The following is a 72089-nucleotide window of genomic DNA, read 5'->3' as shown; positions in this document are numbered from 1 at the left end:
TGATTCACAACTGATAGTTAACCAGACAACGGGTGAGTTTGCAGCCCGAGATGAACGAATGTCGGCCTACGCGAAGGAGGTCATCAGGTTGTCATCCTTGTTTCAGAACTGCTGACTACTGCAGGTAAGCTGAGATGATAACAGCCACGCCGATGCGTTGGCCAACCTAGCAAGTGCGGTACAACCTGGAAAAGCATGGACCATAATGATCGATTACTTGTCGGGCCCTAGCATCGAACCACTGACCACAGAGCGCGAAGCGATGTGTGTAGACATGGGACCAAGCTGGATGGATGCAATTATTGCATTCCTAAAAGAAGGAAAGCTGCCAGATAACCGCAAAAAGGCACATAAGATCAGATTGAAGTCGGCAAGATTCAGTCTGACAGTAGAAGGACATCTCTACAAAAGGTCCTTCACTGGACCCCTTTTAAGGTGCGTACATCCTTTACAAGTTGAAAATTTTTTATATGAAATTCATGAAGGCATTTGTGGAAGCCATGCTGGGGGCAGATTACTCGCCCATAGGGCCATCACCCAGGGGTATTGGTGGCCTTACATGCAGAAAGATGCAGAAGCCTATGTAAAGAAGTGCGAACAATGCCAAAGGTTTGCACCTCTAATACACCAGCCAGCAGCAGACTTGAACCCTGTATCCAGTCCTTGGCCATTTGCACAATGGGGCATGGATCTCGTCGGGCAACTGCCCCAAGCAACTGGACAACAGAAGTACTTGCTAGTAGCAACAGATTACTTCACTAAATGGATAAAAGTTGAACCTCTTGCCAAGATCTGAGATGTGGATGTAAAGAACTTCATTTGGAAGAACATTATCACCAGGTTTGGGATTCCAAGAGCAATTGTTGCAAACAATGGAACTCAATTTGACAGTATGCTAATCAAAAACTTCTGTGCAAAGTTCAAGATCAAAAACTACTTTTTAACCCCAAGCTTTCCACAAAGCAATGGACAAGTAGAAGCATCCAACAAAGTAATTCTGGATGGGATAAAGAAGAGGCTGCAGGTAGCGAAAGGAAAGTGGGTAGACGAATTACCCAATGTACTCTAGGCATATCGGACTACGCCGAGAAGATCAATAGGGGAATCCCTCTTTGCCATGGCTTATGGCACAGAAGCAGTCATTCCGCTGGAGGTCGGCATCCCTGGGATCAGAACTCATGGGGTAGAGAATGGGACTAATGATGTACTCCTAGCCCGAGATCTAGATCTTCTAGAAGAACGAAGGGAGAAAGCTGCAATTCAGCTCGCAGTATACCAGCAATAGCTTGCTAGAGCTTATAACAAGAAGGTTAACCCAAGGGAATTTCAGATTGGTGACCTCGTCTTAAGAAAAGTCGTCGGCAACAAGAAGGATCCCAGAGAGGGCAAGCTTGGCCCAAATTGGGAAGGACCCTACAGAATCATCTCGGTGCTGGGCAATGAGGCATATTGGCTTGAAGATAATGAGGGCAAAGACTTGCCAAGGCCTTGGAACACTTGTAATTTGAAATTTTTCTATCATTAGAATCCCTTTTGTTCTTTTTTCATTTGCCGACGTAAATAAATAAAAATTCAGCTTGGTTTTCTTTGCAAGATACTTGACATTGTCTCTAGAATACATGCATAATGAGAACCCAAGTGGAACTCAGGTTCACATTAGGGGGCAGAGAGAAGAAGAATATGTTTAACACTTGTTGAAATTTGTGGACAATTTACAAGTTAAAGTTAAACCGAAATCATTGTTTAACACTTGTTGAAATTTGTGGACAATTTACAAGTTGAAGTTAAACCGAGATCATTGTTTAACACTTATTGAAATTTGTGGACAATTTACAAGTTAAAGTTAAACCGAAATCATTGTTTAACACTTGTTGAAATTTGTGGACAATTTACAAGTTGAAGTTAAACAGAAATCATTGTTTAACACTTGTTGAAATTTGTGGATAATTTACAAGTTGAAGTTAAACCGAGATCATTGTTTAACACTTGTTGAAATTTGTGGACAATTTACAAGTTGAAGTTAAACCGAGATCATTGTTTAACACTTGTTGAAATTTGTGGACAATTTACAATTTGAAGTTAAGCCGAGATCATTGTTTAACACTTGTTGAAATTTGTGGACAATTTACAAGTTGAAGTTAAACCGAGATCATTGTTTAAACACTTGTTGAAAATTGTGGACAAATTAGAAGATTGAAGACTAAGATTAAACACTTGTTGAAAATTTTATATTTGCAAGGTGAAACCAAGATTACGCCGAGAAAGGTAGTTAGATACTTGCCGAGATAAATCATCAGTTTGTACAACCGAGGTGTATCACCCCGAGAAGGTTGCACAAGGATTGAAGTGTATATTCAAGACATGCAAAAATTTCTAAGTATAGAATCATGCAAAAGCAGTAAAGAGAAGACAAAGATACAAGCACTCAGAGAAGGAAAGTTGTATTAATATTCAGAAAAGGCACGTCGGCCAAAAGCTTACAATTGTTCCCACAAAAGAAAAGCAAAAGTACAAAAGAGAGAAGAAAAAGACATCAAAATTAAGATTCCTCAGCATCGGCAGTAAGCTGGGTTGGGACCTTGGAAGACTGTTGAGAAACCACCTCGGCCGCCTTCTCCGCCACAAGCTCAGCATCAATTTCTTGCAAGGTTTCATTAATGCTCTTGTCGGCGAGGGGGACGTCAGCTGAAACCCTTTCAGGAGCAGCATCTTTAAGGACCTCATCACCCTTCTCATCTTGAGTCAAGTCCAGGACTTGCTCATTTTGAGGAGGAGACTTGGCCCCAGCAGCATCTTTGGACTTCCTCACTAAAACTTCCTCCTCGGACTCATCCTCAGAATCAGATTCATCATCAGATTGAGCAAGAGTTGGAGTTGGAGGGAATGGAAGAGGAATGGCATCAACGCTTCTCAAAGGCGAATCCTCAGGGACGCTAAGTTTTTTTAGAAGGGACATCCAACCAAGGGTGAAACCCTTGTTGCATGCCTTCTTTACTTGCTTCTCGTAGGCCTCTGTAACATCGGCCATGCCCTGGGCATATGCCTTCTCATCGGTATCCTTGATTTCGGCTTCTTTTGTGGCCAAGGCCTCTTGAAGCTCTTTTTGGGCCTGATCCATCTTTTCCTCGGCCTCTCTTTTTTGAGCCTCAGAAACCTTCCTAATGGCCTCGGCAGATTTAGCCTTTTCTTCGGCATCGGTTTGGGCTTTGATTGCAGCCTCGGCTTGGTCCTCTAACTTCTTCATCTTTGATTGTAAACTCTTGTTGGCTTTTTGAAGAGTAGAGAACTCCCTCTTCATCTCGGCCAACTTCTCCCAATTTTCAAAAGATTGAATAGAGAAAGAATGGGCATGCTGGATAGCTTGAAAAAAACACAAAACAAAAGTTATTAGAAAATTTCTAAGTATGAGAAAGAAGGAAAAAAGTGCCAGATGAAAGACACTTACTTGAATAGAACGTTGAAGCATCAGAGCGTAGTTTTCGTACTCGCTCATCTCGGCGTTTCAATCAAGATCGCCGGGGAGGAGCAGAGCAGTATTGAGGGCTACGCCGATGTTGATGTCATCAACACTGTCGTTAGCCATGACTGGCTTATCTTCCAGAGTAATTTTTGGAGCCCAGGGGGCATCATTCTTTTTAGACCCCGAGGTGGTCGCAGAAGATGACCTCGGCTTTTTTGATTTTGCGGATTCTGATGGCTGGGCTTCAGAGCGCCTCTTCCCAGCAGAGGGTTGAGATTTGTCACTCTCAGTCAACTTAGAGATCGACAAAGTGTCCACAGATTCAGTCTGAGTTACCTTAGCCTTTAGTTGAGCCTTTTTTATCCTTTTGGGCTTTGGAGGCTGGGTTGGAACTGGCTGAGCATCAACGTCGGTTGGAATGCTGGCCAGAAGATCTTTGGCAACAAGTTTTGGACGGCCCATCTCGGCAGAAGAAACTATTCGGCATTGACGACGGCGTTGTGATATTGGAATCAAGTATGGAACTGAGGTTGATGGCTAATCAGCTGGATCGGAAGTTAACCCTTGATCTGTTCGAGATGTGGACGCAGTCTGTGGAGTTGTGGCAGAAGGTGGAGAAAGGCTTTTCTTCTTCCTCTTAGGGACGTCGGGCAAAGCTGACTTATAGGTTGGGATAATGTTGAGAAGCAAAGGCACCTTCCGTTTGTGAACCGGAAGGTTCAGTAGCTTCTTCAAATCCTTGCTGGGGAGGAAAGATTGGCGAAAGTTCTTTGGAGGCTGAGGAAGAACTGCAAAGATAGAACAGCACAGACATTAGAACAGAATATTGAAAACTTTGTGCAAGAAGATAAGAAAACTTATGAAGGGTGGCCCTTGCCAGCTCCTTCCCCGAAAACTGTTCGGCTTAAGGGATAAAGATGGAGGTCATCGTTTGGCTGAAACTCCCAATTGCCCGAGACGATGAAGTAACTGTCTCCAGCTCCCTTGTTGGAGTTTGAGAGGTTGGCTACGATTTTATATTCAGTGGATCTCGGCTTGAGGTAGTAGACATAGTCTGTGTCTTTTCTAAGGCGACACATGGTATAACAGTACTGGAAATCGGCAAGCGTAATCCTGGAATTCTCTTGTTTGACTAAAGCTATGGTACCAGTAATAACTCGGTAAGAATTGATGGCGAGTTGCATTGGGTTCAACTTATAGAACTGAAGGATTTGACGGAAAAAATGGTCAAGTGGAAACCGAAGTCCACACTCAATAAAGGCAACCACAGGGAAGGGCATGGAGTTATCTGTAGGCATGATGGAATCATCATCCCCAGCCAACCTCAGATTGACATCGGCTGGGATTTCAAACTCTTGCCTAAAAAATTCTAGCTTGGGGGGGGTGTCTACCCAATGTTTCCACATACCCATGATGTCGGCTTAAATAGAGATATCGGATTTCAGGAAGAAGTATTTTTGAAGGTTTAAAGGACCTCGGCCAGAAACCTAAAATTACACTTTGGTAAGGGTTTGTATGGATCTAGAGGGAGTTCGTTTCAGTTTTGCCCTAAATTGTGGGTTCTACAGACAAATCCCAAATCTAAGTCTATGGAAACAAAGTTGAAGGCACGAATCTGGAAAAGACACAAAAAAACAGAAAGAAGAACGAGTTTCAGAATCAAGAACAGAGATGGTCTATCAAGAGAATAAAGAATACAAGAAGTATAGGGCCAAGAACAGTGGCAAAAGTACAGGGAAGTGGTGAAACAGTGCATATGTTCAAGATATGGGCAAGGGCAAAATCGTGGGAAAAACACATTCAAATGTATGATTCACAAATTAAAAGTTTGAACAAATGCAGTAATGGCAGCAAGTAATAGAAAGCATCAAAGAATTGAAAACGAAAGGAACAGTAAACTCACCGAAGAAAAGAAGCCGGTGTAAGGATCGCCGAAGCCAGACAATGGTTACAGAAGTAACAGAACGGCAGAAGCTTCACCAGAAGAAGGAATGAAGGCAGTTGCAGAGTTTGAGGTCTGGAACAATGGCGTATTCAAGAGTTGGACAAAGAAAAAGCAAAGGAATCGAATGCAAAAGTGAAGGAATGAAAGAAGAGGGAAAAGTTTTTGTTAAAACTTGAAAAGGCAGCGAAATCAAATTAATGCACCTAGAGCAGCGAATGCGTCAGGCTGCGCATGCAGACAAGACGGTTTACTGGCGCGTCACAAGCACGATCCAATAGGGATAAAACGCGTGAATAAAATGGTCGAAAAGTGATGTTTGACAGCTCATACGCATAAAGGAGTTCATTAGAATTCTTGATCTTTAAGAAGACATGTCGGCCTACGATGATGATCTCGGATTAAACCGATGTACTAACATGAGGTACTGATATAGGTTATATCACCTCAGAATGCTGAGGTAATAGAACGTAGAGGGCAGTTGTGGGGATATATTTTCTAAGTACCAATGCGTGGCTAAGGTGACGCCGACGTGTCAGCCAAGGTGCCACGTGTTCTGGACATGACGCCGAGGTTATCTCGGCGAGGCCAAGGTTACCTCCGAAGATATCGAAACCTGAGATAAGCGGATAAGGCACAAGAGTCCTAGAATAGGAGGAGACTTCAGTTTGGGGAAAGATGAGACTCTTAGAGAGCTTATCCTGATCCTATTGGGAGTCCAAGATTAGCAGTAATTCTGAGTCCATTGGAGTTAGGCTTCCATTGGGACAAGGATTAAGTTGGCTATAAAAGAGAGGCACTCCCATGGGTCTAAGGTATGTCTTTTTATGCTCAAGCTAGTGAGTTTAGCACTATTGATTATCTTTGAGAGATATTGAGTACTGACTTGATCGTCGGAGTGCCCCCGGGTGGACGAACCACCGCCGGAATCTTCTCTTTCTATTACAGGTTAGGCAGGTGTCATCTATTCTGCCAGTGTTCTCCAGCTGAATACTGAGTTGGGCAGTGTGATCGGAAAATCACTCACACATATACATACAAAAATAAATAAAATGAATTACAATAAAAATTACCTCTGAATCGAACAACTTACCTATTGTCCTCAGAAATGGTGCCAAAATTTGATATGGGGTGGTTTGCACACCAAAATATTCTATTTATAACCAAGTAATAACTACAATTCCGAAATTTAGCAGTTAATTTTTAAATTTTATTTTAATTTTAAAATTTAAATTGTCTTGAATTGAAACATGTACAATACTATAATATTAAATAGGAGTATAAGGTTCATTTTATATAAGTGAAACCACTTATTTTTGTTCTTCTTTTCCTGATGTGGGATTGTAAAATAAAAATTAATAATTGTTTAGGCGGGAAGTTTATTTTTAATCAAGTAATTAGTCGTTTAATCTTTAATCAAGACAATCTTTAGTCTATTTCGAATCAAATAAATCTAACCAATTTATTTTCATAAAACCGTTAAAATCGCTGTTAAACCAGCGAATCAATCAAATCGAAAATGACTTATCCTATCGGCTAGGTCAAAAGACCAACCAATTTACGCAAAAATTAATTAATTAAAATTTCAAATTTTATTTTAAAATTTAAAATGTCTTGAACTGAAATATGCACAACACCCCAATATTAAATGGGAGTATAAGATTCATTTTATGTAAGTGAAACAACTCACTTTTTCCTTCTTCTCCCGATGTGGTTTATAAAATAAATCATATCATAGACTAAATAAAGTTTTTATTTTAAAATTTAAATTATATTGAACTGAACTATGCACAATACTACAATATTAAGGTTCACTTTATATATGTGAAACTACTCATTTTTTTCTCTTCTTTTTTTGATGTGGGATTATAAAATAAAAGTTAACAATTATTTAGGCTAAAATTTATTTCTAATCGAGAAATCTCATTTGTTCAATTTTTAATCAAATCAATCTTTAGTTTATTTCAAATCAAACAAATCTAATCAATATATTTCGAAAAAATTACTAAAATCGCAGTTAAATCAACGAACCAGCCAAATAAAAAATGATTCAACTTAATCGGCTAGGTCAAAAGACCAACCAATCAACTTACACAAAAATTAATTAATTAAAATTTTTAAATTTAAACTATATCAATTGGGAGTATAAGATGCAGAAAATTAATTAATTAAAATTTTTAAATTTATTTTGAATTGAAACATGTACAACACTACAATATTAAATGGGAGTATAACATTCACTTTATATGAGCAAAGCATCTCACTTTTTTCTTTTTCTCCCGATGTGGGATTATCAAATAAATCATAAACTAATTATAATTTTATTTTTATATGGTTAAATGGAAGCTAACCAATAGAGGGTTTTTTAATTGTTTAAAATTAAGAAAATCAAAAAAATTAGTATGAGATATTGAAACTCTCACAAGTCTCCTCACTAAAACCCCCATTTTTCTTATATGGTATATAGCTAGACTAGAAGTTGACCCTTCCAATGCACACATTTTTTTTTTTTCAAAAAATATTTCATCCTAATTTGTGTTATGAAAGAATAATTTTCATTTTCATTTTCATTTAAAATTGAAATTAAAGTATGATTTTAATTATTTATTGTAAGGGGGAGAAATATTCGTTGTCTCCCGTGCGCCTTGCTACCAAGCTCGTCTCGCTCCTGGAACTCCATCTAACTGTGAACAAAACAAAGGTGAACTACCCGGCGGATAGTTTGTCGAAAAACCCCTCCGACGGCCAAGTTAGCTTTCTTGGAGAAGAAGAGAGAATACAGATCACTATAAAAGAGAGAATTGCTAAAGGTTGCTTACCTATCCAGAGTCTAGTCGTACCCCTTGTCTAGGCTGGCCATGTAATACCAGATTGTGCACGCACTACCTCTGCCCTCCTTTGCTGGACGCATGGTTGTACTGCCCTCTCCATTCTTCATACGTGTACGCGTCAATACTGCCAAATAGCATTGGCCAAACCGCCAAACCGTATTGATGCGTGCTCAAAACGGATTCCTCTTCTTCTGCCATTGGACTACGTGGAATGCCTTTATAGTGTTTCTAGTTTAGACCCGACACATTTCATATTTTGGATCAGGATTTCATTGTCTTATACAGTTGTTCATGTTTTGTTTTCCTTTACTTCTCTTTGAGTTTGGCTATTGGGATGTGTTGGTGGCGTTTGGAACAGGTTAGTAACTTGTTTTTTAAACTGTTGCGGTCTAGAATTTTGTTTCTTTGCTCGAGCAGCACTTCTTGCGCTCGAGCGGTCTTTGTGAACTTCCGGTACTTTTGCAAGTTTGTAGAGATATTGGGTGTTGGCATTTTTCGCTCGAGCGGTCTTTCTTGCACTCGAGTGGTGTTGGCTTGGGTGGTCTTTGTAAAGCTCAAGCGGTGGTCTTCTATCTGCAAAACTTTTGGGAGTTTGTATTCTTTGCTCAAGCAGAATTTCCTGCGTTCGAGCGGTCCCATGTTTTTGTGTCTGGACGTTTGAGCGACACTTCTTGTGCTCGAGCGATCTCTATGTATATCAGTTTGCAAGGTCTCTTTTATGAGTCACTTTTTCACCCCTGCCTTTCTAAACTTTCTAAAAACCTACACCCCCTCTCTCTAGAACTCTACTTCTTTCTACAAATACACCTAGATTCGTCGAGTTCTTCATCCATGTCCCTTTGTTAAAAAGGTAGAGTTCAACGAGGGTTTCGTTCTAATCAGAGCAAAGTTGGTTTTCAGCGTCTTTGAGTTTCCTACTCTCTCTCTCTCTCTCTCTCTCATGTTCTAGCTTGAGGTAGGGATGTCTCCATATTTTTTTATGATTTTTAACTTAGCTATTTGTCTTTTAAAATAATATTGTGATTTAGAGAAGTTTTTGCACAAATCTAGGGTTTTTGGTCAAAACTCAAAAGAGGGGTTTTTCTAATAGTTTCATGGAAATGGTTATGGGATTGAAAATGAGATTGAGTTGTGATAAAAAAAAGTTGGTTTCGTTATGTAGAATTGATTTTGGAAGAAAATGGGGTTCTGCCCTAATTTCTTTAAATGTTGATTTTATATAAATTATGGAATTAGGGTTGGGAATATGAAATTGCATTGGTTTTGATGGGGATGGTGGAGTTTGATATGTATTATCGTTCACATCTTGAAAATTTGGAAAAGTTTGTCTTTATTAAAAATTATTTATCTGTTTAGAAATATTTGTTTTGGGCTATCGGTGGAGGATAGCTATGATTGTTGTAGAAATTGCATGAGAATTAGGAAAATTAAAACTATTTTCTCATCCATTTGCATTGAGCATTATTTCACATTTATATCTTGAAAATGTTTATCATTTTGAGAAAAATGGGCGAATCTGGGAAATACGTATTGTCTCGTGAAAATAAGTTGACCTAAGTGTCCATGGTGACAGTCCTAAAAACCGCGAGTATACATGGGTGCCGATCCCGTGGACGAAATATCCATAAAATGGCAATAGTAGTGCTTGTATAGCCTATGTTTACATGGGTGCCGGTTTACGGTTTCCTGCAGACAGAATTTTTGTGAAAGGTTGTATTTGTTTTGACATTCACAGAATGTGATTCACTGCCCTATTTTTTATTGTAAAGGAAATGAATTATGATATTAACATGGCATTGCCTTGTTTTGGAAAGAAACATAAAATGTTTTGGTACAAGCATTGTATACGCATCCACCTTATAGCTTTGTTAAGATTCGTATACTGTGTTGGATTATTTCTAATTGGCTTGGCTCACCCTATGTGGGAAAACATTTCAGGTGCTGATGATATGCCTCCGCCAAAGCAATAGCTTCGGAGGACTTGGAGCAAGAGTTTCATTTTGTTGATTTTTTTTTTTTTGGTATATGTTTTGTATAGGCTTAGGGTGTTTAACTATATTAGACTTGAATTCCACTTGTATTGGAACCAAGCACTATTTTGGAAATTTGTAAGCCTTTAGGGCATTTATTATCTGATTTTCTTTCATATCTTATCTCTTGTTGTAACATATCCTATAAATTCAGGATTAGACGTGTGAATGTATAACTGCATATGTTATTCTTTTGTACAAGCAATTGGGATTAATGGAAGACAACTATTTCATCACATGTTATTATGTAATTAATATTGTGGATGGTTTATAGTAATTATTGGGGCGTTACAACTTGGTATTAAAGCGTACCGGGTTTGAATACTTTGGGTACATGGGAAGTGGTTTTTATAAAAGGGGTTTATCTCGCTTGATAGAGATGTTTGTATGTTTGGTATGCTATGTGATAACATCCTTATGTGATTATGAGATTTAATTTCTTAGATATTAATTGGGTCTACGGAATTCTAGAAGCCTTATTAGAAGAGCACTTGATCACTGCTATTTCTAATTGGAACTCTGGCAATGCTGTGGGACAATCATTATCTAGGAAGAAAATTCATATGTGTTTATGTGACTACGTGCTTATGTGGAGTGAGTTACTGTTGTCCATTGCCTTAGGACGCGTGTGAGTTAGTTTCGGCACATTTGTAAATGTGCAAATCTCTTTTGTTACCTTCATTAGGATATCAAGATGTGGACATGGTGGTGGTAGGCGTAGTAGGCTTAAACGGCATGAAGTGCGTTATCGGATGAAATTTCGGCGTAGAAAGAAGAGGTTGGTTAGGCCAATATGGCCGAACCAGTTGCCCAACAGGCCATGGGCGCTTTGGCCCATGAAATGGTCGGAGATTTGCGGGAATCTATAGACATTCTCAGGGCTGAGAATTAGTCCAGGCCCAAGTTGCTGAAGTAAGGTCGTCATTCTTGAAGAGAGTGTTCTTCCGGTCTAATTCGGATGAGTTTTTGGGTGATCCTAAGGAGCCATTGAAGGCGGACGAGTGGTTAGAGCAAATGGTGAAGACATTTGAGATGCTTAGCATCGAAGACGATGGACTGGGAGTGACCTTGGTATCCTTCTATCTGAAGGGAGATGTGGATTAGTGGTGGAAGTATGTGTGTGGGTGCATTGGAGTGACTTAGGAGACCTTTTTCAACGCCTTCCAGGACAAGTTATTGCCTCCCACTGCTAAGGAGAAATTAAGGGATCAGTTTCTGAAGCTTAAACAGCTTAGTTTTCCAGTAGCCAAGTTTGAGGCAGCTTTCACTGGCCTCTCTAGATTTGCACCAAAACTCGTGGTGACAGAGGAACGCCGTTATGTCAAGTTCAAGAAGGGGTTAAGGATCGAGCTTCTTTTCAAAGTAGCTGGGTTGATGATTAGGGACTACGGATGCCATGCAGAGGCGGCAGCTCATCTGAAGACAGTGGTTCAGGCATATGAGGAGCAGATAAGGGGCTCCGCTAGAAGTCAGGAGGTTCAGAGTAAGGCACGGGACAGTAAGAGACAAAGGGGTTCCACCCCACAACAGTCCCAGGAAGTACAGTCTAGATCCACCTTTTCGGTGTCGAGTTCGAGTTCATGAAGAGTTAATCAAGGAGGCTTTTCTTGTTTTACGTGTGGCCAGTTGGGTCACAAGTCCCTAGGTATCCCACAAAGAGAATGAGGGCAATAGTCTGCACCGTCTGTGGCTCATTCTTAGAGCTAGACTCAGGGGAGAGGGCAACCACGTACCTGTTATCAGTGTGGCCAGTCAGGGCATGTGAGGAGGCTTTGCCCTCAGTCAAGTGGCACACCTGGTGCGTCTAGTTTGAGGTAGACACAGAGCCACTAGCCTGCACAGTTAGTACGAGCCTCGAGGGCCAATCAAGGAGCCTCTTCGGCTTAGTCAGTGCATTAGACTTATGCTCCGAGGGGTGAGCAGGTGGAACAGAGACCTACGGGGCGTGTGTATGCTGTTACTACACCAAATTTAGTGCCAACGCCTTCAGTTGTGAGAGGTACTTTCTTATTATGCAATTCTATTGCCAATGCGTTGATTGATACGACTGCATTTCATTCTTTTATCTCTTTTGCATTTGCATCGGTATTAGGGTTAGAAGTGGCTCAGTTAGCCTCTCCACTCTGGGTAGAGTCACCAGTTGGTTGTGAGGTTGTGTTGGACCAGGGATGTCGGGGTTGTGAGATAGAGGTCGCCGGTTGCCGACTTCCTTTTGTATTTAGATTGATTAATATGTCGAGCTTTGATGCTATATTGGGTATGGATTAGTTGTCATCTTATCGAGCTGGTATAGACTGCTACTGCCAGAGGGTTACTGTATGTACCTCAAGCGGTGACTATTTTCATTTCTTGGGAAACCGGGTTCATAGAGCTTTATTGCCAGTGTGTGATCCGCATGGTTAGAGTGAGCTTAGTGGTTTTCTTGTAACCTTCCTGGGTAGTGAGTGTGATAAAGTCCGAGTTGATTTGCCAATGGTAGTTTGTGAATAGATGTCTTTCCCGAGGATCACATTGGTTTACCACCTCACCGTGAGATTGAGTTCTCTATTGATTTAGTTTCTACCACGACACCGATTTCTATGGCACCATATAGATTTGCACTCGCCGAGTTAAGTGAGTTGAAGATTCAACTTTGAGAATTGTTAGTGCTTCCCCTTTGGGAGCACCGACTTTCTTTACTAAGAAGAAAAATGGTGCATTGTGGCTTTATATTGATTACCGGAAGTTGAACTGGGTAACTGCTAAGAACAAGTACCCATTGCTTCGTATAGATGATTTATTTGATCAATTGAAGGGGTCTCATTGTTTCTCTAAGATGGACTTGAGATCGGGCTATCATCAATTGAGAGTGAGGGAAGAGGATATCCAGAAAATGGCCTTCCGTACGAGGTATGGCCATTACGAGTTCCTAGTGATGCCTTTTGGGTTAACCAACGCACCGGTCATATTTATAGATTTGATGAATTGAATCTTCTGTGACCGCTTTGTAGTTGTATTTGTTGATGACATCTTGATTTACTCACCCTCAGAGGAGAAGCACGAGGAACACTTGCGAGTTGTGCTTGAGCTGCTTAGAGCCTACAAATTGTATGTTAAGTTTGGGAAGTGTGAATTCTGGTTGAAAGAAGTAAAGTTCTTAGGCCATGTGGTATCCGGGAAAGGGGTAAATGTAGACTCTTCTAAGATAGAAGCAATGCAAGATTGGGAACAACCTAAGAATGCTTTTGAGATCTGTAGTTTATTGGGGTTGGCCAGGTATTACCGTTATTTTGTGAAGGATTTCTCTAGATTAACCTCACCGTTGACTAGGCTTACGAAGAAGGGAGTTAAGTTTGTATGGGGTGAGACTTGTGAAAAGTCTTTCTAAGAACTTGAGGTTAGACTTACCATAGCTCTAGTGTCGATTATTCCAGAGAGGGGTTTGGGCTATTGGGTGTATTATGATACTTCACGAGAGGGTTTGGGTTGCGTCTTGATGAAAGAAGGAAAGGTAGTAGCCTATGGCTTACGTCAGTTGAAAACACATGAGAGGAACTATCCTGTCCATGACTTAGAACTGGCAGCCGTGATCTTTGCTTTGAAAATCTGGAGGCATTACCTTTATGGTGAAAAATTTGAGGTGTTTTCTAATCATAAGAGTTTGAAGTATCTATTCTTACAGAGAGATCTGAATTTGATATAGAGGAAGTGAATGGAATTTATGGAAGACTATGATTTTGAGTTACACTATCATCCGGAAAATGCCAATGTAGTGGCCGATGCCTCGAGTAAGAAGACCATTAGAAGTGTAGCATGTATTTCCATCTGGGAATGGGAGATGTTGGGTGCTATTGGCGAATTTGACTTGCATCTTGGCGAGTCCATTAAGTCGATAGCTTTTTTTTTGGGTAATTGCACAACCTACACTTGTGAGCCGAGTTATAGAAGCATAGAAGGGTGATCCTAAGGTAGAAACCCTCTGGGAGAAGATATCTAGTGGGAAGTTAGAGAAGGACTTGAACGTGTGCTTTAACTTGAGCGTTAGATATCTTGACCCTCTGCTGTTAGCTTCAATTGTGCCCTTTTTGGTGAGTACATTGATAATGAGGAAAAGACAAAAAACCTGACTCGATTGTGCCCCTGGTTCATCACTTTGACCATTTTTTGTTTTGGCTTTCTGCTAAAACAATTTGACCAACATGAGAGTTAGATATATGTGCTTATTCGACTTCCTATCTTGAAATCATGTAAGTCAGGCTATGAGCACTAAAATTTTTTCTTTTTTGGGTCCAAGAAATGGTCCAGTTTTTTTAAAAGGAATAATTTTTTAGAAAATTAGTCAGCCTTATTAAAGCTTTTCAAAAATTGTTTTTGCAAATGACCACTACTCAACTAACGTGGAATTAACTCTTGAGATGCACAACCTTAGATTTGAACTTGAATTGTCTTGTAGCTGAATGTTCCAACGGAATAGGACAACCGATTTTAAATGAAAATGAGCCAATTAGACATGGATAGGATAGCTGAGTTGAACAAGGATAAGCCAATTAACATGGATAAGACAAGCAGGCTGAAAATGGTTGGGGCCGAACTTCAGAATGAAGTTGCCTACGTATCTTAAAGATGGGAATTAGGTCATACGTAGTTCCTAGTTGAGGTTCACTTGGGTATTAACACTCACCTTTTGCACTCTAACTTTTGCCAAGGCCGGTCTTCCGGATTTTCAACCTTGCGAGCTCTATTTTTTCTTTTCATTTTTCTTTCTTCTTCTTTTTCTTTTCTTTTTTGTTCTTTGTTTCTATCTTTTGCATTTTTGTTATTTTCTTTTCTTTTGCTCTAATTTTTGCCTGGGTTGCCTTTCTAGGTTTTTGGCCAAGCAAGCCTCTCAGGGATAGAAAATTTTTACTTGTCCATGTTGGTTGGCAGTAGGATCTCTAAGCCATTTGGATCAACAAGAATGACTGTTGTTCGCTGATGATGCAGGAGCCTATTCAATGGGGTTTGAATTTTCCCCTAGTGTTTGTGGATAGGAACTTGATTGTCCGTCAACAAAAAATTTCTTCTCTTAGGTTTTGGGATTTAACTTTCTTGCCGATCTCCACTGGCTTGAGAAATGACCTAGTTTTGAATCTTTGAGTGTATCTGACCTTTTTTGCCCATAGTTCAAGGGATGCTTCTTATCCAGCTTTGTAAACTTCCTTTGATGACATCTGACCTTATTGCCTCTTGTTCAAGGGCTGCTTCGAATTTGGCCTTGCAAGCCTCACATTGTGGTTGATTGTTTGAGCATTCTGCGTTAAGGGTCAAGTTTCGAGGCCGAGAGTGATCTTATGCTGTACAATCTTAAGATCAATTCCATGCATGTCTTCATCGGACCACGCAAAACATTTTTTTTTGAAATCTTTTAATAAAGCGACTAGTCGCTCGTGCTCCTCTGAAGACAATGTAGAACCAATCTGGATCAAGCCAGGATCTTTCTCAGTACTCACATTAACAAACATGATTTCATTCATCAAGGGCTTAGCAGGCCTCTCTTCTTCTCAGTTGATCAAATTTTTGCAAATCCCAAAGAATTTCTTCCTTTTAGTTTTCATCACGGTTTTGGAAACAGTTTTGAAAAACTTTGGTCAATGCAATGATTTAAAGGCATAGAGAAGTAAGTGGAAAAGTACTGTCATTTTATTCAGATCTTCTGGCGCAATTGGCTCAATGATAGAAACAGAAGCAAAAGAGAGAGTGAAAAGACAAACAAAAACAAACAGGGAAATGATATCCGAGTTAACACCCCCAAAATCACCAACCTCTGACAAAACAAGATTAACTCAATACAACAAGACTGACTCGATACCCAAGTTCGAAAGTACAATAAACAACATTTTTCAAAGTGCTAAAATAGTGTGTGCCATCCACCACATCTGTAGTAAAACGAGTGCCATCAGCAGGTGGTTCCTTCCCGATCACATAGTCACATTATCCTCTAAGTTCATCAATCCAGTGCCGATAGACTTTGTAGGACCCAGTGGAGTGATGACCTTATTGTCAATCAAATCTTGAACTTTATGGCGAAGACGAAAACAACCGTCAGTGTCATGGCTGGTTTGTTAATGGAAGGCACAATACTTGGCAGCATTATATCTGGCTGAAAGGGGATTCGGAAGAGGCCGAGGGTCAAGGGGTTTGAGATGGCCTTATCCTATGAGGATTTGGAGAGCTTTTGACAAAGTCGTGTAAAGGGGATTGATGGTGCAGTTTCCAGTCTTACCACGATTGACAAAGGGGTTGGTTGGTGTTGACTGGGTTTGATGACCTCTTATGGGTGTAGGATTGGAGCTGAAAGGGGTGTTTCTGGCACGCCAGCCCTTTTCATGGTTTATCCCTAGATTCAAAATGCTCCCAACCTGGAATGCTCATGCACATGCTCAGTTTCCATCCGAAAGGCCATTGTTTTGCCTCTGAAAGGTCTTTGTTGCACAGTAGAACACTAACACCTTTGTCCACTTCCAGAATAACTCTGCTCTGCTCAAAGAACACACTATTATATTTTGCATTAGTGGCCGGCCAGCCACCAGTGAAGGCCTGCTGGACATGGAAAATGGCCTGCCGGCCACTACTACACAGTTCATCTTGCTGCAACAAAGAACAAACAGAACATACGCAGGGTATTCTCAATGGTTTGTTTGCACAACTCACCTCTCTTCATTAACAAATCAAAGGAGTAGTAAACTTGGTCCACAAACCATCAACTCAAGCAATTTCATTGCATGATGGCTCATGAACCAAAGAGTGCAAGTTCAATAAATGCAACAAAATAACTCACAAACCTCCTCCCTTTCATGAATTGATCAAGGGAAATGGTGACCTTAGAAACTTGACTCATTTCATCACTAATAAGTATGAAATGCCTCAAACTTCCATGTGTTCAATTAACGTCCGATTGAACACAACACTTTTTATTATCTTGCACCATTTTAGTCCCATTTTAATTACTTCATTTTAATTACCAACTATTCTTTAATTCTTTGAGTCCAAAAGGTGAAGAATAAGTCCTCTAATGGAAAGGAAACTCAAACCAAGTGTTGTCTTAGGCATGAAGGAGACATCATACCGTTAGTAATGGACCTCCTAAGGGGTTAAATCATTAGGCATGACATCTCAATCTCATGCTTTAAACAAATAAGTTGTTTTAACCACTTTCAAAGCAAAACAAAAGCCAAGAAAGGAGGGAGGTTGTAGAGGTGATTAAGAGTAATTACAAGTATGGAAAGCCATAAATAAATGCAATCAACTCAAAAAAGAAGGTGTCTAAGGCCTAGAACACAAAACTCATTAGGACAATTACACTATAAGCATGCAAAACAAAGCTCAAATACAACCAACAGCCAAAAAAAGTGCTAAAATAGTCTAAAATAAGTCCTAAAACATGCTGGAATTAAGCTAACAATAGCTAGATTAATATGCTAAAACATAGCACAAGCTAAGCTAGTAAGCAAGACACAAAGAGGGAAGGCTAACCCCTCCAAATTTAGACTTCAAAACCGGATTTTGGTCACTGAAATAACTCTAAAAACTATGTTTAAAACCTCAAAAAAAAAAAAAAAAAATAGTAAAAGGATTGGAAACACAAGGGTAAAGGCCTTCAAAACAAAGTGCAAAGAAGGGTGGAACACCCCTCAACCTTTAATGGCCTTAAAACCCAAGTTTTATCCCCAAAATACAGACGTTTTACAGCCCAAAAACACTTGGAAAAATGCAAGAAAAAGATTAGTAAAAGCAAGCAAATTGGCAAAGCCTTATACCTTTGAAGAGGAAAACCAATTCTAAGCAACAAAACCAAACAAATACACCATTTAGAGCTCCGACAAAGCTCAAGAATACCTCAGCTTAAAGATGAAGAGGTTTGGTTAAGAGTGTATAGGCAAAGGTTGAAGATTTGTAAGTAAAAGTATAGGAATTTGTTAGAGAGGGAGAGAGAGAATTGTAGATTCTAAAATTTTTCTAACCTTAAAACATGAGAGGGAGGTCCTCTATATATAGAAAACATGAATTCTCCTCAAGAACATCCAGCCCTACATGTGGGGACATATGCATACATCTGTGCAAACGGCTGGCACAGCTGTCACAAAATATTTACAAAAGAAACTGGTGGCCGACAGGCTACATCAGTGGCCGGCAACTAAAAAGTGATGATCGGCAGCCCAAAAAGGTGGTCAACAGGCCACCAGAAGCTGCAGGCTTGCAGAACCAAGGCTTGGTCCAAAAATGAGACAACAGGGTGTAGGGTTTGAAGGGCTCAAAACTTTGGCATTCCGCTGAGGACTTCGAGCACTTGACGAGCATATAAACTCATCATCAAGTGTGCATGCGATGGCGTCCAAGTTGTAAGGGCCGTAAAAAATAAGGTGTCTACATTTAGCTTGGGCCATTGTTTGACACAAATCTCTCTCTCATTTATTTTGATAATATTAGCGTTATCGTTTTATAAAATTATTACTTGAATATTTATATATATATATATATAAATTTTATTTAAAGTATTTGTGTATTTTGATCATTTTAGTTCTATCATATTATAAAAGTGTAATTATCATAAAATAATTTTATACGATATATATTAAATTATAAAATAGTAAAATAAATACTCATTTTGATATTAAAAATAATAGTTAAATTAGAAGAAAAATTAGTAACATAAAATTAAAAGTAATTCTAACTATTTAATCTTCTTTCATATTCATTTGGAAAATAAAAATATGTAAAAATAAAAATTATATAAAATTTATTAAAAAAATTAAATATAAATATGTTATAATTGGATTATCATATAATGATTATATATATATATATATATTAAATTATAATATTATAAAATAAACACTCTTAATTAAATTAAAATATCAATTATATAAAAAAAAATTCACTAACGACTAACCAAGAAAGAATCACATAACGACATCTAAACTCAAAAAGAAAAAATATTAAAAACATCTAAATGACAGATACATCTCAATGTATGAAATGATTAATCATCTGTAATATGATATCAAAACATAATAAAACTTACTGTTCAACAATTGCAAAAGTAATTCAAGTAGTAAATCCAAATTCTAGAAGAGAGTATCATTGTTGTGCATGCTTTTTTTTTTTTTTTTTTTTTTCTTGTGAGTTGTGATTATATAAAATAATCTAGAAGAAAAAATATAATTTCATATATAGAATCACCATAAAATTTAAATGAAAAAATTCATAATAAACAATAATTTGGAATTGGTATTGGATGTAAAATAATGCATGATAAAATAAGGAAAAAACAAAAAAGAAAAAAAGAGGCAATTTAACATAAAAAAATAAAAAATCCTAACACCTATGAAAGAATTAAGGAAAAAAACGAGAAACACAAAATTAGTATTAAATTTATGGATTATCTCAATTTATTTACCATGAAAATTATATGGAAAAAAAATATTTGTCAAATAAAATCTATATAAAAAAAGTAAAGTTAGTATAATTTAAATTAAGTTTGAGTTTATTTAGAATTCTATATGTAATTAAAAAAAATATATGATGACATGGCTTTATTAAAAAAAAATAAGCCCTTACAATGTGTCGCCTACATATAAATATTATTTTTAATAATATATATATATATATATATGATGAGAGGAAATTAAATGATATGGTTATTTTTTAAATTTTCTTATAAAATATTTTATTTATAATGTAATTGTTATTAAGTTTTTTTAATCTAATCAAATATAGAAATAAATATTTTAAGAGTAATGTTAGAGATCCCATATAATTTACTAAATATGAAATCCACACACATGTAAATTTGATAGATCCTATCTCCATATAAAAAATTTAATAAAATATTTAATAGATTATTTAAAGGGTCCAGCTTGTCTCAAGTTGAGATCAAGACTAGACCCGTCTAGTCCGGTCCATGGGCCCATTGTTTGGGCTCGTTTTGATAATTCGAACCGTTCAATATGTAAAACTCGTCAAGTATTATATGCTTGTAAAAAATCACGTTGATCAGATATCGATAGTTATGTGATCAAATCAGTTTTGTATAAAAAAAAAAAAAGACGGTGAAAAAATCAACGGTTGACAAATAACTATTTTGATCACATAGCTATCGATATCCGATCAACGTGATTTTTTACAAGCATATAGTACTCGACGAGTTTTACATATTAAACGGTTAAAATTATCAAAATGAGATACGTGGTGAGCCCCTACAGGTCTAACAAGACTTCTCAATTCAATTTTAGACTGGACCAAAGCCAAACGATAATATTTTTCATATTTTGATAGGATGATCATTCTATTCAATACTGCGTAGGTGTTCACATATTATTGGAAAGCCACATCATCGTATTGTAAGGTGGATGTTCCAAACTGGCGGTTGTATCAGTGTTTGAAGGAGTGTTAAGTGAAAAGTTATTGATAGCTTTTGAAGGAATTATACCTTATATTAATCATAATATATCGTATCATTTTATGTTTTTCATTATTTAATATAAATTTATAAATTTCACTAATCACAATATTTTTAAAGCACTGCGTAACAATATCTCAAAACATAATTTATCATATCATTTTATATTTTTCATTATTTAACATAAATTTATAAATTTTATTCATTTCACTAAGCACAATATTATTAAACCACTACGTAACAATATCTCAAAACCAATAACCTCTGGTTGGAAGTAAAGGAAGGATAAAACCTGTCTCCCCAATTGACGTAAGCTCCGAGCCGAAACAAACTGGTTCCTAATAACAATATGGAGAAACTATATATAGGTGGAAAAAAGAAAAAGAAAAAATTGAAAAAAGAAAAAGAAAAAATTATAAATATATATAATGCATGTAAATGGAAGGGTATGAAAGTGTAAGTGTTACTAACATTTCTTTATATATATTGGTAATTTTTTTTCTCTCCCTCACTTAATTTTTTTTAAAATAATAATGTTAGGTATCATGAAAAAAGTATCATGAAAAGTCTTCATGAAGATTCTTCACCTTTAGATTAGTTTATAGTATTTATAGTATTTTATTGTATGTTATACAATCACCCTTAGATTAGTTTCATGATATTCTTTTCATGATGTGATCTCCATCAGACGGTTTAAAACATGTCAACGGTGGTTTATATCAACGGCCACAAACAAATCACATTACATCTTCACATAGGTTAAACAGTCTGCTTTGGCCAATCAAATCACTCCACGTCCCATACGTTTCTCCAAAGATTTCTTGCACTCCTCTATCTTTATACATACGAACGATAAGAAAACCAAAAGTCACTGAAACGACTCGTCTCATCACTTTCACACCATTCATATTCTCTCTCCTCTCTCTCTCTAAATGCACTTTCTCTCTCTAGATTCGTTCTGTGGTCGCCGTCGGTACTGTTTGATTTGTCCAGATAAAGTCAGTGTGACATCTGTATGGCCTGCATGAGAGAGAGAGAGACAGAGAGAGAGAGAGAGAGAAGAGAGGTAGTGGACAGGAATAGATACAGATTGTGTGTGTTTTCTTGAACTTTTGGTTTCTGGGTTTGCTTTTTCTGTGATCTGACCAAACCCTAAAAAGGTTGTGGTCACTGTGGAGATGGTAGATTTGGAACATGTTTGTTGAGTTTTGATATCTTTCCTTAAATGGGTGTCTCTGTGAGCTATCAGATCTGACTTTTTATGGGTTATGCAGTTTGTTTGTGGGTTTGTTTGTTTGTTACTATTTCTTGGAAAAAAATACATTAAAGTTTTTTCGATTTTCCTTTGATTTTCGCTTTCATAATTTTTTTTTTTGGATCACCAAGAAATGACAGAAGAGAGTGAGCACATATGGGGAAAATTGGTATGTTCATATCATTACTCTTATGTGCTCACTTCTCTTTCTGTCATTTTTCAGTGCCAGAACTTGATCCCCTCTCGGCCCAAACTATCCCACTTTCTCTCTCTAAATCTTCTTATTTTCTCTCTCTACAACTCCTTTTTCTGGTTTGTGGGTCTGTGGTAGTTGAGAGAAACACCTGAGGAGAGAAACCATCAGTAGCTAGAAAAAATGAAGTAAAAGATGAGAGGGCTCTAGTGTCTATTTGCTTTGGCTTTTGCTTGTTTGAATTTAATTATTTAAATACATATTTAATTATATTTAGTAGCGTTAATAGCCTGAAAGCGTGACTTTTGATAGTTTTTCTTTGAGAAGCTAACCCTAATTACTGTGCTAATTTAACGGAAAACTGTATTATTATGGGACCATTACACAGCACGTTAGAGATGGAAATATAGGATGGTCCTCCACACAATACCTCTCTATATCTCTCTTTCTCTCTGTGATTCTTGCTGTTATCATCTATTGATTCTTTTTTTTATTCTTGCGCATGCTTTGTGTACTTCAGATTTTTGTTTCGATTCGACTTTGTTCTTCTCCTGAATCTAGCCACAATCTGGTAGGTTGTACTCTCATCGCACATGGGTGATAGATATAGTACTTCTCGTGATTTTGTTTATCACCTGAATCTCTAGTCCAAATCTTGTTGTTTTGTGATCTTAGTGCAAATGGGTTTTCGCCTGTTGTGTGAGTTTGTTTTGTTTTGCGTTTTTTATCTGAATCTTTTGTTTAACTGGCATGTGGGTTTGTTTTTATTCTCAATCTAAGACTCAATTCTGTTTCTTAGATGCCTGGATCTTATGAATCTTACATAAAATTTGAAGTTGATTTCTGAGAGTGAATATGTTTGATCTTGATGCACTTTGTTTCTTGTTTTGATGTGATGATGAGGGTTTAGTGTCTTTTTCGTATTAGGTCATGATATTTTGGTAGAAATGGAAGTTCTTCTCTTTTTTCATTGTTTTTGTTTTTGTTTCTGTTTTCTCTCCTGCTCCTTCGAGTGTTTTGCAGATCAGCCTGGGTGGGCGGAGGACAATTTTATAGAAGAAGATAAAACAGGTTTTTTGAGTCTATTTTTGGGATTTTTGGATCTATATTCTATCATTGTAATGGAACAAATATTTCATTCACTCGACATTCAACAACATTTCTTACATAAAAATTCGCTTATATCATTTAGATCATATTAGATAATGACCTAATCTTGCTTTAATTATCAAATTGAGATGATTACCCTCAAGACAGATTTTTACAGTTTACTTCTTTGGTCACTTTAAGCTTAGTTTATGATTGAAGATCAGCTGGATAAGTCTGACCAAATAAGGGACATATGGTCCAAGCCGAATGAAGAAATGAAAATATACTCTGATCAAGCTTGATGGTGTAAGCCTTCCTGACTATGCTATAACGCAAGTAATTCAGTGCTCTTCTTAACTGGAAATGAAAGAGAGAAAAATTAAATTGTTCGGATCCTCATATATGAAATCACTTGTTTGTGATCTTAGCTGCTAAATGAGTCTACAATACCATTTTGTTGGGTCTTTGCATGATGTATTCTCCAATTTTTCTACAGGCATTCAATGGTTCTTTCTCCTTTTTGAAGGTTGATTTTTGTGTCTTCGCATGCGACGAAGCACGAAATAGCTGTACTTCATGGAGCATACAGATAGAAACCTTTGATTTGGTAATCATTTTTTGCCCTGCTTGTTCTAATGTTAATTGTTGTTTTAATTTTTTGTGTTGTTTATCTAAACTTTCATTTTATTGATTGTTTTAACTTTTCGAATTTGAGGCCCAACTCAACGCAGTAAACTATCACCTACTAAATGATGCTTTTATCTTTAACATCCTGGGGCTCAGAACATGAGATCCAACTATATAAAAATTTAAGAACTGGAATATTACTATAGCCAATACAATTCAGTGGTGCAAGTTCAATTATTTCAACAATTTGATACCTTATTATTTTGTGTATTGGTTAGCATGGAATGATAAGGCTAATTTTCTTTTATCAGACCATATTCTTGGTATTGCGTATTTCTAGACAATGTTTGTAGATCGGTATATGTGAAAAGGGGTAGTGGGATAGTAGTTAATAGGATGCTTGGTATAAAGTTTATGGGGTTCTGTTTACATTTAATGTACCTTTTAAAAATAAAAATAGAAACATGCTCTACTGAAAGATAGTCATCAATTGATTTTGGGGTTGTGTTTATGAATTAATTGTATATACTTTTTAAAATTAGAAACATTCTATGCTGTAAGAAAATCATCAATTGTTACTACATAACAGTTTTAGGGCCTCTACTACTCCAATTATATACACTTGACACTTGTTTGACTCTGGAAGCACTGGGTTGGTGGCTATTTATGGACCAATAATGGAGTACATAATTTGATAGGTTATGTTTCTTGATTCTTATCTTAGACAAGTCATGCAATATTTGTTCCTTTCGAATATGTTTAGATCATGAATTTTGATAATAATTTGAATAGGAACAGATAAAAATATAAGACAAATGTGAATGAAAAATAAAGCTAATTTTTTTTTCTTGTTTTCTTTTTTCTTTCCAAATCTCTATGGAAATTCATAATTCAAATACAAGTTTCATATTTTAATATGGAAGAGTTTGCATTAAACTTTTCATGGAAGGCAATAGGTGACTAATTAATTGGAACCATGCACAAGTAATGTCGTGAACTCAATTATGATTAATGATTTATTGTTGCAAGTTTTGCTGTGAGATTAGCTTTGGCAGTCTTTACCACAAATACTTTACTAGAAGCTCCTATATATGTTTACTTATTGGTTGCATTTGGCATTTTCTTTTATTTATTATATTTTATGTTTTTATATATTTTTTATTTGGATTGAAAACATTAATCCAACAAAATCATTAAGTGTTAAAACGATGTTTACTGTTTGCCTAAGATCATATTACATGGTGGTACATCCAGGCCATCATAATTAACGAATAAAACCATTTCATTTTGAGTGAAGTATATAATTAAACATTGTGTCATTTGGTTAGGTAAATTCTACTTTTTTTTTTTTTTTTGATCGGCAAAACAAAGAAGCTTCATTGATGAAAAATATAGTACAAAGTATAAGACAAAATATATCAATAAAGCAAGGCAAGTGTAAAAGTATCACAATAGGCTGAATTATCCCAATTAGGTTGGCACAAAAAAGCCCATCTTATCATTTGTTAGCACCCCCAGAGTTGGTGAGCAACCAACCGAAGAAACAAAAACGAACACAAAAAATAGCCACCAACTACACATATTTAGTGCAGCACCATTCCCCATTCAAAAACAACCGCCAACAAGACCAATCCCCATACAAAATCAGAAAAACAAACAAGGCCTCAGTCCAAATGCTCCAGCCCAGAACTAACACCCATTGCAACAATTCAAATGCTGCTGCATAACCATTTCTACTTGTTAACTCACCAAGTATATATATATATATATATTATGACATGGTTATGCACATGGTATTTCGAGTTGGGGTTCCAAGCATGGTTTTAAATCATGAATCATGGTATTAGGACACGTAACAATATTGGTATTGAGGGTATCGAGTGATACATATCAGGGATCGGGTGTTGCGATTGTGAATTTATAAAATCATCAACCGCTTGACATGCATGTTTTTATCTTTTTCAGCTCAATTTTTTATTTTTATTTTTATTTTTATTCAGCAAAGAAAATCTTTATTGATGAAGAAAACATACCGGTGTTGTTAAAAGTGCGCCTAGGCACAAGGCGCATCGAGGCTCAACCTGTGCGCCTGAACTGGTCACAGGCAAGGCGCGTTGAAGAAGTCGTGCGCCTTAGGTGCAACTGGAAGCAGGCGAGAGAGGCGCAAGGCTCACGCCAAGGCGCGACTGATGTTTACGCCCTACTCTTTGATCTAACGATCGTCTTTTCGTCTCTCGATTTCAATTCGACTTCGTGTCGTCTCTTCGTCTCTTGACTTCGATTCGACTTCGACTTGGACTGGGGGGCTACGACTTCGACTTCCAGGTGTGCTACACTCTCTCTCTCTTCCCATCTGCCTTCTTCGACTTCGATCGTCTGATCAGTCTTCATTTTATTTATTTTTTTTCCTTCTTCTTCTCTCTTCTTCGCTGAGCATCTGCTCTGCTCTCTTTTTTCTTTGTTCTTTTTCTTAGTTATTTATGCCTTAGTCTCTGTTAAAACAAAAAAAAAAAAAATACAAAATAAATACAAAATATTTATGTCTTTGTCAATTAAATATTTTAACAAAATAAATATTTTTTTAAATAAATACAAAATAAATATTTTTTTAAATAAATACAAAATAAATATTTTTTTTCTCAATTATTTATGTCTTTGTACTCTGTTAAAGAAATACAAAATAATTTTTTTTTTTACAAATAATTAATTAACACACTGTTATTGGTCTCTGTTTTTTTTTACATTACATTATTTTCTAAATTGGCACATTACATTACATTAATTATTTTTTAAATTGACATGTTACATTACATTACTTTCCATTACATTGTATTAATTAATTTTTCTTTAATTAATACACTATGCATTACACAATTGTATTAATTAATTTTCCATTACATTACACAATTAATCACACTTATGAATGTGGATTATTATCGAAAAATCTAGAAATCCTCTAGATGTTGATTTGTGATTATGTATCAATTTTAAGTAATAAAACAATCTCAATCAAATAATCAAGACAAATCGACACAACGATTTTAACATAGAAGAACCACAATTGGACACCTCCAATTGTGATAAAAAATCACGGGCAACAGCCACAAACAATCCACTAAGAAGGTATAAAGGAATTACACAGGTATACTCCCAATTACCTAGCGAATCCACGCCCGAATTGAACCAACCTCTATGTGTCTCTTCCAACCCCATCTTCACCTCGGAATTGTCTTAACGATGAGCCACTTCAGAATCCACCAAAGTTTTAGGCTCAAATTCTTCAGAATCCACCGAAGAACAACTCTCTCTTTTATGTAGAAAAAACAAATAATCCTTTGATGTATAATCTTTAAACCATGAGTTGAATACTCAATCAAAACATCAAAGAAAATTAGCAAAATATCCCCAGATATAAACCTTAGAACCCAAAAAGAAGATCTGGAGAAGTTATACAAGTTTTGGGAGAAAACCAACTACTTATAGAAATCCAAAGTAATCCTAGTTTTGGAAGGAAACCAATTCCTTATAGAAATCCAAGAATCTGTGTTCGCGCGGTCCGCTCAAGCGTGGGAATTCCCGCTTGAGTGGAGGCTTCAAAATTGTGTGATTCATATAGGCTTCACGCTCGAGCGGAAGTTTCCACGCTCAAGCATTAAATCACACCATCCAGTACTTTTTCAGGCGAAACAGAGATGCTGTGAGCTTGCAATTCCCGCTCGAGCGTCCCTGTCCCCGCTTGAGCGAGACGACCAAAATTGGAAAATCTGGAAAACTTGATCCTATTACAACCTCAGTTTTGATCCATAGAAATTGAAAAGACACGATTCGGGTTGGTTTCGCATCTAATAAACTCATAGTCTTATTAAAATAAAAAGTGCGAAAACAAATACAACTGAAAGGAGTTTTGTCAAACGGGGTTGCCAAGAATAAAACCTAACAATCTTTCCCTTTGGCAATGCCGTGACAAGACACACCTAACAAATAAAATCCTAAACACCCCAACCCATAACAGCCAACAAAAGCCAACTTCTTTCTCAAAGTCATGATCTGCAAAACAGTTATTAGTGCCACAATCTCCCTTACCAAACAAATCAAAGTGTTCATACTAACAAACTCTTGCAATGATAAACCAAACTCCCTTACCAACCCAAACACTGAAAACAGTGAACAAGAATAAAAAGACAAAAAATACTATGGTGGAACAAGTAAGGAATTTCTAATTTGTACCTTGAAACACATAAGATTATCCAAGAAGCACCATTACAAGAAAACACAATGTGCACAGTCTGTAGAAGATTCCTCATGAAAGAATGTGATGCATTATGTGAAAAGTATAGATCCCATGAGAAAAGTGTGAGTGTGACTCTTGGAATTTGACAAACACTAGATTCAATCCTAGTAGTAATCTAAAAGTTGGACCTCTGACAAGAGAATCTAAGCATAATAAAAGAAAGTCAAACCACTAGGAATCAAGGGGGTATTTAGTGAGTAAAGGCGGAAGCTCCCCCTCAATCAATGAATCTTTTTTTTTTTGTCTTTATTTCTTTCTTTTGCACAATTTTTTCTTTCTTTTGCATCTTTTGTCTTCTTCTCTTTCTTTTGCATATTTTGTCTTCTTCTTTTTCTTTTTCTTTCTCTTTTTCTTTTTCTTTTTCACACTTATTGGCGGCTGACACGCTCAAGAGTATGGAAACCGAACTAGAGAAGCATGGATATAATAAGGATGGCTTGGTTAGTGACTCTGAGGTAGCTTTTTTCTCATGGCTAGACTGCAAAGAATTGAGGGGAAAGCCGTGGAGGTGCAAAAAGATAGAAGATGGTTAAGAGACTCCACATTAACCAAGATATCCTAGTATAGGTCAATTCCTCTAGAAATGCAAAAGATCAATGACAAAAGTCCATAGAAAAAAATAATCACTAAGGCGGAAGACTCCAAAATTTGCTAATCTAAGAGTGTGTACAGAATGAGATATACTAATCAAAAAACACACACTCCAAAACGAGTAATGACCATAGAAAGCACACATATATTAACATGTAATGGATATTCTCATGAATTCCAATATGCATCAAGGACCACTCAAAAATTTCAAGCTTGCAAAATCATACTAAGAAAATCTTTTGGGGTTTTTATATTTTTTTGTTAACCAAAGCATGACAAAAAACGAACAAGCACACATTTTTTTTTCCCCATTAAAAACAACACACAAAAACCCAAAAGCTAAAACAAATATACAAATTAACACAAGTCACGTTTTCTCACCCAAATCGCTTTAGAATAAACAAAGTTGTGAGCATTGTGGTTCTTGGATGGTGTCTTGACGTTGAGGTTCCCTTTACTTTCAATGGGATCCTGTCACGACTTGGTTTCCAACATCCTATTTTTATGTCTAGGCAAATACACTCTCCCATGCAACTTATAACAATAAGGACGAATATGACCAAGCATACCACAATGATGACAAATAAAAACAGGGTGTACCTTCTTTTCTTTTACCTTACCAACTTTAGGAAGATTGAGAAGTCCATCCTTATGTTGAATTTTTTGTTCTCCCTTTCCTTGAGTTCTTGTATCATGAGATGTTAATGCACTCTGTTTTTGTTCTTTCTTACCACCAAAGCCAATGCCACTCTTGTCAGAATAGATTTGTTGAAACCCAATGATATTGTCCAAAGTCTTTGATCCTTTGTTCCAAAAACCAATGGTAACCATGGCACATTTGAGTTCTTCCTCTTTCTTGATCATAAGTTCTTCTAAAGCAACTTGAGACATATCGAGAGTTTCAATTTTTTTTTCATATGTTGCATAGATTTGCTGAAGCTCATTCCTCTCTGTCTCACAAGTCAAGAGTTTTGCACAAAGAGCTTGTCGATCATTAGCTATCTTGAGGGCATCAAGCCTAGCCTCGGAAATCTCCTCATTTAGTTTGACATTCTTACTTTCACATGCTGTGAGTTTCATAGTGAGTTTGTCATTCAATTTAGATAACTTAAGAGATTTCTTATACAACTTTTCATAAGCTTGCTCAAGCTCTTCATCATCACTTCCCGAGGATTCATTATTAGTGGTATTCTCAACCGGGCTCTTCGGATACTCTGTTCGTCCTTCAGTTTCAGAAGCCACCATGAAAGCAAGGAATTGTTATGTCTTCCTTCACCTTGATCTTCATTGTCACTTTCATCTTCATCAGATTCTGATTCATCATCCCAAGTGATAGCGAGGGCTTTCTTCTTCCTCAAATGAGTAGGGCATTCTGAAGCAAAGTGGCCAAATCCTTGGCATTCATAGCATTGGTTCAGAGTTCCCTTATATCTTTCATTTCTCCTTCTTGGCTATAGAATTAATTTTGAGTTTATCTTTGCATTTAGATTTATAAGTATGAGTAGATTCCAAAAGATTAAGATTCTTTTTTAGAAAAGATTTTTTAAATTTTTTAACAAAAGCAGCCGTAATCTTGGAATCTATCTCACAATCCTCATCAGAATCCTCTCTAACTCTATGAGCACTACTAAAAGCAATATCTTTTTATTTCTTTTGAAATACCTATGTGCCTCATAAGTTTGGAGATTTCCAATCAACTGATCCAGCTTGAGGTTGTCAACATCTTGAGCCTCTTCAATAGCCGTAACTTTTGGTTGGAACCGATCGGGCAAGGATCTCAAAATTTTTCCCACAACTTTGGATTCTGGAATTTTTTTCACCTAAATTGAAGCTGAAATTTATAATGTCACTCAACTTCGCATAAAATTCATCAAAGGTCTCACTATCATTGATTGAAAGGTTTTCGAAACTAGATGTGGGCCTTTGAAGTTTTAAGCGTTTAACTGAATGAGTGCCCTCATGAATAGTTTGTAAGATATCCCAAGCCTCTTTTGCGACTTCACAATTGCAAATTCGACTAAACTGTTCAAGTGTGACAGCGCAAAAGAGAGAATTGATAGCTTTACTATTTCAGCTACTATTTTGGTAATTAATTGTGTCCCACTTTTCAATTGGTTTGAGGAAAGTTACTCCATCGACAGTAATTGTTGGTTCGGTCCACCCGTGCATGATAGATTGCCAAAATTTTTCATCTATAGATTTCAAAAACGATCTCATCTGAGCTTTCCAAAAAGAATAATTGGATCCGTCAAGTATGGGTGGTCGTACCATAGAATTTCCCCCACGAATTGAATCCGTTATCACAAATCAAACAAGATCTCATTCTAAAAGAATATTTTTTTAAAAAAATAGAACGACTTGCTATGATACCAATTGAAAAATCTAGAAATCCTCTATATGTTGATTTGTGATTATGTATCAATTTTAGGCAATAAAACAATCCCAATCAAACAATTAAGACAAATCGACACAACGATTTTGACGTGAAAAAACCATAATTGGACACCTCCAATTGTGATAAAAAATCACGGGTAACGGCCACAAAACAATCCATCAAGAAGATATAAAAGAATTACACAGGTATACTCTCAATTACCTAGCGAATCCACGCCCGAATTGAACCAACCTCTATGTGTCTCTCGCAACCCCGTCTTCACCTCGGAATTGTCTTGATGATGAGCCACTTCAGAATCCACCGAAGTTTTAGGCTCAAATTCTTCAAAATCCACCGAAGAACAACTCTATCTTTTATGTAAAACAAACAAATAATTCTTTGATGTATACTCTTTAAACCATGAGTTGAATACTCAATCAAAACATCAAAGAAAACTAGCAAAATATCCCCAGATATAAACCTTAGAATCCAAAAAGAAGATCTGGAGAAGTTCTACAAGTTTTGGGAGAAAACCAACTACTTATAGAAATCCAAAGTAATCATAGTTTTGAAAGAAAACCAATTCCTTATAGAAATCCAAGAATCTATGTTCGCGCGGTCCGCTCGAGCGTGGGAATTCCCGCTCGAGTGGAGGCTTCAAAATTGTGTGATTCATATAGGTTTCACGCTCGAGCGGAAGTTTCCACGCTCGAGCGTTGAATCACACCATCCAGTACTTTTTCAGGCGAAACAGAGATGCTGTGAGCTTGCAATCCCCGCTCGAGCGTCCCTGTCCCCGCTCGAGCGGGACGACCAAAATTGAAAAATCTGAAAAACTTGATCCTATTACAACCTCGGTTTTGATCCATGGAAATTGACAAAGGCACGATTCGGGTTGGATTCGCATCTAATAAACTCATAGTCTCACTGAAATAAAAGGTGCGAAAACAAGTACAACTGAAAAGAGTTTTGTCAAACGGGGTTGCCAAGAATAAAACCTAACAGTTTTATCTTTGAAAATTGAAATGTTATGTAATATGTACTTTCATAGCTTTGAAAATTATTCTATATTTTGTCTTGAATCTTGATTACTTTTTATTTTTTTAAAAAAATGATTAGTCTATGTTAATTTTTCTATTTTTTACTAAGACTGTGCGCCTTAAATAAAACCCGCGCCATGCCTTGTGCCTAGGCCTCGAGAGACCTTCAGCGCCTTAGTGCGCCTCGAGCCTTTAAAAACACTGCAACATACATTACATATGGGATTACATCAACAAGGATGGAAAGAAAAAAAGAAAAAAGGGAACAAAACATAATGTTGGTGAGAAACTAACACTAGCTTAAACCAACACTTGTTATCACCCAAAGCCTAGCTCTACAAAAGCTTATAACCTACAAGAGCACTCTGACTTTAAATCCTCCACACTTACCACACTAATGCCAACAGTAGAGCTTTACACAATCTTGTTTCCTACTCTTGATACTTTAAGCCAAACCATCATTTTACAATCCTATCAATGACCCACAGACATAAAAGCTTCAAGATTCTACCTGCCTACCCCTCTTTGTTGGTTCGCTCTTTATCCTGTAGCTCTAGCTCAATAATCTTGTTTAAAACATCTTCTTTCTCGTTGAAATTGATGCCAAGATATTTCCCCAATTACAGAGTGGCTTTAGCTTCTTCGAGTAGATAATTGTTCAGACTTGTAGCACCCTCAAACAGATCTGAAAGTGCTATAGTTACATATAAATCAATATCTTGCTACATAGAATCATTTTTTTTTTACTACCAATTGAACTAGTTGAACTTTAATTTATTTGTGATGATTTCAATTTTTTTGTTACAATTATATGTTTTAAGTAAACAAAATAATTAGGGAAAATTATACTGACACTCCTTATACTTTGACTCTTGTGTCATTATTATCTCAGTTTTAGCCCTAATTTATGATTTTGTCTCAATTTGATTTAATTAATTATAATTTTTAGTATTTTTAATATTTTTAATGCATAATGGGCACATAAGCGACATGTGTCGTACTTTTTTAGGCAACATTATAAACTTGTTTAACTTAGTAAGTTAAACTCAATCAACTCTATGAACATTTTCCTTTAAAAACGATATTATTAATTGGACCAAATCAAAATTAAATCTAAAATTAAGCGTGAAAATTATGCTAATGAACTAATAGGCACTAAAATACACAAGGGGCACATGCATGGACTTTCGATGCAATTTGCCTAACAAATAACCAAAGGGTGAGAATTTTTAACGGATGCAACTTTTGTTGTATTTTTCTATTCCGAAAAGACTTGAACCCCTATGTATTTGTAATTATTTTTGGTCAAATGCTTTGATCTGTAGTTTCCTTTTCCTTAGCAAAAATACAAATAAATATTCCTACATGTTGCATTATTGAACATCAACCCACAATGAAAAAGAACCAACGAATTATTCACATTTGAGCATATATAAAGATAGCTTTCCATTTGCTTTTTTGTTCCTTTCCATTTTTGTCCTACATCGAACTCACAACGAAAGATAACCCAAGTGTTATGCTTTTAAAAGCCCCCAGGCATTTCTTTTTTATGGATTTTTGGTGTGGCCTTGGTATTTTAGCCACATGCTTCTAAAAGGAATGCAAAATGAGGGCTAATCAAAATATCTATTATCTACTACTGCTTCCAAAGAATGAAGACCTTCAAATGTTCCAACACCATGGTCCTCTTACTGTGACTATTCGTAATCTACAAAACCTGTACTGTACCAGCTATTATGAATTTTGTTATTAAATTTCATTCCTTGTGCCGCCCACAGGACACCTATTTCCTTTTTTGTTCTTCAATTGGCAATAGTGCACTATAGTTTTTCTTTGAATTTTTATTTTATTTATTTTTTCTGTGCTTGGTATTGGAAAAAGAAATGGTTAGTGAAGTGTAAATAAATACAAGTTAATTTTTTTCTCTATTTCTTTGGACTTTATAATTTTTCTTTTCAAATAGCTATCCAAATTCGTGATCCAAACACAACATTGTTCTCAACCACTCTGTTAACATCCACCCACAAACAATGAACTATTTGCATACAAGTATGTATGACACTTTTAGTCACCCTCTCTGATACACCTTCATTTTTTCTCACAGGCCAATCTTGCTTCTCTTAATATTTTTCTATTGTTCTATGTTGTTTTTTAGTATTTCGGAAATCCAACAGCTTTGGCAATAGATGAACACAGGCATCATCCAATGCAGGTTAGTTCTTCCATTTCTTATATATATATATATAACCTTGTATTTGTTTGTTAAAATAATATATTGAATGGCGCACTAGTGGATGAAGGAATGAAAAGAAAAAGAAAAAAAAAGTTGCTAATTGACCATGTGGATACTGAAGAGAATGTAAAAGAAATCTATTTGATTCAATGAATTGTATCTTTACATCAGTGTTGTATATATATAGCTCATACACGAGCTCTAACTAACTACAATCTTACTAACTCTAGCTGAATTCTATTGTGTATCATAGACAGATACTTTGCTGTGGTTGAGGGCTCACAATAGTAAGATGAGTCTATCCTGCTGATGGTGTAATATTGTTATCATCCCCCCTCAAGAAAATGAGAGAGGAGTGATCCATAAGCTTGTTTTTAAGAAGATGAAATTTGAAAGTAGACAAAGGTTTAGTAAACACATCAGCAATTTGATGATCGGTGGGAATGTACTTGAGGGGGAGCTTCTTAGCAGTAACTTTTTCTCAAACAAAATGGCAATCAGCCTCTATATGCTTAGATTGACTGTGGAAAATAGGCTTAGCAACGAAAGAAAGGACTGAAAGGTTGTCACACCGTAGAACTGGAGAAGAAGGTAAAGTGATTGAAAAATATGAAAGCAACATCTGAAGCCAAGTCAATTCAGTAGCTGTGTGAGCTAAGGACCTATATGCAACCTCAGTTGAAGACCTATAAACAATTGGTTGTTTCTTGGAGGATTAAGAGATGAAGTTAGAGCCTAAGAAAATGCAATACTCCGATGTGGACCTGTGATCAGAAGGATCCACAATCCAATTGGAATCAGTGAACCCTTTTTTTTTTTTCTCTGACAAATTACAAATACCCCTTGAGGTTTGGTGAAAATACAGATTCCCCCTGAGCTTTGAGAAATTACATCCCGCCCCCTGAGGTTTATATTTTCATAACAAATTACCCCCTGTGATTTTTATTTTTATACAGATTCCCCCCTAATTTTTCCTAATTTGTTATGAAAATTTGAACCTTAGGGGGCAATTTGTTATTTCTCAAACCTCAGGGGAAAATCTGTAATTTTACCAAACCTCGAGGGGGTGTTTGTAATTTGTCCTTTTTTTTTATCAGCAAAGAAAATCTTTATTGATGATGAACCACACATTACATATGGGAATACATTAATAAGGATGAGAAAGAAAAAAAAGGAGGACAAGGAAAACCAAGAATATTATTGGTGAGAAACCAACACTAACGCACAAGGCCATAAACACTTGTTGCCACCGCCCAAAGACTATTTTAACAAAAGCAAATAACCCACTGAAATGCTCCAGTGAACCCTTATAAGTGAAAAGAGTTGGAAGAAAAAGTCAAGCCATGAGATAATGACCCCTTGATATATTTGAGTATGCGCATAACAACCATGAAATCCCCAGCAGTCGGTGAATGCATGTGTTGACATGCTTAGTTGACAATAAAGGACAGTTCTGGCTTGGTAATGATCAAATATTGAAGGGCATCAACAATACTTCTATTGCCCAGGTGGGCAATCTAAGAGGGGGTAAATTGGGTAAATAAAAATTATGCACAAAAAATGGATTGTAATAAATCAAGTAAATAAATTCAGCAAGCAATCAATAATACCTAAAATAAAGAAGAAGGGAAGAAGAGTTCAAATACAAAGATTTATAGTGGTTCAGCTCACTGGCCTACGTCTACTCCTTAAGGTTCTTCCTTGAGAATTCCTTCTCTATGAATTAAATCGAAACACCACCAAAGCTTCACCTAACTTGTGGATTTTACACATGATTTACTTTATCCGTTGAGGACCTCTCAACTAAATGCCTCATCTTATAAGTGTTTCACTTAGAATACAATGGATAAGAGCAAGAAATACAAATATCCTCTTTTACAATATTTCTCTCTCAAAAGATGTATATGAAAGTGTAAGAGTAGAGAGATTTTGGAATACACTTAGATATGAAAGTGGAAGTACAAGAGTAATGTGCCGCAGAGATTGATTAGGAATTGTTTTTGAATGCTCAGAGTTGTTCACTGTTTCAGATCTGAAGAAGGGCTGCTTTTATAGACTTCAAAGTCGTCTAGCCATTAGAGTGAAGCTAGGTATACCTTTTAGCCGTTTGGAGCAGAGCATGGATGAGTCTTCAAGCTGTCAGAGTAGAGCATGGGTGAGTCCTCAAAAGATGAAATGTCCATTAATGCAGATCTTTGGTAGGTGGAGATAAGATATATTTTCATGATGATGATATCAAAAAGTTTGCTCAAAGCCTATTACAAAGTCAGCTCAAGGTATGCTCATAATGATGACTGCAAAGGTTGCTTATAGATCAGAAAATGACGGCTAGGTTTTGAAACCTAGAGTTAAGGTGTCGACCCCTGCAGATTAGGTGTCGACCCTTTGTTCTTTTTTTTTTTCTCTACTTTGACTACCAAGTGTTCCTAGTGTCAACCCTTCCGAAATTGGGTGTCGACCCTTTGTTTGTTGGAACACTTTTTTTTGTCTTTTGGTGTCAACCCTTGTCATGTGCTGGTGTCAACCCTCAGCTCATTGAAATTTAGTATCAACCCTTGTCATTCTTGGTATCGATCATTGTTGTTGGATTGTTTGAGCCTTGTATACTGAAATTTAGTGTCGACCCTTGTCATTCTTGGTGTCGCCTCATGGACCTGTTTTAAACAAGAATGCCCTGTTGCACACTTGTACTAAATCTATGTATTGAGGGTTTTAAAATTCATGAGAAAATAACACATTAGAAGCATATATCTATTAGAAACGTTGAAGAGCAACAATAAAATATTATTTTGAAAACTATGTATAAAAAAAAAATGAGTTCAAAATATTTGTCGATAATAAAAATCAATCAGAATTTAAATTCAAATAATTGTGGGGCTAACAATCTCCCCATTTTTTATGATGACAAATATATGAAAAGTTTTCAAAATATGAGTTTCAAAACAAAGGCATTAAGAAGTGTTTTTCAAAGAGTTTTGTGAAATAAAAGATTTAGAGATCGAGATCGAAAACTCCCCCTATAAAATGGGCTTCATGGCCAAAATCATTTTTAAGTCAAACGCAATATAAATGCATAAGAATGTTGCATAAATACAACAAACTTAAGTATAGAAATACTCTCCCTGTTAATGTGCATTGGATCATTATATATGAACTGTTATCGCTTTAATTTCATTGAATGAAATCACAAGCTCTTGTACCACCAGAGTAGGTCTTGCTCCCCCTTTCAATCATAAACAGTTTTCAATAACAAGTCATATGGGCAGAAATAAATAAGTTCAATAATGTAATCATCTAAGTTTATATTCATAGAAGTTGTTCAGCAAGATAAATCTTGAAGAGCATAACAACTAACCTTTCAAAACAACTATATTACAAATTCATTCACATCAAAAACCATTCACATATGGTTATCATTCATTCAAGCAAAAATAATAGACTGTGCATAAGATAATTAACCATAACTAATTACCCATATACATCAAACAACTAAATATGTTTCCCTTTTGTCAACAAAAACTAACAGTTTGGAACATCAACAAAACAATTATCACCATGTTCAAAAGTAATAAAGTAAATCAGTTTAATTATAGCAGAAATAACATCTATAAAACATCTCAAAACTTCTCTCCCTTTGGCATCATCAAAAAAAAGAGCAGAGGCTAACGAAATGGTAGAGGAGTGCGAGGCCAATGAGGTGCTGCTTCACGCCACCCTTGTGCGAACCAAAGCATAAAATTGTGAATTTGTTCACCAAGGTCGTCGTTCTATCGCTACTGGAAAATCTGTCTGAATTCTTCATTGGAGTGCTTGAGCCCATAGACAGCAATGACCATGTTTTCAACATTGGTCTTTGCAGCTTCAATGGTTTGAGCTTGCTGAATCTTCATCCTGTTGATATCATGCTGCATGTCTATTTGCTGAGAAAGAAGTTGTCAAAGTAAAGAGGGCAACTGATCCACTTTTTGTTCTAGAGCAAAAGAGGATGAAGCAGACGCAAAATGGAAGGAGGATTGAAGATCAAAAGTAGGAGTGGATTGGGGATTCAAGTTGAGGTTGTTAAGCCACGAATTAAGTTCAACAATCCCAACCAATAAAGGACCTTAAACAAAAGAATCAAGGTGATCAATTTTGAGAGAGAGAGAGAGAGAAAGAGAGAAAGAGAGAGATGAGAGGTCAAATGGTGGTGGTGGAGTAGAAGAGAAAGGACTAGGAGTGGAGAATTGAAGGGATGAAGGGCTAGGTAGAGTAGAGAGAGATGAGGCAAGAGTAGAAGAAGAAAGGGAGGAGGTAGGCTTCTTAGCCTTGGTCCACACATTGCCAATCAAAGAATAACCCGTGTTGCTCAATGTTTCAGAACCATAACAGGCTGGATCTTGAGGGATTTTTTCTTCACCTTTGAGATTGATTTTAAAGTGTTTGAAAATTTTGGTGAAAATCATCTCGTAGGGAAGAGCAGTTTGGTTGCTTTGTTTATGTGCATTCATAATGACATGGCACCCCAAAATAACCAAAATTAGTGAGGTAACCAGTGAAAAAAGCCCAAATAAGAAATGTATGACAAAATGTGACAGCATCAAAATGACCAGAACGGGAAATGAGATTATGTGTGATGAGATGATGCAAAAGTCTTATATCAAGAGAGAGATCCTTACCAGAAATAGTGATGTGATGATCTAGGTCAGGATTGTTTATGAGAAATTTTAGGCCAATGAGATGAGTATAGTTTGGTGGATTTATGCTAACAGAAAGAGAGACTCTGTCCATTATTGGAATTTTTCAAAATGAAATTTATAACAGAGGGTTTCAAAGTAAAGGATACACCTCGTACAAAACAATCTAAAGTACTAAGGGCAGATTCTTCATTGTAAGAAAGATTAGCAAAAAATTCCTTGATAAGAGTAGGATAAACATCACAGTCAAGAGTCAAAAGAGAGGACCATTTCTGAGTGTCAAACCAAGTTTTGACAAGAATAGAGTTTTTTTCAAACAAATTGATGTCAATGGTTTGACCAGAAAGTACCTTTCTCAAATTAAAATCCTTGTTGAAGGCCGATTTTGATTCGTTGTCCTTGAATCGTTACACAAAAAGATTAGGAGGAGAAGGAGCAACGGTGGAAGTGGTAGAAGAGCGAGCACGTTTCCAAGATGGGGTTGATGGAGAAGCTTGAGGATCCATGGAGGATGAAGGAGAGAGATCGCAAGAGAGGATGAGGGAAATCAGAATGGGAATTGTCGGTGGAAATCACCAGAATAGGAAAAAGGGGCTAGGGCTAGGGCACGAGAGGTGTCGCAAAGGAATAGGAAAGGGTCATTGGGTTTAAATACCCTTTCGATAGTGTTGACCCTCACGAAGAAGGGGGTCGACCCTAAATAACAGTGTGCCCAAACAACATATGGTGTCCACACCTACGAAGAAAGGTATCGACCTTTATTAAGGGAAGCATAGAACAGGTTTACAACGTGTTGACCCTAAAGAACAGGGGATCGACCCTCAAGGGTCCAAAAAGACCAAAAAATAGTGTTTTTGCAAAACAAATTTCATATGGAAGCATACAAACACAAATTAAATCACTGCACAAGAATATTCGTTATGCCAAGCTCAATTCGAATAAAGTAAAATTGTTCCTCATTGAGAGGCTTAGTAAAAATGTCTGCCAATCGACGATTTGTAGGCATAAATTTGAGTTCAATGTCACCTTTAAGTACATGATCTCATAGAAAGTGATGCTTTATTTCAATGTGTTTAGTGCATGAGTACTGAATATGATTTTTGGTAAGATTAATAGCAGTGGTGTTGTCGTATTTTATAGAAATGTGATCAAAATGAAGTCCAAAATCATGAATTTGTTGTTTTATCCAAAGTATTTGTGCACAAAAACTAGTGGTGGCAATATATTCTGATTCAACTGTCGATAAAGGCACAAAATTTTGTTTTTTACAAAACCACGATGTGAGTGAATTTCCGAAAAAATGACAAGTGCCACTAGTATTTTTCCGATCAAGTCTATATCCCGCAAAGTCGGCATCTGAGTCACCATAAAGATCAAACATATTAGTTTTAGGATACCATAAACCCAAATTTGGAGTGCCAACCAAATATCTGAAAATACGTGACGTGTGATTCTTTTGGAGTAGATTGAAAACGTGCACACATACAAATACTAAACATTATATCAAGTCTACTAACAGTGAGATAGAATAAGAAACCGATCATACCTTGACATTTCTTTTCATTTACCAGTTTATCTTGCTCATTTTTGTCGATTTTAATCGATGTACTCATTGGAGTTGCTGTAGGCTTGGATAAGTCCATTTTCAACCTTTTTAAAGAGATCCATGATATATTTGGCTTGACATAGATGGATTCCATCGTGGGTTTGTTTTATTTGCAATCCGAGAAAGTATGTCAACTTTCCAATCATACTCATTTCAAATTCGCCCTGTATATCCTTAGCAAATTCCTTGCACAAAGACTCATTAGCACTGAATATAATATCATTAACATATATTTGAACAATAAGCATATCATCCTTCTTGGTTTTTATAAAAAGTGTTGTATTAATTTTGTTGCGAGACAAACCTTTATCAAGAAGAAAACTACTCAACCGTTCATACCATGCTCCAGGTGCTTGTTTTAAACCATATACGGCTTTTGAAAGTTTAAAAACATGGTCCAGGTATTTGTGATTTTCAAAACTGGGAGGTTGTTCAACATAAACTTCCTCCGAAATGTACCCATTTAGAAAAAGCACTTTTCACATTCATTTGGTAAAGTATAATATATGCAAATGCAAGCAACATGCGAATGGCTTCAAGACGAGCATCGGGTGCAAAAGTTTCACCAAAATGAATGCCCTCTTCTTGGTTATAATTTTGAGCTACCAATCTAACTTTGTTCCGAGTAACAACATCGGATTCATCCATTTTGTTCCAAAAAATCCATTTTGTTCCAATAACTAAATGATCTTTAGGTCGAAGAGTCAAAAACTAAACTTCATTTCTTTTAAATTGATTTAATTATTCTTGTGTCAGGAAAATCCAATTTTTATCATGTTCAACTTCAGAAAAAGTTTTTGGCTCAATTTGGGAAACAAAAGCTAAGTTAGCACAAACATTATGAATAGATGAGCAAGCCCTTACACCTTGTGTTACATCTCCTATGATGATATCCTTTGGATGTCCATAAACATATTTCCATTATTTAGGTAGATCATTTTCCTTTTCTAGACGAGTGTATCTTTTTTAAGATCTTGTATAGAGACTCCATCATTGGGTTCCGAAGAATGATTTTCATCATTTTCTGATATGTTAATACTGTTTATTCTTGGATTAAATTTTGCAACATCTTCACTTACAACATTCTTTGAAACAAGTAAAGTTCTTTTGTTAAATACACGGTAAGCTTTACTGGAATTAGAGTAGCCACGAAACACAGCTTCATCAGATTTCGCATCAAACTTACCTAAATTATCTTTATTATTATTGAGTACAAAACTCTTCCAACCAAAGACACACAAATGACTAATGTTGAGTTTTCTACATTTTAAGAGTTTATATGGGGTTTTCTTAAGAATCGATCTAATCATGATACTTTTTGCAACATAGCATATAGTATTAACAGCTTCAGTTTAAAAATATCTAGGCAAATCATTTTCACAAAGCATAGTACAAGTCATTTCCTCGAGAACTCTAGGCTCTGTTTGGTAGAGTTATGAAACTTTAGTTCAATTATTTGGTTTGCACATGATATTTGTTTACAGTTTTCAAAAGTAAATTCCACACTCACTTTTGAAAACTCTATCCAATGTGGAAAATTTTGGGTTAACTAGTCATCCTCTTAAACATCCGGCCGGTTGACCAAAACAGTGCATTTTATTTTATTTTTTTAATTATTATTATTTTTTACAATAGCCACCTGTTTTTATTTTAAATAAAAAAAATTGGAATTTTTTTTAATTTTTTATGAGCTTTGAATAGAATTTTGAGTTGTGTGTTTGGTTATGAGTTATAAGTTTTTGTATCAAATATCATATATCACATCAAAAATTTCCCACTCAATTCAAAACTCTTTTCAAAACCACCAAACAAATTTTCCACACTCAAATCATAATTTCAAAACTTACAAAGTTAAAATACAACTCTTATTTTCAAATCATATTTGGAAAACTCTACCGAACACTACCCTATTTTTTCTTTCAGCCACACCATTTCGTTTAGGAGTTTTAAGAGCAGAAAAATTATGATCAATTATGCCATACTCATCACAAAATAGAGTAAAATCATCATTATCAAATTATCTGCCATGATCACTTCTAATACTACAAATGGCAAGATTAATCACATTTTAAATATGTTCACAAAGAGTAGAAAATGCATAGTGGGTATCACTTTTATGTGCCAAAAAAATCATCCAAGCAAATCTAGTGTAATTATCCACATAAACAAGACAATATGATTTACCACCAAGGCTTAAAATCCTAGATGGTCCAAATAAATCAATGTGTAACAATTGAAGAGATCTAGATGTAGATATAACATTTTTGAATTTGAAAGAAGTTTTTGTTTGTTTTCCTTGTTGATAAGCATTGCAAAGTTAATCTTTTTCAAAATCAATCTTTGGTAAACCAATAACTAAATCAAAATTTGAAAGTTTTGAAAGCAAATCTATATGAGCATGTCCTAATCTTCTATGCCATAACCAACCTGATTCATTTATAGCAGATAAGTACTTAAAATCATGATTGAAAGATAAACTATACAAATCAAACAGATATATATTTTTATGTTTATGACCTATAAAAAGCACTTCGTTATCAACAGAACTTTCAATAGTGCAATGAGATTTTTCAAAATTAACTCTATTACCTTTACCACGTAATTGACTAAAACTAAACAAGTTATGTTTCATACCTTCAACTAACAAAACATTCTCAATAATGGGTGAATAAGTTTTACCAATAATATCTATACCAATGATCTTTCCTTTGCTATTATCTCCGAAGGTTACATGACCTCCTTCTTTGGATTTAAGGGATGAGAACATTGCTTTATCACCAGTCATGTGCCTTCAGCATGCGTTGTCAAGGTACCAACGGTTGTTAGATTTTGTCCTAAAGCACACCTAGAAGAATTAGATTTTTGTTGGCCTTTTGATACTCATTCTTTCTTGGGTCTATGAAAGTTAGGATTTGAAGTGTTTTTGGAAACCCAATTTTTGTTTTGTTTTGTTTTGTTGTTTTGTTTTGTTTTGTTTTTTTTTTTTTTTCATTTTAACAAAAGAATTTTTCTTAACAGGACATGAAAGAGAGATGTGACCTTTTCTTCCACAAAATTGACATGTGAGATAAGAATGACTAGATGATGTATGAACAATAGTCTTTTGGGGTTTTTTTTCACTTTTGAAAATGATTTATACCCAATCCCAACTCTTTCAAATGTTTGAATTTAACTTTTGAAACTTTTGTCTAAGGTATCTCTACACTAAGTAAATTTTGAAAGAACATTTTTCAAGCCTTCTATGTTTTTATTTAATTCTTTTTTTAAAATCTCATTTTCTTTTTGCAAGTCATTTAATTTCTTTTCAAAAGTGGAAGACTCTTTCAAAATTGAAACCTCTTTCATTTTTTTCATTTTCGAAGTTTCATTTTCTAAAGCATTGATCTTTGTAGTCAATGATTCTTTTTCTTGTGATAAACTTGAAATCATTTTCTTTTGACAATTACTTTTCAAACTCAATTTTTTAAATTCAGCATGTAATTCATCAAAATCAATTTATAATTTATCAAACGTAAAAGATTCGTCATTTGCCTTATCGTCATCTGTAAGTGCTATTAAACATAGGTTAGCAACTTAATTTTTGCAAGCTTCAGTTTCTGAGTCGCTTTCATCACTATCTTCTTTCCATGCTGCTCATGGCTTTCTTCTTATCCTTCTTGAATTGTTTCTCCTTCTAGAACTCCTTAACAAAATGGTGTGGTTGAAAGGAAAAATAGAGTTCTCAAGGAAATGGCTCGTACTATGCTTTGTGAAAATGATTTGCCTAGATATTTTTGAGTTGAAGCTGTTAATACTGTATGCTATGTTGTAATTCGTGCCGTGATTAGACCTATTCTCAAGAAAATCCCATATGAACTCTTAAAACAAGCACAACGAGCATGGCATGAATGGTGTGATTGATGTTTTGTGAAATTTGTTTGTAATGTTTGTTAAATTGTACAGAGCAGATCAAATAGAACCTGTTGAATTAAAAAAAAATACTACATATTCTACTGCAGGCATAATAGGTCATTGTATTACATATTTTAGACGTGCAATTAGAGTTGTGATTTGTCCCAGGAATTTAGGGTGTGCAAAAGTAGTTGTAGAAAATCAAACATAACGCACAAGATCCGTTGTTTAAGGGTTTTTAATGGCGTGCAAAAGTAGTTGTAGAAAAATTAAATATGACTCACAAGATCCGCTGTTAAAGGGTTTTAACGGCGTACTAAGGCAAGACGTTGAAGTGAATGACTTTCTATAACTGGTTATAACACAACTTTACATCGCGTGTCGTAGAATCATATCCACGACATGTATTTGTTGCCGTAAAAACCCAAATTTGTTGTAGTGAGTATGATTTGTTGCCTCTTTCTATAATCACAATAGTTATGTGTATATTAAGAGCAGATTACGCTAGTAGTTCTAGTATTTTGGTTTTTATACTATTTTGGTCTATGTAATATCAATTAGCTCAATTTTGACCATGAATTTATAATTTTGTCTCAATTTAGTCCATTTGATTATAGTTGTTAATAAAATTTTAATGAAAAATATGCACGTAAGTGACGTATCATGATTTTAGGGATAAAATTATAAGTTTGTTCAACCTAGTGAGTCAATCTCAATCAATTTAGTGATCATTTTCCATCAAAAATACTGACGGAGTTATCAATTAGACTAATTTGACACAAAATCTAAAATTAAAAGTCAAAATTGAGGCAAATCAAAAATGTACGGGACCAAAATGACACAAGATGCAAAATATAGGAATTATTGATGTAATTTGCACTATTATTAATTTTGCTTTTGAATCTCCGTATACTTGTGTTACAAAATATTATCCTTTTTTGTCTTTTATATATATATATATATATTTTAAACACTAACAGAATGTTACTTGTACGTATATTCCTTGAGAAAACATAAGGCTTGCATAATTATGAACAACTGCTTGACAACTTTAATAAGCTATAATGATGTTTTTTTGTTATGTTATCATCAATAAGAGTTTTCTTTGTTGATCAAAAAAAAAAAAAAAACTTTAATAAGCTATAATTTCCTAGGAAAAATCAATATCAAGGGAAGAAAGAAAGTGGGTCAACCGCATGAAATCCTTTCATGTATATTTTCCCGTGAAGAAGGATTTTTGAATTATGATATATATATACATATATATAAACAAGATTGCAATTGATGAAATAATAATCTGTAAGACCATACCTATAGTGTGTTTTGAAAACTCTTGTCGATCCATTTCATGAAAAAAAAAAAGAAAAAAAGAGTTGTTTTATTGAGGCATTTCATGAAAAAAGTTATTTCTATGAGGCATTAAATTGGCAATCTTTGATTTTATTAGCATTTAGTTTTATAAATCATCACATGCAAAAGTCAGAAGAGGCATTAAATTTATCCGGACTTGCTTTCTTCGATTACATTTGCGTAATGTTCCTTGCTACTTTGAATTGTACTTTTATGTTGGAGACAACATATCATAATAAATTTGAGCTTACTAAACAATCCACTACTAAGTTGGAGCATTGTTAGAAAACTAATGCAAGTACTCTTACAAAATTCTTGTACTCAGGTTTTATATAGAATTCAAAATGTTCTGTTGGATAACAATGAAATCCATGTAAGGACTAAAGAGAAGTTGGATAAAAAAGTTCTATCTCCCTAATAGATAATCAAGTGGTTGACCAAATAAGTCATGATTTGCGCATAATGTTATACTTTAGAATTGATGTAAAATTAATTTTTGGATTCCAGTTTAGATAATGAAAGCATTTCTTTCTCCCACCTATCCTATTCGTGTTTTTTAAACATTTAAAAATTCCGTTCAAAAAAAAAAAATCAAATATTGGGAAAAGGAAACCATGTGCAATGCACGCGCATCACCTATAATGATGTATAAATATTTGGAGCTTTGTTTCATTAAGTAAAGGCGGGGGCAGGGGAGTTAGGGTATGTAGAAGTTTCTAAGGTTGTGGGAGTATGCATATATTTTATGGCAAAATTCATTTTATCTTTTTGTGGTTTGTAACCAAAGCACTCTACACTCTATGGTTCAAATTTAACCGGAAAGTTCCCATGAGATTTTGAACAAAAGTGCAACCGTTAACTTTGTTAACTACTGATGTGAAATGACTATAATATTCTCAAGCCCTATGCTTTTTTTATTATTTTATTTATTTTTCTTCTCTCGTACGCATAATTTATAATTCGTAACATTATATCAATTAAATTACAATTAATCATAAGTCTTTAATTATTTATTGGTTTTCTTAACCTTTTGATCTACTTTTAATTTAATTATATTTTAGTTCACAATTAATTATAAATTCATAATTATTTATTGTAATTCCTGACTTTTTAATCTAATTTTGGTTAGCGCCACAAGCAAGCTTTATTTATTTATTTGTATCTGTCATAATAATAATGATCTACTACTAGCAGTAAACAATAGAGCGAAATTAGTGCTGGCTTCATTAGCTTTACATGCTGGAGATCTAGACCTCTTTTCATTCATACCAGTATATCAGTATGTAACCAAACTATAGGGTCAAATTTTGGTATGAGTCGGCCACTTTTAATTCCTTAGGTCCAAGTGAACTAGTTGATCAACAAAGTGAATTGATTTGTGTCTTGTGAAGGTTGTGATGGTGGAACTTGGCTCACTTACTCGCATAAACTAAGCTTAGTTTGCGAAGGTTTGAATGAGATGTCCTTTTTTTTTTTTTTTTTTTCCTTTTTGAAACAGCAAAAGAAACCTTTATTGATGATCAGACCATACCAGATGAGATTACATCAAAAAAGGAGAGGAAGGGGTTTGGAGAGGAACCAAACCCAAACAGGAAAAGAAAAAGCAAAGTAGAGAACAAGCAGACCAAAGCAGAATAGACAAAATGCAAACAAGGACCTGCACACAGCTCCTCACACACCATCAGAGCACTTCCAGGGGCAGTAGCAAGAGATTCAGCAGACCATAACAACAGCCCAGAACAACATATGAATAGGCCTCAGAAAATACAAGCAGAACCCAATACGAGTCACTTTTTCAATTTTATTTTAATAGATGGGATTTGAACCCAGGTATTTTTCATGGTAAGCCAATTCTTAGCTTGCCCGAGAGACTAGTTACTAGTGTCTTATATAGTAAATAATGCTTCTTTTCGTTAGTTTTGTTATGTGTGCTTAATAATGCATCTTTTCATTTATTTTGTTAGTTTTCAGGTTGTAGAATTATGGTGTAAATGCTTTACTAGTACTGTGACAACACAAAAATGCAAAACAAAATGTTTGCTTGATTGGGTTGTGGAACATCAAATAAATTATTCACACAGTTTCAAAAGTAAGGACAAAAATTTAATATGGTTCACACAATAGTATAGTAGAGCCACAAACATTCCTGATTGAAGACAATAAACAAGTTTTGCCAACAATGATAGAGAAAGTTGATAATAACATACACCAAGCATCAAACTCAAAACACGGAAGTGAGTACAATAACATAACATAAAATCTCATATCACTGTATCTCTTACAGTTCTTGTTTTTTGATTTGTATACATGTTAATTATGGTCTAAACAGATTTTTCTTATTTTTGAAGTAATATTCTAGATAGATGAACTATAGCAATTACTTATTCAATTGATTTAGATCTAAAAAATTGAAGATTGTTTGAGGTGTGTGGCACCTAACAATAGGAGATAATTCGGTGAACCTCCAAATTAGGTTATGAGATTCTTGTTCTTCTCGTTTACAAGAACCAGCAAAATTACTGTTTAGCCTATATTTTATTCGCTAGAGTCCTACTCTATCAAGCCTTAATAAACTCTAATTAGTTCAACCTTTCATACTTCATTTAAGATGTATATTTTATTTTATTTTATGCCCTCACTTGCTCATCCTCTCCTTTTTCAACTTTATATTTGAACAGTTGCATATATATATATATATATTTAATGGTAGTTTGTACTGCTTCTCTTTTCTTTTTCTTTTTTTTGGTAAATATGTCAGTGCAATTCTATTTATTTTAGTAAACAGCTTAAATATGCTGTTTCATGAAATGTATGGTGCAACCTTTTTATTTCGGAAGCAGTATGCTTGATTGCTTTTCAGTATGTAATAGAATTTGCATTATGATGTTTTTGTTGAGGTAGGATTCAGTAACATGTACCATGGTCAATGAACTTACTGATACTTCATATGATACATTATGCGCTTATTATGCACTTGTTTGTTATAGCATATATTAATACTAATATAAAATATGTTATAGTAGTTTGCTCTTTTCATGCTAACATGCTGTTATAAAAATCATGGATTCTCAATAGTTTCTTTTCTTTCATATCAGTAGAAAATAACTTTAATATTAGTCTAGTAACTAACACTAGTGGTACTATCAGTGACTAATGACAACAACACAATACATGTTGCTTCCTTTAAAATTGTCTCAATTTACTACCTTCTCTTATTTATTATTATTATTTTTTTTAATTTATTTAAAGACATCTTCCATTACAACATTTTTTACAATGGTAACTTTGTATAAGTTAACTTGATTGTTTGCTGATGCATGTATATAGCTTCTCTTACTATTAATTGTAGTTGTGATAGATCTCTTAGTCTCTTTTCACTTACCCCCATTGAAGTGCTCGTTGTTTTACCTGCACAATTTTACTTTTTGGATCATACTTCATGGATGGCCATGGATGATTAATTACCAAAAAGAGGTCATGGATGATCAAGATGTAATTACTTAATCCATAAATAAACCTCGGTATTTTTTCCTTCCCTACTGATGATTAGAGGCTTATAAATAAGAAATTATTTAGTGTTTGCACAATAGAAATGCTTTCCTAGGTACCAATCCCATCATTTTAGCGTCCTAATTCTATAAGAACGAAGGTTCTAATGTTTAGATCCTATTTGCAAATGAATTTTATAGTATTCTGATTAGATTTGTTTTAAATTATTTCTTTTGGTACATTGGAAGCCATAGCTTAGGGGAGGGGGAGTCTTACTTGTGGCAAGACTTCATTCCTTGACTTCCTAGTGAGATGTAAGGATTTTGACAAACTAAGTAGCCTCTGTTGTTTTTTGTTCACTTTTTGGTTCTGGTATTCTTGTTTTCTTTTTCTCTGTTGTTGCTAGTTGGAGCCTCTCCAACTGGTTTGTTCTTTGGGTTGGGCAAGTTCTTTTATGCCAAACTAGTTGGGATGGATGTGCCTTGCGATGATGCTTTTGGCACTCTCCCGGTTCTATTGTGTTTTGTTTTGTTGTTCATCCATAAATTGCCTTTTGTTTTGCGGATTAAAAAATAAATATACACTTTGGTTTAATGGCTACTTGTCTCACTGAAGACACTGTTACAATACGACTTAAGTATTTGGGATGAGATTCTCTATTCCCAAAATGTCTATCTATTCACTGTCCAATATTCTGTAAACAGTTTGGAAGAATAACTTTTTGTGAATTTTTGAGCAGAGTTTTGTATTCAAAGACTCTGCCAAATGCAACGCCCTTTCCAAGTTTCATACAGAATATGAAATGTTCAACTGCTTAGGTATGAGAGCTAAGATGTTTCATTGGAGGTTGTCTTATAACAGTATGTCATTGTGGACATTGGGTGGAACTAAAATCAAGACAACGTGTATATATATATATATTTAGTTTGTTTATTTCAAATCAAAGGCATCATGGAGATCCTTTTTTCTACCATTATATATAAATCAAGATACAATATTCTATTTATGTAGATTCATGGCTTCCTGGACTGATTCGAATCTTCAGCAGCTTCTTTGAATGATATAAGATCAGTTATCCTTGTGAAAATTTCTACTACAAAACAGTTTTCACAATTTTATTTTTTTATTTTTAAAATGTTCTTAACGCAGTAGGTACACCCTTAGCATGCATGCAGGGGGAGGACCTACCAAGGGACTGGTAGGGGCTTTTTGGTGCTGTTCTGTTAGAGTGTGTTTTGCTGATCTGTTATCTGTTGCTGATCTACCATTGTTATCTGTTGCTGATCTACCATTGTGATCTGCTGTTCTTTTCTTTGTTGTCTTTCTTGGTTGTTGTTTTCTTTTGGGGGTGCTTAGCATATAATAGGATGGGCTTTTTGGTACCAACCTAGTTGGAATGCTCTAGTCTATTGTGATGCTTTGTGCACCCTCTTCTCTTTATTGATGTTTTAATGTATTTGTGTGTACAACTTGTACCTTTTATCGTCATCAATAAAGTTTCCATTTTTTTTGCCGATCAAAAAAAGGGGACTGGTAGGGGCCCCGGCCAGCCCGCAAAAATAAATAAATAAATAAATAAATAAAAAGGAAGAAGTTGTCTACAAAATTTTGAATTTTTGTAATATACTTAATGTAAAGTTCAGGTAAATTTAATTAGGACTTTTTTTCTTTTCTTTTTTTTTTATAAAAATAAAATTTCGGTATTTTTTTAACTGTACATGCATACTATATTTTAGTACTACAAATAGTATAAGTTCAGACTTGAGAAAAAAATACCTAAACAAAATGTATTAAAAAGTAACTAATAAATTATGAAAACTATATGTTAATTAGACTTTCGAAATTGTTCCATTATGAAATGATATATATCGAAAAAATTTGTGAATAATATGTAAGATTCATAATTTGGCCGCCCTCGAGTCACCTTTCTGGTTCCGCCCTGCCTGTATGGTTATTGCATACATGACCTAGTGGCTATTACTAATTATCACTTGTCTTCTAACCATTAGTGATCCAATATTTCACACAATAATTAAGATGCAACATTCTATATGATGTATTAGTCTCAACAATATGGGCTTTTATCAAGAAAATATGAGGAACTCATTGTAGGATTTTCTTCTCCTTTTTCATTGTTGCAGAGTTAGGCACTGAAGCATTGGGAATACATTGGATCGTATATATATGTCAATGCAAATAAAATTATTGGCTATGTTTGGTTCCATTTTTTTAAAAACAGTTTTCAAAAAATTCTACTTTCTTATTTTGCGTGTTTTTTTGTTTTTACTGAATTTTTTTAATATTTTATGCAAATTTTTTACTTTTTAGACACACCTAGCATAAATACACCTAAAAAGTAAAAAAAATCTTTTAAAAATTCACTAAATACCAAAAATACAAAAAAAAATACAAGAATTCAGTACATTTTTTGTATTTTTATGTATTTCTTAATTTTTTAAAATATTTTTTCATATTTTTTTTACTTTTTAGATACATCTAAGTAATGTACATCTAAAAAAGTAAAAAAAATATTTAAAATTTTAAAAATATTCACTAAAAACAAAAAAATACGAAAACCAAAAAACTCAATTTTCAAAAAACTTAATCCAGAAAACTCAAACCCAACACACTAAATTGAGTCCATGGTGAAAATAAATTTGTCAAGAGGTAATAGTTTCAGTGTTTGCAAATTGCTAGTTTACAGCTGATACTCTTTTCTTTTTCTGCTGCTCTTCTTCTTTTTTGTGTTTGATCTATAAATTGCTTAGCATGTTTCATTTGTTGCAGGCAGGGATCGATTCGATTCACAATGACAGCCATCATGGTGATAGCAGATTTAAAGATCAATATAAATCATTCTTTTCAAATATTTTCTCTACATCATGACATGATGAGCCTCTTTAAAGACTTCCAAGGTTGTTCATTTTGCTAGTCCAGTCATTGCGTGGGTGGTACAAAAAACTGGAGGTATGAAAAATTGTGAGCTGAGTACTTAGTTGTTTTGTTCTATGCTTGAGCTACAAATTTTTATTTTTTTAATTTTTATACATAGTTGTCTAGGATTGTCTGGTAAACTATTGAAATGTCAAGATTTGTCATTTTTGGTGTGGTGAAGCTGCTTCAATGTGTGAATGGTCTGGACTATTATGGTGGTGGGTTGTCTATCAATGCATGGAGGCAGAGCTCTGTTTTGCTGATTGTTTTTTTCTGCTGTGATGTGAATGGAGACTAGTTGTTATTTTGATTAGAAATTGCAGTTATCCATTTGCATTGATTATTGGTTTGAATATTGGGTGTATTTGCAATGGTTTCTGTGGGGTGCGCTTGGTGGAATGCTACTGATGGGGTTTTTTGGTGGAAGTCTGCTGCTAGGTAGCTCTTCTGCTGGTCTGCATCTGATATGGTCTGCTGAGCTGTGTGCTGATCTGGAACTGCTGCTGGTCTGGTTGCTGTTGTGTTTTGAGTTCATGCTGGATGCTTCAATGGGATGAATGTCAATGTGTTAGGTGGTTGGTTTTTTGGTGTCATTGGGAGGAATGTCAATGGGATGAATGCACATGGGTTGATTGTCAATGGGATGAATGCCCTAGAGGCTCCTATCTGGTTTTTTGGTTTTTTGGTGTTATTCTTTTCTCTGTTTGTTTATGTGGCAGCATCTTTGGTTTTCTTTTTTGTTGGTTTCTCGCCAACTGGCGCTTGGAGTTTCGTGTTAATTCCAAGCTCCTCTTTATTGATGTATCTAATCATACTTTGTATGTTTTATCAATAAAGATTTATTTGCCGATCAAAAAAAAAAGCACCACGCTTAGGGTTCTAATATAAAGGGCCAATACGTGTCATGATTTTGGACTTTCGATACCAATATTTATCAATATATTAGCTGATATTCAATACCAATATGTATCCCAATAATGTTACTTAAAACCATAGTTTGGGCAGAATGTACACCTCATTTCCCTAGTCTAGTTTTTTTTTTTTTTGATTGGCCAAAGAAAATATCATCGATGAAAAAATGTAAAACCATAAGTATTACATCGACATATATGTATTCCATTTCCCTAGTCTAGTTAGGCATGTTCCTAGCAGTTGTTTACCAAATGAACAAGTTCTGAATTTTGGGTAAATAGACCGAATGAGACCTTCATTACTGATAATTGTGGGAATTTTTATGAAGGCATTTAATCATTGTGAGATGTTGCAAGGGGAGTTAATAGCTGGGTGGAGTTAATAGTGCAAGGGGTGATTTTTGTCATTGGTTGATCCTTAGGAATTTGTTTTGTTGTGGATGTGGGTGTTCGCAGTCCTCAGATTGCTTACTTTGCTGGTTTTCTTGTTTTGCTCTTAGAGCTCGGAGTTTGTGCTAGTAGATGATTTGGTGTGCATCTTGGTGCCAACCTGGTTGGGGTCTTGATGTTTCGCTATGATACTTTTTGCACTCTCCTCTTTATTGATGGTCTTTTTCGTACTTTGTATGTTTTTTTTTTATCAATAAAACTTCTTTTTTTGCTGATAAAAAAATATATATATATGATAAATATATGTAAATGGAAGTGCATATTTATACTTTTCTCTATAGTGCGTAGTATGGTTATATGTAGTTATCTAACTCAAAATCAATTCGCAATTAGTGGAGAGTATATGGACCAAACGTCGCTGACATATAGAAACGTGGGACAAGTGTAATATGGTTGAATAGGACTTTTATAGTAGTGAGAATGCTTGTAGTGAAGGTATTGGGCATGCTCCATCTGATATTTTTAGATTGGATTTATATCATGTTTCTGTTTTTAACAAGTCGTGCTAGGGCTTTATTGAAAGTGTTACAATGCGCACCCTTAAAAATGCGTGTATCATAAGAAAATATATGATTTTAGTGGTGAAAGTCATGGATTTCTAAAAATATGAATGACAATGTTATGTTTTTTGTGATAAAAATTAAACTTCTTAATTTTTAAAACGTTATGTTTTTTTTTTTTTTTTTTTTGGTATAAGGTGCATAAGATATATATACTCTTTTTAGGTGCACAAAATAGTCTTTCCCTATATATATAGGTAGTGCTCTTTTCAAAATTTTGGGCAATTTATAGCAGTTATGTATAATTTACAGGAAATTCTATTTTCATACACTACTTTCTCTCTTTCCACATCTTTTCTCAATACACACATTAAATAAATTTAAATTATCAACTTTCATTCAATACACATCTTACCATACCAAAAATACCCTTATCATCATCATCCTCCAAACCATAATCCTAACAAGCCACCATTATTGTTGCCAGCGGTAGCGGCACCTCTTCCCCTCCCTTTCACTTCTCTGCTGATGGCTCTGTTTGGAGCTACGGCTCTGAAGTACTTCTACTAGTTTGCCATCTTTTAGTTGCTCTGTATGTGTAGTAGTTATGCAATTGAGAAATATTCTTTTAGGGGTTTGAAAGTATTGTTTGGGCTTGTTCAGACAGTTGAGAGATATTGATGAATTATTTATTGAATTAGCTTTGTAATATTAATGTCCTATTGAAATAAAAAAACTTGGGTTTTTTCTTCACAATTAAATTTCTGTTCATAATTATACTGGGTGCTTATAAATTACCCTATAGCAAAGTCAATGAAGATGGGAATAATGTCTCAAACGCTTAAAAGCAACTCTAATGGCCGAGCTACAAGATTTTTCAAATAAAAAGGGATATTTTGGTAATTTAATTTTAAGACAAAAATGTAACACAAAAAAAATTATTAAGTGTGTGGAAAGAGAGAAAGTAGTGTGTGGAAATAGAATTACTCATAATTTAATCATGTATTAGTTAGCAATAATTTTAATTGTAACAATTTTTGTCTAATAACTTTGTATTTTGTGTCAAATTAGTCTTATTAATGAATGATTATGATATTTGATGTAAAAATTGGGCAAAATGGAAATTGCGCAAAATGGAAATTGATGGCTTAGATGATTTGTATCTTGCGGTAATTTAGCCATTTTAGTTTTGATTAAGAGAAATTTGCTATTAATATTATAATTTATGTTTAATTATTGCAATTAATCCCTCTTTTATTGAATCACACTAATGATATATTTGGTTCATTGAAATGAGGTGGAATGGAATAAAAGGCTTATTCTTTAGGATTTCCTATCAAATTATCATCGTAAAATATGATTACATTTATAATACATTTGTCATTATTTTTTTTTTTTTTAGTTTAACCAAACGTGGAAATAAATATTTTGAAAGAATAATTATTCTATGTTATTTTATTCCAATAAATCAAATGCTACCTAAACTACAACGGCAACACAACTACTACTACTCTCATTTGTCTCTCTCTCTCTGCGTGTGTGCGTGTCTCTTGTTCTTCTGTAGTTCTTTTTTGTGTGACACTTTGAAATGTCAGTGGTGCTCTTACTATCTATCTCTGCTATTCCTCTTTTTGTAATGGTCATGTGAATTGCATTTACAAATTTTCTATTAAGAATTCCCAAATTCATCTCAATTCACATTTTTATTTGACACACTGTTGGAAATTTGGTTTTTAGAAGCATTTAAAAAACGCCGCTATAGCTATCAAAAACGTCGCTAATTCTTTTTGTGACGCTTAGTACCAAACGCCGAAGATGCGACCGTCGCTGTATCTTTATTTTTTTTTTTATCGGCAAAAAAAAAAAGACTTTATTGATGTAAAAATCTAGTACAAAGTACAAAACAAATTACACTAATAAAGAAAAGGGGAGTGCATGAGCATCACAATGAGCTAAATCATCCCAACTAAGTTGCCACCAAAAAGCCCATCCTATCATTTGTTAGCACCTCCAAGTTGGTGAGGAACTAATGAAAGGAACGGACCAAAATACACCAATGTTGCTGCTAGCTGAGCATACTAGAACAAAACAAACCAGTAGAAACAGAACACCAGCAACAGCCATCATATTAGAATAGATCAACATCAGCCATTAGAATAGATCACCAGCAGCAGCCATTCTCAGATCAACTCATGGTTGACATGGATCAACTCATTGTTGATATGTTGATCAACTTAACATGTTAGACAGATCAACTCATTGTTGACATGGACCTCTACGTCTCCATCTTCCTCATCAAGCCTACTCCCTTTTCCAAGACTCTGAGGATTATCCTGATCAAGGTTATACGCAAGATTGAAGTTCTCATCATACCTCCCATTATGAGATTTGCAGAAACATTTCCCCTTCACTTCTTTAGATACAAGAATTTGTTTCCCCTGGACCCTAACTGGGTATAATTTGCCTTTACAATCCAAATGAATGAGTTGGTTAATGGACTCCATAAGTCCCATAACAATCTTCACTTTCCCACAGTGTAGAGAATTTAGATTGCGAGTATCGTCATCCAATCCAATCGCGTCACCCCACAGCTTGCCGATTTAAAGGAATGTGTTGCAGTTCCATAGGTTCAAGGGAAACACCATTACAACTGAGCCATACATGCCTTTCTTGGTCAATGGCCATCCCTTGTTTCCATTCTAAGACGGACTCACACCATTCCTTAAGCCACTCCTTCATTCTCATAAGTCTTTCCCCCATGATCGCTGTAGACACCCCATTTTTGACCATCCTCGGGACTTGGTTGTGCTTGCAGGTACACCCAACAACTAGTTCGATTGCTCGCTGAGTACTCGATTGTCATGGCGGAACGTCACCGGTTTGAGCTTCTTGGACCTTGTATCCTTTCTGCCCCCTTTTTTAGACCTTGGTTAGGTCCTTTCAAAGTGACCTTCTTGGTGCACTGTCGGCCATGACATGGAACTGCCGGCCATTGCTTTGCTCCTGCCGGCCACTGGTGAAGCCCTGCCGGCCATCAGTGAGCCACTGCCGACCATTGATGATGGCCGGCACCCCCCTATCTCAGTTGGTTTTCCTCCAGATCTTTTGAGCCAGCTGGTTTTTTGTTTGTTCCCCTCCATACACGTGTATGGAGGGATGAAGCCCTTGTAAAGCTTCTTGAAGAAGCTTTGGCTTTGCATTCCTCTATATAAGCAAGAGACCTCTCTCTTTGCCAGGGGTTCTGAGTTTTGGAGAGCAAAAACTCCCTTTCTCTCTATATTGTTTGTGTTTAATGTTTTGAAGTTGGATTTCCTTGCATTTTTACACTACAACACCTAGATATACACCACTAACATTGAACCAAGCTTCTTGGGAGATCTTCTTGAGGTCTGAAAGCAAGCTTCCACCCCCTGAAATTGCTAGTTTCGAAGAGGGTCTTCAAGGGTAAGCATTTCTTCCATTTTTGCACTTTCTTGCACCTTGCTTTAACCCTCTTTGCATATTGATTTAGGCTTTGCTTATAACTGGAAAAAGTCTTGTTTTTAAGTTCTTTTTAAGTTTGGTTAAGGTCATTTTGCTGTTTGGGGTGTGTAGCCCCTTTGCATGCTTTGTTTGGCTTTGTTTTAAGCCATATCTTGAGGCCTCTGAGCTAGCCTTAGTTTGGCCTTCCTACCACTGAAATCCAGTGGGATTTTGGTGGTAAAGGTGTGGTTTTGAGGTCCTAAATCAGAGGGGGTAGTCTCCTCTCTTTGTGTTCCTCTTTGCTTGCATTTTTGGCCTTCCAAAGGACCATCCCTCTATGCATTTTTGAGGCTTGGTCCAGGCTTTTTTTTGTGACTTCTAGGACCTGCCTTGGCCCTGTCCAAGGCTGGTTTGGTCATGTCTTGCTTGCATCTAGCATGTGTGGTGTAACTCTATTTATAGTTCATCAAAGTAGCATGTGTGCATAGTCTTTGTTGAGTCCATTTCAGTCCATTTTTGGTGATGTTTTACCATGCCTGTCATGACCCAAACTCGCCCCTATGGGTTAAGGACATAACCGGCCAGTAATCTTGAGATTACCTACGGCCTCAGACCAAAACAGACATAACTCGTCAGAGTAAAGGGACCAAACGGAAGCAATAAATAAAAACTTTGTCCATAGAGCCGTGCTTATATGCACATCAAACAAACCATACACGTATATGTTAATAACCCACAACAAAATACAGTACCATAAAATCCTTTACGGACAGGATCATCCAAACTGAGTCAACCCATATCAAAACTATATACAGATATACATAAAGCCCTTGCCAACAAGACAAACTATGAATGCAAACAAAATGGCAAGGATGGGTCTCGTGCGTGAGACGCAAGGCTGACTCTCCAAAACTCATGTTGTTCTTGGCAGACTTCACTGGGGCTGGGTTTGGACTTCTCTTGGCTCACTTAGAAACACATGAATGAGCGTGAGCAATAGCCCAGTGAATAATATCAAATACAAAAATTACATAACAATGTAGAACAACATGTTCCAAACGGCCTTTGGCCCAATTCATATTTCTACTTAACATATATATATACTTATACAAAATTTAGATTAAGTGACTGTAGTTCCAACATACTGGCTTTTGGCCCATTCAGGTTTGCATTCTTGTCAAAACGGCCTTCGGCCCATTCATTTATGTCAAAACGGCCTTCGGCCCATCCATTTATATCAAAACGGCCTTCGGCCCATTCACTTATGTCAAAACGGCCTTCGGCCCATCCATTTATGTCAAAACGGCCTTCGGCCCACTCATTCATGTCAGAACGACCTTCGGTCCATTTATATAGGTCAAAACGACATTCGGTCCGTTCATTTATATCAAAATGACCCTAGGTCCATTCATTTACATCAAAACGACTTTCGGTCCATTCATTCCTATCAAAACGACCTTTGGTCCATTCATTCATTCCTGTCAGACTTTTGTCCACAATCCCAATTAACAATTCATAAAGTTTATAAGGGAATGAACAATTAGACATTGACAAGCTTTCAAATATTGATATTACTCACAGTGATCGGCTTGTGGATTTGCCCTGGAGCTTGACCCTACACATTTCATGAATACAAAAGGGTCACTAACAGTTCAATCCGTTCTTTAATTCACATATTCCTCTTTAGGCTTTATTCCTATCTCATTAACTCATTTACAATGCTTAACATACGCCTAAGAGTGCTTACAAGTGAAAGAGAACGGAAAACGAAACACAGAACGCATAAACAAAATTTCAGAAAACAGGGTCCCCGCTCGAGCGTCAACTCACCCGCTCGAGCGTCAACTCACCCACTCGAGCGGACCCTTAAGGCCTGGAAAAGTACTGGTTGCATGAAAAATACGCTCGAGCGTTAAATAGGGCGCTCGAGCAGAAGGCCTGTCAAAATAGCTCCCACGCTCGAGCGTTAATTACCCCGCTCGAGCGGACATCAAGTCTGCAAAAAGTACTGGGAGGCCGCATTTCCCGTTCGAGCGGCATGTTCCCCGCTCGAGCGGACCTCAAAATTCTAGAAAACCCAGAATTGTGTTCTTGAGCTTCACTTCGAATATCAACCAACAATTTATGCATGTTATGGCTCAAATTACTCATAGACATGTACTAACACGGTATAAGCATAATTTACAACATATTGAAGCTCAATTTCATAATTTATTTGCATGCATGCCCCAAAATATCACAACCTTAACACCAACATGCTTAAATTCAAACATTCAAGACTTATACTCCCATGATTTGTACATGCATGCCCTCTTGACTTCTCATTCACTTCAAATAATGTAATTAGTGCTCATTCCCATAAAATTTAACAAGACATGCTTGCATGTGGGACTACACTACCAATCTCTCATAATTTCACAAATTACATGCTAGATTTGTGATTCCATGGGAGTTCATTACATGCATGCACATATCAAGCCTCAATTTCAACAAAATGATTTCAAATCATGCTCTTGATCACAAACAACGCTTGAACACACAAGATTACACATTACTCTCATAAATTCAAGAATCAATGCTTACCTAGAGGCTCAATCTTCACAATTTAAGGTAAATTCTTGAGCTAGCCTCCAAGATCACTAAGCTTTAGGACCAAAATCTCAATTTCCTTCACCCTTTCTCTCTTAGCTGACCCTCTCTCAAGTCTAAGAGTTTTTCATCAGCCAAATGAAGTGTTAAAGGAGAGAAATGAGGGTGTAGTTGACCCTTAACAAGCACCCACTCAACATTATTTTATTATAAAACAATTGGGCATTTAATTTATCAATTTAATCAGTTTAAATTGACCAGGATCAATTTTCAATTAAATTTCACCGTAGGCTCTAAAAATTATGCCAATCACAGTGGCGTAATCAATTTCGGGCTCTGTGGCCGATAAGGCCCTCAATTTAATTCCCGAAGCGGATTATTCAAACAGATATTCCTACGATGAACAGATAAAACTTCAAAATCATAAATATTCGCACAATGGCACACAAAGTCATATCAAAACATATAATCACATTGGCATTTGGGACCAATTAGCATAATACAGAACAGGGGTGTCACAGTCTTCCCCCCTTTAAGAAGTTTGGTCCTCCAAACTTAATTTACCTTCGTCGGGAAACAAATGTGGATAGCGTAGTCGCATTTCCTCCTCTTTTTCCCATGTAGCATCCGTCCCATAGTGTTCCTTCCATTCTACTTTCACCATTGGGATGGACTTGTTTCTTAATTCTTTCACTTGTCGGTCAACAATTCTTTCTGGCCATTCAGTGTATTCCATATTCTTATCAATAGCTACCCGATGATAATCAATCACATGTAACGTGTCTCGGAGATAACCCCTCAACATCGACACATGAAACACGTTATGGATTTGCTCGAATCCCGGTGGCAAAGCAACTCTATAAGCAACTGGACCAAGCCTTTCCAAAATTTAAAACGGCCCAATGTAACGGGGCAACAACTTGCCCTTTTTCCCAAACCTGACTTGGCCTTTCATCGGAGAAACACGGATGAACACATGGTCGCCGACCTCATACTCAAGAGGTCTTCTCCGAACGTCTGCATAATTCTTCTGTCGGTCTTGAGCTGTTTTGAGCCTTTGCCGAATAGTTTTGATCTTTTCAGAGGTGTCTTGTACAATTTCAGGCCCAAGCAAAGCTCTGTCTCCGACCTCTGTCCAACAAATAGGTGATCTACACCTCCTACCATACAAAGCCTCGCATGGTGCCATACCGATGCTGGAGTGGAAGCTATTATTATAAGCAAATTCTGCAAGTGGCAAGTAATCTTCCCAACTCCCCTGAAAATCAAAAGCACACATGCGAAGCATATCTTCCAAAGTCTGTATCGTTTGTTCTGACTACCCATCTGTCTGTGGGTGGAATGCAGTGCCGAACCTTAGATCTGTTCCCATAGCTTCCTGCAAACTCTTCCACAATCTAGATACAAATTTTGGATCTCTATCCGACACAATGGATACCGAAACTCCGTGTAAACGGACAATTTCATCAACATAAATAGTAGCCAACCTGTAAGCAGTAAATGTAGTTTTGACAGGCAGAAAATGTGCAGATTTAGTCAGTCTATCAACTACAACCCAAACAGAATCCATACCTCAGGAAGTCCGAGGTAGGCCAACAACGAAATCCATAGTCACATGTTCCCACTTCCATTCAGGAATAGGGAGAGGTTGAAGTAGACTGCCTGGTTTCTGATGTTCAGCCTTAACTTGCTGACACTGAAGGCACTTGGACACATATTCTGCAATCTCTTTCTTCATTTTAGTCCACCAATAGGTTTGTTTCAAATCCCGATACATTTTATTTTTACCCGGATGCATAGCAAATACGGATCTGTGGGCTTCATCTAAAACCCTCTTCCTTAGCTCCGGAATATCAGGAACACATATTCTTTTCCGGAATTTCAACACTTCATTCTCAATGCTAAACTTTGCTTTTGGACTTGTCTCAAATTCATCAATTACCTTTCTGAGGAACTCATCCTCTTTCTGTTTCTGTTTGATTTCATCAACAATTGCCGGTTCGGCTGTAATAGCAGTTATCAATCCGCCCTATTCACATACCACCACTTCAATTTCAGACTTTTCAAAGTCTTACAAAATCTCCCTTTGTTCAGTAAGCAAACAAGCCATATTCCCTGTTGATTTTCTGCTCAAGGCATCCGCCACTGTATTAGCTTTCCCGGGATGATACTGAATCTCTAGCTCGTAGTCTTTTATCAGTTCTAGCCATCTTCTCTGACGCATATTCAACTCTTTCTGTGTGAAGAAGTATTTCAGGCTCTTATGATCCGTGTAGACTTCACATTTTGCTCCATACAGATAATGCCGCCAAATCTTCAAGGCAAAAACAACTGCGGCCAGTTCTAGGTCGTGCGTTGGATAGTTCTTCTCGTGTGGCCTCAACTGTCGGGAGGCGTAAGCAATAACCTTTCCGTTCTACATTAACACACAACCCAAACCCTTATAAGATGCATCACTGAAAATCACAAAATTTTCCGTACCTGAAGGTAGTGTCAAAATTGGCGCAGTGGTCAATCTTGTCTTCAATTCCTGAAAGGCTGATTCTCTTTCACTATTCCACTCAAATGGTTGTCCTTTACGTGTCAATTGGGTGAGAGGTACTGCTAATTTCGAAAAGTCCTTCACAAACCTCCTGTAGTACCCAGCCAAGCCCATGAAACTGCGAACTTCTGTCACGTTAGTTGGTGTAGGCCAATTCACAATTGCTTCTATTTTCTGCGGGTCTACTAAAATTCCTTCCTTGTTGATCACATGCCCTAAGAAAACAACCTCATCCAATCAAAACTCACATTTCTTTAGTTTAGCAAATAATTTTCTTTCCCGAAGTATTTGTAAAACAGTCCTCAAATGATGTTCATGTTCAAGTCTATCTTTAGAGTATATCAAAATATCATCGATGAAGACTACAACAAACTCATCAAGGTAGGTCTTAAAAATTCTATTCATTAAGTCCATAAATGCTGCCGGAGCATTAGTCACTCCAAATGGCATAACAAGAAACTCAAAATGACCATATCTCGTTCTGAATGCGGTTTTCTCAACATCCCCTGCCTTAACCTTCAGCTGATGATACCTGGATCTCAAATCAATCTTAGAAAACACCTGTGATCCCTGCAACTGGTCAAATAAATCATCAATACGGGGTAGGGGGTATTTGTTCTTTACTGTTACCTTATTCAATTCCCGATAATCGATGCACAGGCGCAAAGTACCATCTTTCTTCTTTACAAACAACACTGGTGCACCCCAAGGTGAAGTGCTAGGCCGTATAAACCCTTTATCAAGAAGGTCCTGCAACTGTTCCTTTAATTCTTTCATTTCGGCAGTAGCCATTCTGTAGGGAGCTTTAGAAATAGGTTGGGTGCCTGGCATAGTCTCAATAGTAAATTCGACTTCCCTGTCTACCAATTCTCCTGGTAATTCATTCGGAAACACATCCAGAAATTCTCTAACAATAGGAATATCATTCAATTCAACATTCTCAGATTGTTCAGACAACACATAGCACAAATAACCCTGGCACCCTTTCCTGATCAGTTTACATGCTTTCATTGCAGATATCAAATAAGGTGGAGGCACTACCCCATTTCCCATAAACACAATCTCTTTCTGTTCTGGTGGTTTAAATACAACCCTTTTTGTCACACAGTCTATGGTGGCACAATACTTGGTCAACCAATCCATGCCCAAAATTACATCGAAATGTCTAAAGTTCAAAGGCAACAAATCTATATATAGGGTAGCATCCTCAATATGCATGTCACAAAACCGATATATATATTCACATAACACAGATTCGCCCGATGGAGCAGACACACATAACAAATATGGCAATAACTCTAGGGGCCTATTCAGTCTAGATGCAAATGTATATGTCACAAATGAGTGCGTTGATCCAGAATCAATTAATACAAAGGCATCCTGATTACATATTGAAATAGTACCTAAGACAACGGCATTGGCATCCCATGTATCGCCCGGAACGAGTGCAAAAACTCTCCCCTGACTCACCGTATCCCCAGTAGTAGCAGATTTCAAGATATTTCCCGGCTTCGGGATCGATGCAGTGGAACTAGCAGCTATTTTCCCACCATTCTGATTACAATCTCGGGCTATATGCCCTTGTTTCCCACACTTAAAACAGGCTCCCGATGCACGGTAACAGACTCCACGATGCCTTTTGCTACAAATGTTGCACATGGGAGCTGTGTCTCGGGAAGAACTTGAAGTAGTTGAGGAGCCCGTGTTTTGTTTTTTCAAAAATTTCTTCTTCGAAAAGAAGCCTTGTCTTTTGTTACCTTTCCATTCCGTTACTGGCTTAGCCTGTCTAGCTATGTTAGTCTCTGATATGATGGCCCTGTCAAGCACCCCAATGTAGGTCTCCAACTTTAGGACATTCACTCTCTCTAGGATGCCACTTTGAAGCCCTCCTTCAAAATGCCTTACTTTCTTATAATCAGTATCAATCACGTGTGGTGCAAACCTGGCCAACTCAGTGAATTTGGCCTCATACTCCGCTACAGTCATGCTGTCTTGCTTGAGTTCTATGAATTCTGCCACTTTCCTATCCCGGACACACTGCGGGAAGTACTTGTCATAGAAGATTTCTAAAAATTTCACCCAATCAACATCTCTGTGGTTTTCTCTCATCAACACCCACCATCTTCTCGCTTCATCTTCTAGCATAAAAGTGGCTAGAAGCACTTTCTGAGTCTCCGAACAGGGGAACACTTCGAATAATTTCTCAATGCCGAGGACCCACGCTTCAGCTTTCAACGGATCTAATCCCCCGTGAAACTGTGGTGGTTTCATTTTCTTGAATTCCTTAGTGAGAGCTATAATCCGGTCATCATTCTGATGATCTGGTACAGGTGGTGTCGGAGGTGGAGGTGGCGGGTGTGGTTGCTGCCACTGTTGTTGCCACTCCTGTTGCTGTCTCAAAGCTTCTGCCATTTCTTGGATCAGTCTTTCCATTCTGTCCAGTCTGGCAGTAGAAGATTCCTCTAACTCATCACCTCTGGTTCTCACCATCTGATTAAACTTGCATTATATTTCATACAAAAGGTACACAAGTATGCATACACTAAGAAGCACATATTTCCAGATAATTTGCAATGCAAGTAGTTCACAAGTTACACATATAATTATTCCTAACAAAACATTTAAGCATATAATCAATGCTTCCAAACTCGTATTTATCACGTGAATGCATCCTAGATCTTATCTAGACGTTTATTGCTCTTTTTGGACAAGTGTGTGAGTTATTAACTCGTGCTCTGATACCACTCTGTCATGACCCGAACCCGCCCCTATGGGTTAAGGACATAACCGGCCAGTAATCTTGAGATTACCTACGGCCTCAGACCAAAACAGACATAACTCGTCAGAGTAAAGGGGCCAAACGGAAGCAATAAATAAAAACTTTGTCCATAGAGCCGTGCTTATATGCACATCAAACAAACCATACACGTATATGTTAATAACCCACAACAAAATACAGTACCATAAAATCCTTTACAGACAGGATCATCCAAACTGAGTCAACCCATATCAAAACTATATACAGATATACATAAAGCCCTTGCCAACAAGACAAACTATGAATGCAAACAAAATGGCAAGGATGGGTCTCGTGCGTGAGACACAAGGCTGACTCTCCAAAACTCATGTTGTTCCTGGCAGACTTCACTGGGGCTGGGTTTGGACTTCTCTTGGCTCACTTACAAACACATGAATGAGTGTGAGCAATAGCCCAGTGAATAATATCAAATACAAAAATTACATAACAATGTAGAACAACATGTTCCAAATGGCCTTTGGCCCAATTCATATTTCTACTTAACATATATATATACTTATACAAAATTTAGATTAAGTGACTGTAGTTCCAACATACTGGCCTTTGGCCTATTCAGGTTTCCATTCTTGTCAAAACGGCCTTCGGCCCATTCATTTATGTCAAAACGGCCTTCGGCCCATCCATTTATATCAAAACGGCCTTCGGCCCATTCACTTATGTCAAAACGGCCTTCGGCCCATCCATTTATGTCAAAACGGTCTTCGGCCCACTCATTCATGTCAGAACGACCTTTGGTCCATTCATATAGGTCAAAACGACCTTCGATCCGTTCATTTATATCAAAACGACCCTAGGTCCATTCATTTACATCAAAACGACCTTCGGTCCATTCATTCCTATCAAAACGACCTTTGGTCCATTCATTCATTCCTGTCAGACTTTTGTCCACAATCCCAATTAACAATTCATAAAGTTTATAAGGGAATGAACAATTGGACATTGACAAGCTTTCAAATATTGATATTACTCACAGTGATCGGCTTGTGGATTTGCCCTGGAGCTTGACCCTACACATTTCATGAATACAAAAGGGTCACTAACAGTTCAATCCGTTCTTTAATTCACATATTCCTCTTTAGGCTTTATTCCTATCTCATTAACTCATTTACAATGCTTAACATATGCCTAAGAGTGCTTACAAGTGAAAGAGAACGGAAAACGAAACACAGAACGCATGAACAAAATTTCAGAAAACAGGGTCCCCGCTCGAGCGTCAACTCACCCACTCGAGCGGACCCTTAAGGCCTGGAAAAGTACTGGTTGCATGAAAAATACGCTCGAGCGTTAAATAGGGCACTCGAGCGGAAGGCCTGTCAAAATAGCTCCCACGCTCGAGCGGTAATTACCCCGCTCGAGCGGACATCAAGTCTGCAAAAAGTACTGGGAGGCCGCATTTCCCGCTCGAGCGGCATGTTCCCCGCTTGAGCGGACCTCAAAATTCTAGAAAACCCAGAATTGTGTTCTTGAGCTTCACTTCGAATATCAACCAACAATTTATGCATGTTATGGCTCAAATTACTCATAGACATGTACTAACACGGTATAAGCATAATTTACAACATATTGAAGCTCAATTTCATAATTTATTTGCATGCATGCCCCAAAATATCACAGCCTTAACACCAACATGCTTAAATTCAAACATTCAAGACTTATACTCCTATGATTTGTACATGCATGCCCTCTTGACTTCTCATTCACTTCAAATAATGTAATTAGTGCTCATTCCCATAAAATTTAACAAGACATGCTTGCATGTGGGATTACACTACCAATCTCTCATAATTTCACAAATTACATGCTAGATTTGTGATTCCATGGGAGTTCATTACATGCATGCACATATCAAGCCTCAATTTCAACAAAATGATTTCAAATCATGCTCTTGATCACAAACAACGCTTGAACACACAAGATTACACATTACTCTCATGAATTCAAGAATCAATGCTTACCTAGAGGCTTAATCTTCACAATTTAAGGTAAATTCTTGAGCTAGCCTCCAAGATCACTAAGCTTTAGGACCAAAATCTCAATTTCCTTCACCCTCTCTCTCTTAGCCGACCCTCTCTCAAGTCTAAGAGTTTTTCATCAGCCAAATGAAGTGTTAAAGGAGAGAAATGAGGGTGTAGTTGACCCTTAACAAGCACCCACTCAACATTATTTTATTATAAAACAATTGGGCATTTAATTTATCAATTTAATCAGTTTAAATTGACCAGGATCAATTTTCAATTAAATTTCACCGTAGGCTCTAAAAATTATGCCAATCACAGTGGCGTAATCAATTTCGGGCTCTGTGGCCGATAAGGCCCTCAATTTAATTCCCGAAGCGGATTATTCAAACAGATATTCCTACGATGAACAGATAAAACTTCAAAATCATAAATATTCGCACAATGGCACACAAAGTCATATCAAAACATATAATCACATTGGCATTTGGGACCAATTAGCATAATACAGAACAGGGGTGTCACAATGCCATGAACCTGTTTTGGGTCGGTTTTGTCACTCCATACTTGCATGATGCACTTGTAATGTAAATCTCCTAAACTAGCTCCATATGATCCATGCCATGCCATGTCATTTTAGCTTATTTGGTTTACATTTCAGCATATATTTGGTCATCATTTGGCATGTTGTGACCCTATCCATAGTTGGTTTAATCATCCTTTGCATGCTCCATATAGGTGTAGAACAAATCATGTTTACTAGCCATTTGTGCATGATGTTTTGACTCATCATACTAGCATATTTTGGCTTTGCTCAAACTTGATTTTATGCTTATTTTGAAGTGTTCTAGGACTGTTTTGGGCTGCCATGGCCATATCACTCATGCTTTGTATAGCTACAGTGTAAATGCTTAGGCTAGTTTTGGGTTTTGAGGCCTCTATCATGCCATACATGTGATGTTTGCATGCCTTGTCCTCATTCCACATACTATTTCAGTCCATAAAATATTGTTGTTCACTCGCATTTGACATGCCTTGAATGCTTTGTATAGCTTGTGCTTTATGCTTCAAGAATGGATTTTTGCGCATGCCGCTTAGCCTAAGCCTTTGGCTCATCATTTCAGTACATTTTGGGTCCTAATATACCATGATGTAACTCTGTTTTTGGTTGTCCAAGTCATGCCATGATTGATTCTCATAGGTGTAATGCATTGCTTCTTTTGTAGCCTTTCATGTCCTATGTTTTAGTATTGTATGCTAGCTTGCTTTGGCTTACTTCCATGCATGTTTTAGTCTCATATCAGTATGTACTAGGACTATTTTGGGTTGCCCTTACCATATCCTTCATGCTTCATATAGTTGTAGTGTAATTGGCCTTGCAAGCTTCGTGTTTCGATGATTCGCGCATGCTATCCTTGAGCTATTTAAATGATTTGGCATCATTTATCATCTCATTTCAGTGCATATAGTGTTGTTACGCTTGCACATTTGTCACTTCTTAGCCACTTTTGAGAGTTGCCCTTTTAGGCCCCTTTGATGAACCTTTCGCATTTCGCATGCTTGAGTGTGTTGTATGGCTTACTTCATCGCTTTGGCTACTGATTTGGACCTAGTTGAGAGCCGTCCATCTTTGGTGTAAGCCCATCTTACCATGTTGTCGCATGCTTGTTTCATTTCGTATGTTGTCGCATACTTGTTTAGCTTTGCATACCTTGCATGCTCACATGTTCATGTTGCATTTTGTCATGTTGTCCAAGGTCATCACCTCACATCATGCTTATATGCTTGTTGCATGCTTGGTTTAGTTGCATGTTTGCACATTTAGGTCATGTTGCATGTTTGCCATGCTTATGTGTTGCATTGCTTGGATTAAGTGTTAATTCGAGCACGAGGAACGAGGGGCGTTTCATACTTCAAGTGATGGAACGTGTCTCAATTCTCGGTCGCCGAAGCTCTTGATGATTCATGATAGAGTTCTAGGCTTTACTTACTTTATTTGTGCATTCATTTTCATATTGATTGGCATAAGTTGGATCTTTGGCCATCATGCATCGGGATGCGTGATTGATGGTCGTGGATCCGACTAGGCCTCTCCCTCAATGTCTTGAGGTGATTTGGAGTGCCACGGTGCGTACATATCCTTGGGAAACCCTCCATTTTCTCTATTTCGTGCTTCGTTGCAGTTTGGTGTCACAGCACACCAGTGGTCGGCAGCCTGCCACTGATGGCCGGCAGTGTGCCACCCTTGGCCGGCAATGGACCACCTTTGGCCGGCAGTGATCCTTCCATGACCGGCAGGCCACTGGTAACTTCCCCTGCAGTGTTTTGGTAAGGTCCAGCAACAAGCGCTGGAAGACACCCTGCAAACAGAGCCTCTAAAGAGCAACCTTTCGAGGCGAAGAACCGAAGCGAGCATGCATGCCTCCCTTTTTCAAACAGAGTTGGAATAGCACTGTTTACTGCTTTTCCTACCCGCTTGTTGTCATTCATTAATTAGTTAATTGATTCATTAATTAATTAAGTTGTGTAATAATTAGTTGTAGCTAGTTATTCAATTTGGTTCTGTAATAATTAAGTAGCTTGTTAGCTAGTTAATTAGGCAGCTTTTATTATTTATTCGGTTCCTCCGAGCGAGGGCACAAATTTGTAATAAGTGTGGGTGTGTGTGTGCATGTCTTCCAACCCCATTTCTTTCTCCCTTTTATTTAACCGCTTATAATGGTTAGATTTAGGGTATATTTCAATTAGCATACCTTATGCTATGCATGCGTGCATTCATTCATCTGTATTGCATGCACCGGGCTCGGCGCATCATACTAACTGTATAGTATTTCAAATCTAACTTGAATACGTGTTATCTGTTGCATTTCACATGCCGTCCTAAGATTAACCGAGCCTATTCTAGACTGTATTCTGTATGCGACACATTAGGCACTTAACATAGACTTGGATCATGCATGATTACTAACGAGTTCTCTGTTTTGACGCGGAGTACGATGTAAGCATTTATGTTTTAGCATCTCGCATGAGTGTGATTGTTAGCATGACAGCATGCTTACCATGTGGCTATATGCTTATGTGATATACCTGCCTGAATGCCTGTGGGTGAAGGTTGGATTATTTGAATTGGGATAATTCATTGAAATTCGCATTTTAGCCTACTTGCGAGTAGCAAACCATTTTCAAAACAAACATGAGATGTTTTGTTCCAATTCAGGTGATCTAGTCTATACTTGTATGCTGTGCGCATCACATAGTAATTCTAGCTAATTAAACGGAATAAGAACGCATGTATTTTCAAAAACGAGATATCATGGTTAGTAGAGGCCGATCTTCGGATCGGGCAAGAGGGGGTGCTCATAGCTAACCTTCTCCAATCGTACCCAAGTTCCCGAGTCGAGGCAACTTTGGTTGTGACGGACACGTGGCCTTAGGCAACGAGTCAGGGTTTCCTAAATTTCTCAAAATAAAATATTTAGGTGGCGACTCTATATCTGGCAAAGCAGTCCATGTTTGGTACTTCTTTCAAAAAATCTGTTTTCAAAAACGATTTGCTGGATTTGGACTCTTTGATGATTCATCGGTCTTGCATTGCACTCTGCGAGATTAGATACAGGACAGTGACATTGAGTCCTGAACTGTAGTGAGGCCCAATGAACAGAACGGGGAATTCCCTCCCGGGACGTTCGGGGACGTCTATAATCGCCTTTGATTGGAATGACAGAACCATATTTCTTCCACCTCCCATTCTAACTGTGACATCCTCAAAGCCCCTCCGTACTAGTTCCTCCTTAAACTCCTCCACTGAAGAAGATGATTTGAGCCTTGCTACTGCACTTTCATATAGCCAGCCATTGCTTTCCTCATATGCTTTAATCGTTGGAATTACATTTGATGACACACCCCTACCTCCCACCACCTCTACATATGACATTTGCCTTTGATAACCAGCTTCAGTAATTGGAATATCCTCCACAGTCTTCCTAATCTATGTTGGTTTTGCAGGTTTATTCTTTATGACATATTCCTTTCCAAAATTTGCCATTTTGACTTTTAGGGCTCTATCATCACACCAAAACCTATTAGTTTTCTGTACGGCCACGACTGCTGCTACAGAGCAATTGCATGTTACAAACCCAAATCGAGATCGTGTTGATTTCCTCCTCTTATTAGGAATAAAAACATCCATGGCTACACCATAGTTAACAAAAATGGAATACAACCCTTTTGCCCCATCACTTCAGGTATATTATCCATAAAAACAAAGTGGATATCTGCTACCTCCCTTCTACTCCACATCCCTCGTCCTTCATACCTCCGAACCACTAGCTGCCAACTACCGTTGTCATGGTGTATGGTTTCTCTCCAACATATTTGTCTGCCCGCCATTCGAAGATCACTTTATAAGCTTAGGTTCTGTAACAAACAATTTAGTCGATGTATCTTTATAACTCTTTAAAAGCGTTGTTATATTAGTATAGGCGTAGAAAACGCCACTAAATATATTACATAACGGTAAAATGACGTCACACCAGTATTTAGCAAC

General features: G+C 36.4%; 1 long non-coding RNA gene across 2 annotated transcripts; it reads left to right on the top strand.

The window, feature by feature from the left end:
- Window positions 1-22449: 22449 nt before the first annotated feature.
- On the top strand, window positions 22450-47526 carry LOC114276857 (uncharacterized). 2 transcript variants are annotated; one of them, XR_014342634.1, is made up of 4 exons: window positions 22503-23523; window positions 23714-23824; window positions 34296-34352; window positions 47392-47526. It is a non-coding gene; the product is annotated as an uncharacterized LOC114276857 (long non-coding RNA). The 2 variants fall into 2 exon arrangements; XR_014342635.1 differs by lacking the exons at window positions 34296-34352; window positions 47392-47526 and adding an exon at window positions 25845-26814 and having other exon boundaries at window positions 22450-23523.
- Window positions 47527-72089: the final 24563 nt, after the last annotated feature.

This window comes from Camellia sinensis, chromosome 10 (assembly GCF_055761805.1).
Source record: "Camellia sinensis isolate YWXY chromosome 10, ASM5576180v1, whole genome shotgun sequence".
NCBI classification, from domain to species: Eukaryota; Viridiplantae; Streptophyta; class Magnoliopsida; order Ericales; family Theaceae; genus Camellia; species Camellia sinensis.
This window is presented reverse-complemented; position numbering and strand designations above follow the sequence as displayed.